The 71,675-nt window shown below is 44.5% G+C and overlaps 3 protein-coding genes across 5 annotated transcripts; all 3 read left to right on the forward strand.

Annotated features, from left to right (window-relative positions):
- The first annotated feature begins 19,523 nt into the window (after positions 1-19,523).
- LOC131313928 (uncharacterized) lies at positions 19,524-20,093 on the forward strand. Its single transcript, XM_058342422.1, has one exon. It carries the CDS (start codon positions 19,524-19,526, stop codon positions 20,091-20,093), a length of 570 nt encoding a protein of 189 aa, XP_058198405.1.
- Positions 20,094-56,230: 36,137 nt separating this feature from the next.
- On the forward strand, positions 56,231-62,056 carry LOC131313744 (putative E3 ubiquitin-protein ligase LIN-2). Of its 3 annotated transcripts, XM_058342237.1 has the most exons (7): positions 56,231-57,507; positions 57,616-57,769; positions 57,859-58,826; positions 58,953-59,100; positions 59,833-60,084; positions 61,004-61,313; positions 61,760-62,056. In XM_058342237.1, exons 3-5 carry the CDS (start codon positions 58,006-58,008, stop codon positions 59,863-59,865), a joined length of 1,002 nt encoding a protein of 333 aa, XP_058198220.1. In that variant the 5' UTR covers positions 56,231-57,507; positions 57,616-57,769; positions 57,859-58,005; the 3' UTR covers positions 59,866-60,084; positions 61,004-61,313; positions 61,760-62,056. The 3 variants fall into 3 exon arrangements, with proteins under 3 accessions (XP_058198220.1, XP_058198221.1, XP_058198222.1); XM_058342238.1 differs by having other exon boundaries at positions 56,231-57,769; positions 59,822-60,084; XM_058342239.1 differs by having other exon boundaries at positions 56,301-57,769; positions 59,822-60,084.
- Positions 62,057-65,494: 3,438 nt separating this feature from the next.
- LOC131313929 (uncharacterized) lies at positions 65,495-66,391 on the forward strand. Its single transcript, XM_058342423.1, has 2 exons — positions 65,495-65,695; positions 65,756-66,391. Exons 1-2 carry the CDS (start codon positions 65,495-65,497, stop codon positions 66,389-66,391), a joined length of 837 nt encoding a protein of 278 aa, XP_058198406.1.
- Positions 66,392-71,675: the final 5,284 nt, after the last annotated feature.

A 71,675-nucleotide genomic window follows, 5' to 3' on the forward strand; every position in this document is an offset into this window, starting at 1 on the left:
CTTAACTTAAAACTAGATAACTAGCGCACCCTACATTGCATTATTGGGTGCTTATCACACCCCCCAACTTGAGGTTTGCTAGTCCCCAGCAAATAAAATGCAAAAACTTGGAAAACTAACAAATTTGCAATCCTTCCGCTTCATAACTTAGAACATACTCAATATTGTAAACTAGCAAGAGTTCAGTCATTCCGGCTTTTTATTTCATTTCTACAATTCTCAATTTCAGTGTCCAACTGAACAGGCCAAGCATCAAGCAAGTCTAAGAGCAAGCATAAAAAGGTTTGTGTCCTCGAACAAAGGGAGGATACGGGACACAAAACCTGCGAATTCAAACTAGTAACCATATCCCACGAAGAAGTGCTTTATAAATAGGCAACAGCGAACAAGAAATACTATGCCTTAACAACGAAAACACTTTATTCAACAGAATTAACAACTAATAGATGAAAGTTGGATAACGACGGGAAAGCATACCATGCAACTAACTTATGCAAATATCAAATAGTAAAAAATCACAAAGGAATCCATGCGCGCAAATGATCAACGAAGGTCCTTTTAAGCTTGTAATGATCTTGGTTTCAAAGAACAGGTTAGCAAAAATGGGCGACGGTCTATTTCTAGCTTGGTTACTACCCGAGTGACCGCCGCCAACACAAAATGAACCAAGTCAAAGGCCAAACCAATAAACCAACTACTAATAATGTGCAAAACTAAACTACAAACTAAAATGAAACAAAACAAAAGGATAGAGTGGTTGGCATGTCAACCAACCTAGACCCCGACCAAGTAAGGTGATTTTCCAACCACCGACTCACTACCTCCTCACATCATCATACCATCACCTTAATCAGGCAATTCTTCACTCTTATACCCTGCAAAATCATCACTGACTTCTCCCTCATCCACTGTCTTCGGATCATATTTCACCCCGTGCTGCTGCTCCAGAATCGATGTCTGTCAGGCTAGCTCTCTCCTCTGTCTCTCTTGTTCTCACATAATCTGTCTCTTTTCTGCCTTCTCGTTCTTTCGAGAATTAATTAGTGCAACCCCTTGACAAAATAACTTCTTAATCCAAGATGATTGCTTCTCCTTCTTGGATGGCATTGTGGTCAAATAATCCCCCCTTTGAACTTGTTTATCCCTTCGAGCAGGAGTTTGGGACAAACTATTCTCATCAAACGCGTCATCAAATGGCCCTGGTGAAAGCTCTTCCAACTTCTCATACGCCCACCCCTTAACTCCTTTTTCTTTGCATAAACTAGTGATCATACAGGGAAAAGGTATGCTGGCAGTAATCAACGTATTAGCTCTGAAATCTCGTAACTGAGTGAAAATGAACATTGCCCAATCTACTACCAAATCATTTGTCATCAAAGCAAACAGAAGTTCTCCACTTTTCCTAGTTGGTTTATGCTCTGTGCCTCGAGGATATAGATTGAAATGGATAACTTCGTTCAAGAATCTAACAGAAGCTTTGAAATTACCAGGCACATGGGGTACTATAGCCAATGCGGGGTCACCATAGAGGGTTCTATTCACCACCTTTTCATCTAACATCTCATCTTTTCTAGGATAATTCACGAAATCAGGAGGGGGGCGCTGAATTTTCAAATACCGAGCAATGTCATCAGGGGTAATCTCAACATCAATACCCCCTATCTGAGAACTAATTTTTACAGCAGGGTCATTCTCGTAATCACCTTCAGGTATTTGCATGTACTTATAAAATTCAATAACAACATTCTTATTATTACCAATTAATGGTTCAGTTCAAAATTGCAAACCTTTGCGCATGATGTAACGGAGGCCCATGTGATCAGGTTTGAATTTCCCGGCATCCACTTGACGCTCATTTTTGAATTTCCGACTGTCAAAATTGCCTTCCCAATTTCTCCTTTTGTCTGCTGCAATCTCAGTCGGGGTACGCCTCCTCTTCCTACTTCGAGACCCCGAAGCTTCCTTCAGCTGACTTTTCTCCTCCTCTGCCAAAAAATCATCCTCCTCCTCGATCTCCGGTTGAGAAGGAGGAGCACGGTGTGCTGTTTGTTTAATCCTCGGCATTGTGGGTTGAAAGGGGGTTGGGGTTTTTATTTTTGGTATTTTCGAATTTTTGGGTAGAGTATCTAGGGTTTTGATTTTTGGTGGAAAATATATAATGTAGGGTATAAATGTGGTGGGGTGAGGATGTGAAAAAATAGGAAGAAAGTTCGGATTTTTGAGGAAAAACAAGAAAATTTCGGATTTAAAAGATGAAAAATGGATTTACCTCTTTTTGGCTTGAAAATCACGAAATTGGTGGATGAATCTTGAGTTTTGTTGAAGGAGATGAGGGATTTGGTGGGTTTATGGAAGCTTATGGAGTCTTTGGATGGAGATTGAAGGATTAAAGTTAGGGTTTTGGAGAATAATGGAGGTTTTGAGAGAGGGAGAGTCGGCTGTTGATGATGGAAAGGTTTGAATCGTGCTAATGAGACTGGTCTGATCTGCAACTGAAAAGGGCTCGGTACCAATAGATATTATAACTTCCAATTGGTACCGAACTGCTTAGATGGATTCCTGAAATTCCCTCGGTACCGATACCAGGTGACAGCTTCTACCAATGCTGACACTGCTAACTCAGAATTTCTGCCTTTCTTCAATTTGGTCCCCGGATTTTCCAACAACTCCTCCAATAACCTCCCAAAACACCTTTCGAACAATGAACACACATCCCGACAACCCTCCAAACAACTGGTCGCCTAGGTTAAATCAACGAACGGGAGAGAACAGGATGCAAAATAGGACGAGGGGACACATATGTGGTATGATCATGCAAAGAATGCCTTGTATCCTTTCCTAACTCCTCTTTGGATTCCAAAATGAATGAAGATCGACATTTAAACACAATTAGACATGGACATGCGATTATTCACCTACACTACAAGCATATTTATTAAAAGATGGGGATATGGGCCAAAGCTTTCTCTTAAACTTAACTCAACACCTAAACCATTCAATTTTTAACTAAGCATGCTAATTGAGAAGCACAAAAATTCTTAGGATTGCTATGAACTCTTCCCAACTAACAAATGTTGAGCATGCAACAAGTCATGAAAAGAACTAAAAACTGTGATAAAAGGAAGGATTGCAAGGAAAAAGCTTTATTAATTTTTAAAAAAATTTCATTTTCTCATTTTTTTGGTTTTTCAATTTTTTTATTGTTTTTGAATTTTTCAAATTTTCCACAAAAATGAAACAAATAGCACATAAGCTAACCCCTCCCACCAACTTAAAGCGATGCTATGCCCTCATAGCATGAAGAACAAGAGCGAAGAGAGGAAGAGTGCGCGAATGTACCATCCAAGGGGAATGTCAACCCCTAAATACCTCGACCAAGTTGGAGGATTTCATGTCAATGTCTCGTTCCAGCCAAATTAGATGCTTCCAGGGTTTACTCCTTCAGTTCTGACAACTCGGAACCACAGCTAGTCACACTGGGCCATATCCAAAGTTTTATCGGACTAACAACCGCGGCTCGTAGCCACACACCCATGCTTAGGGCTCCTGAACGCCTCACTCACTCCGGCTTTAGGCCCAAACTACCAAGGCTGGTGTGGTAGCACATAAATCCTGCAGAATACTTGAGAGAACGACTTTTCACAAAACAAATGACATTAGAACCACTGGCCCATGTTATCCAGCTTCAAAGAAAACAAAAATGAAAAGACAGAAAATAAAAGAAACATGAAGGAAACACAACGAAAATGCAAAACACACAAATGAACACCACCCAATCTTCACGCAATCTTACGAGTCATACTTTTCTTCCCATTTCTTACCCCACTGGTAAGAAATGGGTGGCTATACTAGACCATCGAAAATTTGTTATGCTAGGAGCTTGCTAGGATGGAAGAGCGGGCGGAGCAGTAGTTAGGAACCCTAGTTCCCTCCCTTGTTGGATAAAAGTACTCTTGTAAGACTTTGTGATGTAATAATGAGCCAGACTCACTTTATTCAGAAATCCTATTGGTACCGACGGGTACCATAGGGAAAATGTACCGACGGCCGCCGGACGGCCGTCTCCGGCCACCGGACGGCCGATCCGAGCCGTCCAAAAATTTTAAAAAATAAAATCGAGTGGGCCTACGCGAGAATCAATGGCATCCGAGGTGTGTAGGGTACTTGATCCGAGCACCCATTTTTCGTGTATATTTGTATATACGTGTATATACACGAAAAAGGGGTGCTCGGATCAAGTACTCTACACACCTCGGATGCCATTGATTCCCGCGTAGGCCCACTCGGTTTTATTTTTTAAAATTTTTGGACGGCTCGGATCGGCCGTCCGGTGGCCGGAGACGGCCGTCCGGTGGCCGTCGGTACATTTTCCCTATGGTACCGTCGGTACCAATAGCACTACTCCACTTTATTTTTGTAATAAAATGTCCTATTAACGTACCGAGAATTTGGGGGCGTTACAGAAACCATTTTCTATTCTATGTCATTACCCTTTCAAATGAAAGAAAGAGTCATTCATTCCTTCATTACAGGTATTGCGCTTCAGCTACAATAGATCGGGTTGACTCTTCTATTCATTACTTGCTTGCACGCTCTAGCTACCTTGATCGATAGGTTACTTGTTATAGACCTTGGGCTGATTACTTAAGCAGCTTCAGAAAAGTATAGGGAACTGGTAACAACTTCAGGGCCAGCTTCTAATGAGACTCGTTGGAAATACCTTATCGATAGGATAAGATTATAAGCTAATTGGGCCAAACCCATTTTATCCAATGACCAACCCCACCCGGCTCGGTTCAAACGGACAACGACAGCATGCGTGTGTGCACTATTGGCCTAGGCATAAGGACCAGAAGGCCTGGGCCTTGGGTATCCCCAAAATGCCCAATTTTTGGGGCACTCTAATTTTTTCTAGTATTTGGGTTGGATAGGAGTTTTTTTAGAAAAGGCTCAGTCCAAGTTTCAGAAGTAAGGCCCAATCTCTTGAGCATTGGTACTGAGGTAGTAGGACTTTCTACTTATAAAAGATTCTTTGCCTTCCTTGTTTCCTTCAACTAGCGATGTAGGACTATTGGTGGGAGGCTTTGTTTTGCAACTTGTTTGTCCCACATCGACAGAGCAAAGGCTCAATTGGCAAAGTGTTCACCTATAAAGCCTCTACTCCACTTGTTCCACTTGCTCACAGAGTGATTGCTCGTGAAAGCAACACGTGAGCACTGGGCATCAAGTATCGAAATTAAAATTAAAATTGTTTTAAAGGGAAATTTCAAAATTTGAAATATATATATATATATATATATATATATGTGTGTGTGTGTGTGTGTGTGTGTGTGTGTGTGTGTGTGTGTGTGTTAGTCAACGGGATTTAATACTATAGTTTTGGCTTTCTGTTTACACCCGTTTTTGGCACACAATCTTGGGCAAGTGTTGGAGAGCCATTTAATTATCTTTTAATTAAATTGGGCCATGAAATGAAGAGTTATTGGGCCTAAATGTACTGGGCCAAAACAATGTTGGCAGGCCCAGTTAATTTTAGTCCAAGCCGACCATGGGTTCGAGTTATTTAATTATGGATTATGATTATTTAAAGCCCAATGGCGCATGCAAATTAGGCTTTTTATTGTTTAAAAGGCCCATTACCATGTCTTGGTAAGAATTTGACGGAAATCAAGAGAAGTCAGTGGAAGTTTTCAACACATGGCCAAGTCAAGTCAAATGGCCTATTACTCATCAGGTGCCCACAAAAGAAGGAGGAGAAATAGGCCCATTATCCCATTAACTGCCCATGATCAAGTAAACACATGGGTAATTGTTATTTACCTCTAATAACTACCCATGATCCCACTAAATATGTTAATGGGTAGTTACTTGGGACACTTGGCAACATTTGAGGCCTACTCGGGACACATGTCAGCTCATGGTGAAGGTGGAAAACTTGGATCAGATCTGGACCAGTGCAGTATTTAACCATGATCTTTTATAACTTCCAATAACTACCCATTATCCCATGATCTCATGAATTGGAAGTTACAAGGGATACATGGCGCCACGAGAAGAGGACAAAAAGCCCTTTGCATGCAGAAAATCTAAGACCCTTGGCCTATAAATACTAAAAGTCAAGAAGAAAAAAGGGTTCACCCACCAATCAAGCTCAACGCTTAAACCAAAGCCTTCCTAGCGAAGCAATTATCTCATTTCTATCTCTCTTGTACCCCAACTTTATTATTACGATATAATAAAGTTATTCTTATCTCTCTTACACCACCAACTTTGTTATTATGATATAATAAAGTTATTCTTACATTGTTACTTCTTTTCCTACACGGTTAGGAAATTATTAAGTTCTCGCTCGTAGAGGCAAAACCACGGACCTTCACTGCAATCCAGCCCTTAGGTTGCAGCACTATTGCCCTCACGGTTCAAAAGTCAGAAAAAGGGCACTCAGTCCTTTACGTTGGAAGCGACAAGTCCTGGCACGCCCGCTCAGTCCTTGAGCCACTTTGGAGCCGAAACAATTTTTGGCATGCCCAGTGGGACCCTAGTCGTCTAAGGGTTTTATTATGGCAAGGAAGCAACAGCAGTAGCAACAATCGGATCCACCCATCTTGGATCCACCACAGAGTCCTGAGGGAGTGGCAGTCGACGTGCCATTACTCGAGGAAGCTGGTCCTCAGATCAGCGCTCAAGATCTTAGCGACGCTACCTACAGCGCAAAAATTATATGTTTTTGGCAGGACGTGAGATCTCCCGCGACGTGACACACTCAATTTCACAATCGTTCTCTCAGTCCTTGGAACCTCTGACCATAGCAGTCCATAAAATGGTCGCTACGGTTACAGAGAGGCTACCGCTCGTTCCTTAGCAGCAGGGCTTTCCACAGTTTGGTGTTTATGGCAACGGTCAAGACCAAGCTGGCTTATTGGGGGTACCTCCTCCTCCTCAAACATTTTATCACGCTACCTCATCTAGCAGCCCTACACTCGGGGGGCAAAAGGAGAAGGGAGTTGTGATTGGAGGAGCCTAGATGCCTCCAGCAAATAACGAGCAAAGATTTGTTTTGGTTGAAGACCTGAGCAAGCCTGACAAATCTGACAAATTGGACAGAAGGCCTTTGCAAGGAGGTCAGGGCTTTGGAAAAGACAAAGGAGTTGTCCATACTCCTCAAAGCTTTGATACTCAGGGGGCAAGTCCAGCCCAGAACCAACAAGCACAAGAGGCACACCCGCAGCCGCCTCCTGTACCAGACCTTACTATGGGAAGGGATCAAGTCTTGAACTTGCTCCAGGAGCAGTTAGGACCTAGTTTCAGACCTTTGGGGAGGCCTATGTATAGGAAGCCTCATACCGAGGAGGTGGACAATACACCTTTTCCGAAGGGCTATAGAGTTCCAGAATTTCAGACCTTCAATGGTGAAAGCGCGCAGTCAACGGTGGAGCACATTGCTAGGTTTCAAGTTCAATGTGGAAAGGCTGGAACCATTGATGCTCTAAAGTTGAGGCTCTTTCCCAATTCTCTTACAGGGACAGCCTTTACTTGGTACATCAACTTGCCGGCTAACTCCGTGTAGACCTGGGCACAGTTGGAGGAGATGTTCCACCAGCAGTTCTACGAGGTAGAACCAAAAGTGACGCTGGCAGACCTTTCATGCTATCGTCAAACCCATCTAGAATCCATGGAGTCCTGCCTCTTACGTTTCAAGATTGCTCGATTCAAGTGCAAGATAGTACTTCCAGATGCCAAATACGTGCGTATAGCATTAAACGGCTTGGGCTTTGAAATGAAGAAGAAGTTCTATGGGACAAAATTCAGAGACTTGTTTGAATTGTCCTCTAAGGCCTCTCATTATGAAAAGTTCTTGGCAAAGGAGCAGGATAGGAAGACAGCATCCAAAGGAATGTATTACCGTGACCCTAATTACCAGGTTGCTGTAGTGGAAACAGAGGCAGATCCAAATGTGGCAGTGGCTAAAATCATCAACAAAAAGCCATATGTTTGCAAGGCCTTTGTCAAGATGGAGCCCACAAAGTAGCCAATCCAAAACACCTTTAATAGGCCAACCAGGGCTTATACTTTTGACGTTGGTAGGGCTGAAGCTATCTTTGATCAACTCCTGGCCGACAAGCTGCTCAAACTACCCTTTGGTCATAAGATTCCAACTCCGGAAGAATTGAAGGGCAAAGAGTATTGTAAGTACCATAATTCTTGGAGTCATACAACTAATAACTGCATAGTATTTAGAAATGATATCCAGGACAAAATTGACCGAGGAGAATTCAAATTTCCCGAGAAGGACAAGCAGCTCATGGGGGTCGATAGCAATCCTTTTCCCTCAAGGCTAAGTACAAATATGGTCTCTGTAGACATGAGAGGCGGCGTGCCTAGGACTGTTCCTAAGCAGAAGATAAGTTTGGGAGCCCCTTCCAGAGTAGCTTACAAGTCCAGCCCGGGCAGGTACTGGGATATCCTTATTATGATGAGGGAGATTTCACGACTGAACGGGTCAGGAGGATTGAAAAGCAGAATTCGTGGTGGTCTAGACCTACAGGGGTAAAGAAACCAGAAAGGCCAACTTGCTCCATGATATGCACGGAGTGCGGCCATCATGCCAGTCCTACCAGGCCTAGCAAGCCAGCCCTAAAGAGTATTATCGTGGGAAGGACGAAACCAAGGTTTGAGGAGGCACACAGGTCTAAGGGAAGAAGGCTTGTACGTGAATCTATGTTCAATCGAATTCAGCCAGGATTGGTCCAAATTGAAGATGACCTAGAGAACTTAAGGATATCTGCTCCTTCAAAGGACAAACCAAGGGCTGTGAGACCTCCCGTTACTTGTCCAGATGAATGGCACAGGGTTGAACATCCCAAGTTTCCTTCTGAATCTCCACCTTTGTCCAGATCTCAGAAGAGGCGCCGCCAACAATTCAAGCAGGCAGCAAGAAGGGCTGAGGAAGAAGCAGATCTATTGGATGACCCAATGATTGAGGATGATCCCAAGGGGAAGACGAAGATGGAGATCCCAGTGGAAGAGCCTACGGTCGAAAAACCTAAGGCTAAAAGAGTATACAAGCCTTTGGAAAGAACTATGGAAGAGGCTATTGTTGAGCCTCCTCCAAGGACTTTACCTCAAAAGCAAGTCCCGTTCAAGAAGACGTATAAGGAGGCCATTACCAAACCACCTTCAAAGCAAACAACTGTATCCAAGAAACAACCTTTCTTGGAAAGAACTCTTAAGGAGGCTAGGATTCAGCCTCCACCAAGACAAGTCACTTTGCTCCAGAAGACAGCCCTTGAACCTAGAAAGCAAAACTTGGGGGGCAAGTCGAGTCTGAATCCACAGGCCAAGGAGTTCAAGCCTGGACAGGATTCTAATATGCAATGCAACATGATTGTGATCCTACTAGCAGATCTGGAAGCCAAGGACAACACTCCAACGGCCATGGAAGGAGATGTTGTGGAGATGGGGCAGACTGCTGCAATTCTAAACGAGTCCTTCTCTGTAGGACTGAACGGGCCTTCAGTGATTGTGCTAAAGGATGAGACTAAAGGGAAGACTGAGGATCGGGCAGCTAGTGTGATCTTTGAGAGACCATGTGTCAAGTTGTACACATCAAGCCCTTGTACATCACAGGTTGTCTTGATGGAATGTCAATCAATCATCTTCTTGTGAACAATGGGCCAGCAGCCAATCTCATTCCTAGGTTTATGATGCAGAAGCTTGGGAAGACTGATCAAGACCTAGTCTCCTGCACTTACACCTTGACTAATTTCACTGGAAAGGAGACAACTTGTCAAGGTATACTGATCATGAACCTAACAGTAGGGTCTAAGACCTTAACAACACCTTTCTTTGTTGTTAATTCACACTCTTCTTTCAACGTTCTGTTCGAGAGAGATTGGATTCACTCCTGCCTAGCAGTTCCCTCAACCCTTCACCAATGTCTTATTTTCTGGAATCAAGACAATGTGGAGGTGATATGGGCTGACCGCATACCTTTCCAGGCCTCTACAAATCATGCTGAGGCCCATTTATACGATGACGGGGTGGGTCCAATGAAAGTGGCAGGCCTTGACAAGTATGGCCACCACAAGATAGCTCCTATACATGGCAACAAGTCAGCGGATGAAGTAAAGGCACTTTTTCAAGAGTTAATCGATCCAATGATCACGGAGTCAAGTAGGCCGATTACAACTTCATTCAAACGCCCTTCTCAATGTCAGTAAACCCTTCAGAAGAAGAAAAGAGTGTGGCCCTTCACGCCACACTGTCAAAGTTTGAAGCTTACTTGCTTGAAAGGAGGTTGATGAGTGATCAAGAATCAGAGGAAGATCATTCGGCCTGTGCGGCCGAAGTAATCAATTAGGATGAAAACCTAATTGAAGATCTGGACGAAATTCGGTTAAAGGACCTTGAAGCAGCCCCAGCCAAGTTGGATGATCTAAAGGCCGATGTGCAAGATCCCTTGGAAGAAGTTAATCTGGGAGACTCAGAGAATCCCAGACCTGTATATATTAGCCAACTTTTCCAAGAGGACGTCAAGAAAAGGTTTATCCAGCTCTTAAGGGAGTTCAAGTCCTATTTTGCTTGGACTTACGAGGAGCTTCCAGGTCTGTCCAGAGACCTAGTGGAGCACAAGCTGCATATTCAACTAGAATTCAAACCTTTCAAGCAACCGCCAAGGAGGATGTCCAATGAGGTCTATTTGCAGGTCAAAGATGAGATCGAATGACTCTTCAACGCTGGGTTCATACGCACAGCCAGGAATGTTACTTGGCTCTCTAATATTGTGTCAGTCCTTAAGAAGAACAGCAAGGTCAGAGTATGTGTGGACTTCAGAAATTTGAATTTGGCATCTCCAAAGGATGAGCACCGAATGCCAGTTGTAGATCAGTTAGTGGATGGAGCTTCTGGTCACAAGGTTTTGTCCTTCATGGATGGACATTCTGGCTACAATTAGATCTTCATCGACGAGGCCGATACGGCTAAGACTGCTTTTAGGTGTCCTGGAGCCCTAAGGACCTTGGAGTGGGTCGTGATGCCCTTCGGCCAGAAAAATGCAGGTGCTTCGTTTCAACGAGCAATGAATGCCATATTTCATTGGTCGTTTTATGGAGATCTACATCGATGATATCGTGGTCAAGTTTCAGTCCTTAATGAACATTTGGAACACTTGAGGAGGTCATTCTTGAGGATGCAACAGTTTGATCTGAAAGTAAACCCCCTTAAAGTGCGCCTTTAGAGTGTCCGCAGGCAAATTCTTTGGATTTCTGGTTCACAACAGAGGAATTGAGGTCAACAAGAACAAGGCCAAAGCAATTATGGAAACAAAGCCTCCTACCACCAAGAAGGAGTAACAGAAGCTCTTAGGTTCATTCAACTTCTTGAGAAGGTTCATCTCGAACCTAGCTGGAAGGGTACAGGTCTTTTCTCAACTCTTGAAGCCGAAGGACCATGACACTTTTGTTTGGGAGGCAAGCCATCAGAAGGCCTTTGATGAGATCAAAAGCTACTTAGCAACGGCTCTATTGGAGGCCTTTTAGCTCAACACAACGCTCAAGGAAAGGAACAGACGGTTTATTATTTAAGTAGGTTGTTGACTACTTGTGAAAGGAGATACACTCTTATTGAAAAGATCTATCTTGCCTTGTACTTTTCAGCAATAAAGTTGAGGCACTATATGCTCCCTGTTTTGGTTTACGTAATGAGTAAAACAGATCTAGTTGAATACTTGCTTTCTCGGCCAATCATGAGAGACCGAATTGGCAAATGGTCTTTAGCTCTAATGGAATTCAGTTTTCAATACATTCCTGTTTACACCCGTTTTTGGCACTCAGTCCTGGGCAAGAGTTGAAAGGCCATTTAATTGTCTTTTAATTAAATTGGGCCAAAAAATAGAGATGTATTGGGTTAAAATTAATGGGCCAAGACAGGGATAATTGGGCCTAATTAATTTTAGTTCGATTTGGGCTCGAGTTTGAGAGTCGTGGGTCTATTTGCAAAAAGAATTCAGTCGGCCCATGACTTATTTAAATCCTATAGGTGTTTTTATGGGTTGAATACATTAGAAGACCATTTAATTTGATTAAGTGGCCCATTATCCAAGAAACCCACGGAAAAAGGGATGAGGTGGCCCACTACTTGGCCATTACCCACGAAAATAGGGAGTGGAGGAGAAATACATGGCCCATTATTCTCTCAACTACCCATGATCAAGAATTTACATGTGGGTAATTAGTTTTTCACTTCCAGCAAACCTCCCACGATGGAAAAAGCACATGTGCAAACATCCCACAACCGTTGCATCATGGAGAGAGAATCGGGAGACATGGGACATGTGTCATCACGAGAAGAGGACAACAAGCTCCTTGCATGCAGAAAATTCGAAGACTCTTGGCCTATAAGTACTAGAAGACAAGAAGAAAAAAGGGTTCCCACACCAATCAAGCTCAACGCTTAAAAAATCAAAGCCTTCCCAGTGAAGCAATTATCTCACTTCTCTCTCATTTACTCAATTACTTCACCAAGTAGTTCGAGTTTTCTATCTCTCTTGTACCCCAACTTTATTATTACGACATAATAAAGTTATTCATATCTCTCTTGTATCCCCGACCTTATTATCACGATATAATAAAGTCATTCTACGTTGTTACTTCTTTTCCTACACGGTTAGGAAATTATTAAGTCCTTGCTCGTAGAGGCAAAACCACGAACCAACACTACAATTCAGCCCTTAGGTTTGCAGCACTATCGCCCTCATGGTGAAGAAGTCAGAAAAGGGACGCTCAGCTCTTTACGTTAGACGCGACAAGTCTTGGCACGCCCGCTCAGTCCTTGAGCCATTTCGGAGCCGAACATCTTTTTGGCACGCCCGGTGGGACCCTAATCGTCTAAGGGTTTTATCATGGTCAGGAAGCCGCAGCAACAACCAGATGCACCCATCCCGGATCCACCACAGAGTCATGAGGGAGTGGCAGTCGACGTGCCATTACTCGAGGAAGCTGGTCCTCAGATCAGCACCCAAGATCTTAGCGACGCTACTAACAGCGTCAAAAATTATATGTTCATGGCAGGACGTGAGATCTCCCACAGCGTTACGCAGTCAATCTCGCAATCGTTCACATAGTCCTTGGAACCTTTGACCATAGCAGTCAACAAAATGGTTGCTACGCTTGCAGAGAGGCTACCGCTCGCTCCTCAGCAGCAGGGCTTTCCACAGTTTGGTGTCTTTGGCAACGGTCAAGACCAAGCTGGCTTATTGGGGGTTCTTCCCCCTCCTCAGACATTTTACCATGCCACTTCGTCTAATATCCTGCACTCGAGGGGCAAAAAGAGAAGGGAGTCGTGATTGAAGGAGCTTCGACGCCTCCGAATAACGATCAAAGGTTTATTTTGGTCGAGGACCAGAACAAGCTTGACAAATCTGACAAGACAAACAGAAGGCCTTTGCAAAGAGGCCAGGGCTCTGGAAAGGACAAAGGAGTTACATGTACTCCTCAAAGCTCTGATACTTGGGGGGCAAGTCCAGCCTAGAACCAGCAGGCACAAGAGGCGCACCCACAGCCGCCTCCTGAGCCAGACCTAGTCATGGGAAGGGATCAAGTCTTGAACCTGCTCCAGGAGCAGTTAGGACCTGGTTTCAGACCTTTGGCAAGGCCAATGTATAGGAAGCCTCATACCGAGGAGGTGGACAATACACCTTTCCCAAAGGGTTATAGAGTCCCAGAATCTCAGACCTTCAATGGTGAGAGCATGCAGTCAACGGTGGAGCACATTGCCAGGTTTCAAGTTCAATGTGGAGAGGCTGGAACCATTGATGCACTGAAGTTGAGGCTTTTTCCCAATTCTCTTACTGGGACAGCCTTCACTTGGTACATCAACTTGCCACCTAACTTGGTGCAGACTTGGGCACAGTTGGAGGAGACGTTCCACCAGCAATTCTACAGGCTAGAACCAGAAGTGACGTTGGCGGACCTGTCATGCTATCGTCAAACCCATCTAGAGTCTGTGGAGTCCTACCTCTTACGTTTCAAAACTGCTCGATTCAAATGCAAGATAGTCCTTCCTGAGGCCGAATACGTGCGTATAGCATTAAACGGCATGGGCTTTGAAATGAAGAAGAAGTTTTATGGAACGAAGTTCAGAGACCTGTTCGAATTATCTTCTAAGGCTTCTCATTATGAAAAGTTCTTGGCGGAAGAGCAGGACAGGAAGACGGCATCCAAAGGGACATATTACTGCGACCCTAATTACGAGGTTGCTGCAGTGGAAGCAGAGGCAGACCCAGACGTGGCAGTGGCTGAAATCATCAACAAAAAGCTATACGTTTGCAAGGCCTTTATATCAAGATGGAGCCCACAAAGCAGCCAGCCCAGAGCACTTTCAATAAGTCAACCAGGACCTATACATTCGACGTGGGTAGGGCTGAAGCTATCTTTGATCAACTCCTAGCCGACAAGCTGCTCAAATTGCCCTTTGGTCACAAAATTCTAACTCCGGAAGAACTGAAGGGCAAAGAGTATTGTAAGTATCACAATTCTTGGAGTCATACTATTAATAACTGCATAGTATTTAGAAATGATATCCAGGACAAAATTGAGCAGGGAGAGTTCAAATTCCCCGAGAAAGACAAGCAGCCCATGGGGGTGGATGGCAATCCCTTTCCTTCAGGGCTGAGTACAAATATGGTCTCCGTCAACATGAGGGACATGCCTAGGACTGTTCCTAGGCAGAAGATAAGTTTGGGAGCCCCTTCCAGAGCAGTTTATAAATCTAGCCCAGGCAGGTATTGGGATCCTTATTATGATGAGGGTGATGTCAGGACTGAACGGGTTAGAGGTTCGAAAAATTGAACTTTTGGTCGTCCAGACCTTCGGGAGTGAAGAAACCAGAGAAACCAACTTGTTCCATGGTGTGCACAGAGTGTGGACATCATGCCAGTCCTAGCAAGCCAGTCCTGAAAAGCATTATTGTGGAAAGGGCTGAACCAAGTCCTAAGGAGCCACGCAGGTTTAAAGGGAGAAGGGTTGTACGCGAATCTGTGTTCAACCGAATTTAGCCAGGGTTGGTTGAAATTGAAGATGGGCTCGTCAACTTGAGGATATCTGCTCCTTCCAGGGATAAACCAAGGGCTGTGAGACCTCCAGTCACTCCTCCGGATGAGTGGCACAGGGTTGAACATCCCAAGTTTCCTTCTGAACCTCCACCTTTATTTAGATCTCAGAAAAGGCGCCGCCAACGATTCGGCAGGCAGCTAGAAAGGCTGATGAAAAAACAGATCTACTAGACGACCCAATGATTGAAGACAACCCCAAAGAAGAAACGAAGGTGGAAGTCCTGGTAGAAGAGCCTGTGGTTGAAAAACCTAAGGCCAAAAGAGTATACAAGCCCTTGGAAAGGACTGTGGAAGAGGCTATCATCGAGCCTCCTCCAAAGACTTTACCTAAGAAGCAAGCACCTTCGGGAAAGACATACAAAGAGGCTGTTACCCAACTGCCTGCGAAGCAAGCCGCTGTATCAAAGAAACAACCTCTCTTGGAAAGAACTCTTGAAGAAGCTAGGATTCAGCCTTCACCGACACAAGTCACTTTGACCCAGAAGACAGCCCTTGAACCAAGGAGGCCAGACTCGGGGGGCAAGTCGAAGTTGAATCCACAGGCTAAGGTGTTTGTGCCTGGACAGGGTCATAACATGCAATGCAACATGGTCGTGTTCTTACCAGCAGATCTGGAAGTCAAGGACAACGCTCCAACAGCCATGGAGGGAGATGTTGTAGAGATGGAGCAGACAACGGAGATTTTAAATGAGTCATTCTCTGTAGGACTGAATGGGCCTTCAGTGATCGTGCTGAAGGACGAGACCGAAGAGAAGAATGAAGATCGTGCAGCTAGCGTGATCTTTGAGAGGCTGAGTCCCATGATGAACAAACACATCGAGCCTTTGTACATTGCTGGTTGCCTTGATGGGATGCCAGTGAACCATATCCTGGTAGACACCGGTTCAGCAGCCAATCTCATTTCTAAGGCCATGATGCAGAGGCTCGGGAAGACTGATCAAGACCTGGTTTCATGCAACGCCACCTTGACTGACTTCACTGGGAAGGAGACAGCATGCCAAGGTATTTTGATCATGAATTTAACGATAAGGTCCAAGACCATAACAACACCTCTCTTTGTTGTCAATTCACACTCTTCCTTCAATGTTCGACTAGGGAGAGATTGGATTCATTCTTGTCTAGCGGTCCCATCAACCCTTCACCAAAGTCTTATTTTTTGGAATCAAGACGACGTGGAGGTAATATGGGCTGACCGTAGACCATTCAAGACCTCTACTAACCATGCTGAGGCCCACCTATATGATGAGGGGTTTGGTCCAATGAAGGTGGCAGGCCTTGACAAGTCAGCTGAAGAAGTGAAGGCATTTTTTCAAGAATTAATCGGTCCAATGATTACGGAGTCAAGCAGGCCGATTATAGCTTCATCCAAACACCCTTCTCAATGTCAGTAAGCCCTTTAGAAGCAAAGAAACATGTGGCCCTTCGGACCACATTGTCCCACATTGTCAAAGTTTGAAGCCTAATCACTAGAGAAGAGGCTGATGGGAAGTCAAGAGTCTGAGGAAGATTTTTCGGCCTGTGCGGCCGAAGTAATCAACGAAGACGAAAACCTGGTTGAAGATCTTGATGAAATCCGCCTGGAAGACCTTGAAGCAGCCCCAGCCAAGTTGGATGATTTAAAGGCTGACGTGCAAGATCCTTTAGAAGAAGTTAATTTGGGAGATTCAGAGAATTCCAAACCTGTATATATTAGTCAACTTCTGCCAGAGGACGTGAAGGAAAAGTTCATCCAGCTCTTAGGGGAATTCAAGTCCGGTTTTGCTTGGACTTACGAAGAGCTGCCAGGTCTGTCCAGAGACCTAGTGGAGCACAAGTTGCCTATACAACCAGAATTCAGACCTTTCAAACAACCGCCAAGGAGGATGTCCAATGAGGTATACTTACAGGTCAAAGATGAGATCGAATGCCTTTTCAATGCTGGGTTCATACGCACAGCCAGGTATGTTACTTGGCTCTCTAATATTGTGCCAATCCTTAAGAAGAACGGTAAGGTCAGAGTGTGTGTAGACTTAGAAACTTGAACTTGGCTTCCCCAAAGGACGAGTATCCAATGCCAGTCGTAGATCAGTTGGTAGATAGAGCTTCTGGTCACAAGGTCTTGTCCTTCATGGACGGGCATTCTGGCTACAATCAGATCTTTATCGACGAGGCCGATACGGCTAAGACCGCTTTTAGGTGTCCTGGAGCCCTAGGAACCTTTGAGTGGGTCGTAATGCCCTTTGGCCTAAAGAGTGCTGGTGCTTCGTTCCAGCGAGTGATGAACGCCATATTTCATGATTTCATTGGCCATTTCATGGAGATCTACATTGATGATATCGTGGTCAAGTCTCAGTCCTATGATGAACATTTGGAACACTTGAGGAAGTCTTTCTAGAGAATGCAACAGTTTGATTTGAAAGTAAACCCCTTGAAATGTGCCTTCAGAGTCTCCGCAGGCAAGTTCCTTGGATTCTTGGTCCACAACAGAGGGATTGAAGTTGACAAGAACAAGGCCAAAGCAATCATGGAAGCGAAGCCTCCTACCACCAAGAAGGAGTTGCAGAAGCTCTTGGGTTCGTTCAACTTCTTGAGAAGGTTTATCTCAAACCTAGCTGGAAGGGTTCAAGTCTTTTCTCCACTCTTGAAGCTGAAGGACCATGACGCTTTTGTTTGGGAGGCAAACCATCAAAAGGCCTTTGATGAGATCAAAGGCTATTTAGCAACGGCTCCAGTCTTTATGCCTCCCATCAAGAACAGGTCATTGAAGCTCTACATCTCAGCAGCTGAAGGCTCTATTGGAGGCCTCTTGGCTCAAGATAACGCTCAAGGAAAGGAACAGACAGTTTATTATTTGAGTAGGTTATTGACTCCTTGTGAAAGGAGATACACTCCTATTGAAAAGATTTGTCTTGCCTTGTACTTTTCAGCAATAAAATTGAGGCACTACATGCTTCCTGTTTTGGTTTACATTATGAGTAAAACAGACCTAGTTAAATACTTGCTTTCTCGGCCAATCATGAGAGGCAGAATCGGCAAATGGTCTTTAGCTCTAATGGAGTTTAATTTTCAATACGTTCCTCAAAAGGCTGTAAAGGGCCAGGCCTTAGCGGATTTTCTTGCTGATCATCCATGCGTGGATATCGGCGATGAGTCTGAGATAAGTCTGAACGCCCTTGAGATATCACTTACTCCTTGGACACTGCTCTTTGACGGATCAAGGACTCAGCAGGCCTCAGGCTGTGGAGTAATTATTATTTCTCCTCAAGGCCTGAGGACTGAATTGTCCTTTCAATTTGATTTCTCATGTACAAATAAACAAGCTGAATACGAAGCAGTTGTTATAGGCCTTGAGATCCTAAGAGATCTAGAGGACAGAGAAGTAAAGATTATTGGGGATTCAAACCTTGTAATCAATCACTTGGCGGGAACGTTCAAATGCTATAGTGAGGACTTGGCTCCTTATTATATGGCAGCAGTGCAATTAGTTCAAGATTTTGATAATGTAACTGTCAAACACATTGCAAGGAGTATGAACACTGAAGCCAATAGCTTGGCTCAGGCCTCAACAGATCTGAAGCTAGCTCCAGAAACAATCCACAAGATCATCACAGTCCAAAAGAGATTGTTACCTTCTGTTAAAAGAAGAGGTCTAGGACTGGAGGTATTTACTTCTGACTTCACAGGTGAAGAATCAGATGATGAACCAGAGAACGATTGGCGTACACCTATTATTTCTTTCCTCAAGAGGCCCCATCATAGAATCTCTAGGAAGGTAAGGAGAAGGGCTATGAGCTATATCCTCGTGGGCGATGAATTATACAAGAAAAGCTTTGAGGATGATTTACTTTTAAGGTGTTTAGGGCACCTCGAGGCCATGAGGGTCATGAGTGAAGTCCATGAACGAATCTGTGGAGCTCATCAATCAGGGATAAAGATGAGATGGCTAATCAGAAGGTATGGATACTATTGGCCAACCATTTTAGAGGATTGCATTCGTTTTTCTAAAGGATGTCAACCATGCCAAGCTCATGGCCCAATCCAGCGTGTTCCTGCAGCTGATTATCATGCTGTGGTCAAACCTTGGCCATTTAGAGGTTAGGCCCTTGACGTAATTGGAAAAATTTATCCGCCCTCTTCAGGAAATCATAGTTACATCTTGGTAGCCACAGACTATTTTACTAAGTGAGCAGAAGCAGTACCATTAAAGTATGTGGATCAACAAGAAGTAATCAAGGTGATCAAGGAAAGAATCATCCATAGGTTTGGACTACCTGAACACTTGGTTGCAGATAGGGGTACAATATTTATGGGAGAACAAGTAGTCAACTTTGCTGCCCAGCAAAACATCATCATGTCCAACTCCACTCCTTATTACGCATAAGGGAATGGCCAAGCCGAGTCCACCAATAGGACTTTGGTCAATATTATAGAGAAAATGGTGGAAAATAATCCAAGGGCTTGGCACGAGTTACTCTCTGAGGCCTTGTGGGCCTACAGAACTTCAAAGAAGGAAGCTACCAATATAACCCCTTATATGTTGGTATATGGACATGATCCAGTCCTACCAATGGAAGTGGCGGTGAAATCAGCAAGGATAGCATATAAACATGGCCTCACTCCTGCAGATTATACTCAGGCTATGTTGGTAGAACTCGAAGAATTAGATGAAGTTAGACTCACAGCCCTCAACCACATATTGGTTCAGAAGAGAAGAGTTGCCAGATCTTATGACAAACTTGTAAGAAAGAAGAGCTTTTCTGAAGGTGACTTGGTTTGGAAGGCCGTATTTCCTTTGGGGGAAAAGAATTCAAGATATGGCAAGTGGTCCTCGACCTGGGAAGGACCTTATCAGATTGCTCAAGTCCTTAGAGGTAACGTCTATCTTCTTATGGACTTAAGTGGTGGCCTGTTTAAGCATTTGACAAATGGAAAGTACCTAAAACATCATTATCCTACTATGTGGGAAATGAAAGATTTTGGGGAAAATATTGTTAATAAACCATAGAGGGATCTGCCAACATGGCCTGAACGGAGGCCATAATACCTGTCATGCAAAATTCATAAAGGCCTCAAGTTCAGGCCACATATCATCAAATCAAACCAGTACCCTAAGCCACTTAAAGGAAAGTTCCAAGCCAAGCGCAAAAGGAACAAAGTTAAAGTTATTACAGGCCCAAATCAAAAGAAGGAGTAAGTTTTGAGATCAAGACCTACAGGAGGCCATCAAGGCTGTTCTTGAGCTTTCCCCAGGAGGTATCAAAGTTAGCAAGCTGGACTTCAAGTGTTTCCCGCTGCCCACGGAGACTTGGAACTTCTTCGACTAGGAGATTCAACTTCATCTTCTGACTTTTTGACCCAGCCTTCAGCTCATCATGATGTTTGGCCAGCTTCTTGGATTCAATCTAAAGTCGGTCCAGTCGACCTTCAGCTTCTGCCAGTTTAGTCTTGAGGTCCTGGATTTCATTGGAAGTTGCAGTAATGTTAGCTTCATTGGCCTTGACGTCTTTTTTCAGTTGGTTCCATTCAGTGCTGAACTTAGTTAGCTCCATATCAACCACGTCTAGCTCGGCCAACTTAGCATTTATCTTACTAAGTTCATGTGTGGAAAAGTCATGGGATTTGATCATGTTGGAGAATTCCTTTTGAAAGTACTGGAGGGAGGTCTCCTTTGTTTCCAAGGCCTTAGCCTTCACCAGCACGTCCATGGCTTTCTTGATGTTTGAGGCTCTGGCGGGATGCACGGCTGCCTTAAAGTTTTGAAGAAGGGCCATCATGAGGGCTGTTTTGGCCTCGTTAACTTCTTCAGGAGTAAACTCAGACTGAGAAGTTGAGCCGAGACCACTACCTGAAGTACCGGATGTGGCTGCCTTTAACAGATCTTGGGCAGATTTGAACAGAGAATCCAGGTCTTCATCTTCATCTTCCTCTACCACATTGACAAGCTCAGGCTCAACAGGAGGATTGATTGATGGAACAAACTGGGTGATTGGAGATCTAGGTTTCTCTGGAGTCCTCGAGGATGCCTCGTGCTCAGGTTCTTGATTGGACAGGTCGAGTTTATTCTCTTCTGTCTCTACTTCTTCTTCAAAGTAATCATCAAGTTCTTGGGGATCGAAAACAAGGGGGAGTTGATGATAATACGAAGCCATAAACATTGGGGATTTCATGTCACAGTACATCCTTACGATTGGGTTATGTTCAGTGGCAGACACAGTGTTCTCAGAATCGATTGGTGTTGAAACTTTCTTTCTCAACTTCTTCTTCTTGGAGGGAGCCGATTCTGCTTGCCCTTTTTCACCAATGGAGGTGGCCTATAAGAAAGAAGGTTAGTAGAACATTCAAATAGAGGATAAAAGGAAGAGCCAAGGAAAGCTCAGACCTTGCCCGAAGGATCGGTTTCGGGAGAACTGGTCTTAGCACTACTTCTTGTTCTGCCAGCAAATACTGTTTCAGAGGCCTACAAAAGAGATAAAGGCATGATTGCCTTATTCTGAAGGAACAGGAAAGGGGCCAAAAAGTTCATACCTTTGGCCATTGTCTCTTGGCTGTGGTCTTCACCCTTTTGGACCTCTGAGCAGGAGGATTCACAGAGGCCTCCTTTGGTTCATCTTCTAAACCTGTCAGCAAGGGAAGAAATTAATCCAAATCTTGGGAGGCTTAGAGAAATTAACGCGTAAGTAGACCTTTTAATATTACCTTTTTACGCTTGAGACCAGAGAAGGACGGAGTTGTTGCAAAGGGACAGTTATGCCAGGTTCAGGAACTCCAGTGGGGTGCAGCAGAATATTCATGAGAATATCTAGATATGGAGTGGAAAAATGCATCTTGGTGTAACCTCCCCCACCAGCTATCAAATTTTGTTCCCTTATCGGTACGCTCAACATAGGGATGAAGGGCAAAGGTCTTTCTGAGCTCAGGAAGGACATTTCTAACTTTTTCCAGGTCCCTGGGTTGGATCACGGGCCTATCAATGAAGTCCTCATTTAAGGACTGGTATGGAGGCACAGGGGCGAGTTGACACAGTCCAAATTGCCTGGCGAATTGGGTTGCATTGTAATTCTCGACTCCACATTTATAATTTGTTGGGGTAAAAGCCATTCCATACATAAGGTCTCTGGAAATCAAGAAACTGGTCCAGACCTCCTTGTGATCATCATAGTCATCTCCAAAGTCTGACGCACCTCTTTTTAACCACCAAGGCACGGTATCTCTCACAAAGGGCATCCAATTTTTTCCCATACTCACGAGTTCGTGATAGAAAAACTTAAAGTAGACACTGAAGGCATGTCTAGGGCCACGAGTATCAACATAGTGAAGTCCATAACAGGTATTTTCTGAGTTCTTGTTCATGGGCGGGGCGAGTTTGGGGAAATAGGACCACAACCACAGGGTGATGATCCACAGTGGACGGGGAGCAAAAATAAACTTGTTACTTATCAACTCTTTCATTCCATGATAAAGATGTGCCAAGACTAGAGGGCCTAGTGCCAGCTTCTGCCCCGAAGCTAGGGCACAGGCCAGATCTATGAAGTCTTTGGTAACCCTATTGGCAGAGACACAAAACACAAATTTGTTCAACCAGTAAAGAAGGAAAGCGACGTGTTCACCATCCTCAACAGAACCCTTTTTGGCATAATGATTAATGAAAGGGGAGAACGACAAGGGCTCCTTGTACTCAAAGTAGGGGGTTTTTGGGACAGAAAATAGTTGGCCTCAATCCCGTGAGGACGGAGGCCTGTTAGAAAAGCAATATCCTGAAGAGTAGGACTCATAAGGCCTACCTTGAAGTGAAAGGAGTTGGTGGTAACTGACCAAAATTGAGAAGCAGCAAGAAATAGGTTCTTGTCCATGTCGATCAAGGATCTACTGAGCAGGATGGCGACCCGGATCCCTATCTGTCTCCACAAATCGCCTTTCACCTCCAGCATTCGATCAAGCCACTCCACGTATTTGGCGTCAGGTCTGTGCCAGAGTCGATTGGGAATATCCGTAGAAAAGCGAGTCCAATCGAGACATGGAGACTCGAATGGAAGGGTTTCCTCTGCCAGAGGATACATTGGGGCAAGTTGAGAAGGAAACCCTAGCTGGAAGGCTGGGCCAAGACCGACTCGATCAGTGTTAGCAATTACCAAAGTGTAATTAGTGATTGCTATGTGTTCGTCGGTCAGGATCTTGCGAATCTGTACGGCGAGGCTGTTAGGGTTTGGAGGCAGTGTGTGGGCTTTATGAGTGGCCCTTTCGATTAAGGATCAGAAACACAGGCGAAAGCAATGAACGTCTAGGGTTTTTTCTGGGTCAAGTTTGTGCAAGAAAATAAGAAGTAGAGAGAGAATGAAAGGTCAAGAATGAATTTTAAATGGAAGATGGTGCAAGATTTCAGGGGCGCCACGGTCTCTCTCTCTCTTTGATCATGATTGAAGAATTAACCCAAGCGTGGGACTCTTGACTGACTCGAGGAAGTCCTGGCAGTTGAAAAGACTGCATGGCAGCCAATGCAAGGCCTGGGGCGTCGACATGTGTCTCCCAGGCCTAAAAAGCTAATGATTGCTGTTGCCGATAGACTCCTCAGTGGGGTTTCTATCTTGGAAGTTGTTGGAATTTGGTTCAATTTAAGTGGGGAGTCCAAATCCAATTAAGAGATCTACTTTGGAACTCGAAAAGTTGTTAGGCTTATTATGGCCTGATTATCTTTTTAAGTGTAAACATTTGAATTTTTGAAAAAAATTTAGGCTAAATAAGCCTGATTATTTTTTCAAATCTAGCGATAAGGACTCGTCTGGTTATGTCAAAAACTGTACTCTGTCCTAATTTACAAGCCTAGATCTTGAACAAGATCAAGGCATGGGGGGGCATTGTTTACACCCGTTTTTGGCACTCAGTCGTGGGCAAGAGTTGAAAGGCCATTTAATTGTCTTTTAATTAAATTGGGCCAAAAAATAGAGATGTATTGGGTTAAAAATAATGGGCCAAGACAGGGATAATTGGGCCTAATTAATTTTAGTTCGATTTGGCCTCGAGTTTGAGAGTCGTGGGTCTATTTACAAAAAGAATTCAGTCGGCCCATGACTTATTTAAATTCGATAGGTGTTTTTATGGGTTGAATACATTAGAAGACCATTTAATTTGATTAAGTGGCCCATTATCCAAGAAACCCACGGAAAAAGGGATGAGGTGGCCCACTACTTGCCCATTACCCACGGAAATAGGGAGTGGAGGAGAAATACATGGCCCATTATTCTCTCAACTACCCATGATCAAGAGTTAACATGTGGGTAATTAGTTTTTCACTTCCAGCAAACCTCCTACGATGGAAAAAGCACATGTGCAAACATCCCACAACCGTTGCATCATGGAGAGAGAATCGGGAGACATGGGACACGTGTCATCACGAGAAGAGGACAACAAGCTCCTTGCATGCAGAAAATTCGAAGACTCTTGGCCTATAAATACTAGAAGACAAGAAGAAAAAAGGGTTCCCACACCAATCAAGCTCAATGCTTAAAAAATCAAAGCCTTCCTAGTGAAGCAATTATCTCACTTCTCTCTCATTTACTCAATTACTTCACCAAGTAGTTCGAGTTTTCTATCTCTCTTGTACCCCAACTTTATTATTACGACATAATAAAGTTATTCATATCTCTCTTGTATCCCCGACCTTATTATCACGATATAATAAAGTCATTCTACGTTGTTACTTCTTTTCCTACACGGTTAGGAAATTATTAAGTCCTCGCTCGTAGAGGTAAAACCACGAACCAACACTGCAATCCAGCCCTTAGGTTTGCAGCACTATCGCCCTCACGGTGGAGAAGTCAGAAAAGGGACGCTCAGCCCTTTACGTTAGACGCGACAAGTCTTGGCACGCCCGCTCAGTCCTTGAGCCATTTCGAAGCCGGACAATTCCATAAAAAGCTGTGAAGGGCCAGGCCTTAGCAGATTTTCTTGTTGATCATCCATGCGTAGATATCGACGATGAATCTGAACAAGGGCTGAGCACTTTTGAAATATCACTCACTCCTTGGACACTGCTTTTTGATGGATCAAGGACTCAAGAGGTCTCAGGCTGTGGAGTAATTATCATCTCTCCCCAAGGCCTGAGGACTGAATTGTCTTTTCAATTTGATTTCCTATGTACAAATAATCAAGCCGAATATGAAGCAGTTGTTATAGGCCTTGAGATTCTTAGGGATCTAGAGGCCAGAGAAGTGCAAGTTATTGGGGATTCAAACTTTGTTATCAATCATTTGGCAGGGACAGTCAAATGCTATAGTGAGGACTTAGCCCCTTATTATATGGCAGCCATGCAATTAATTCAAGATTTTGATAATGTCACGGTCAAACACGTCTCGAGGAGTATGAACACTGAAGCCAACAGCTTGGCTCAGGCCTCTACAAGCCTGAGGTTAGCTCCAGAAACTATTCACAAGATTATCACAGTCCAAAAGAGATTGTTACCTTCTGTAAGGAGAAAAGGTCTAGGACTAGAAGTATTTACTTCTGACTTCACGAGAAAAGAGTCAGACGATGAGCCTGAGAACGATTGGCATATTCCTATTATTTCTTTCCTCAAGAGGCCCCATCATAGAGCCTCAAGGAAGGTAAGAAGAAAATGTATGAGCTATATCCTCGTGGGTGATGAACTATACAAGAAAAGCCCTAAAGATGACTTGTTGTTAAGGTGTTTTGGACACCCCGAGGCCATGAGGGTCATGAGCGAAGTCCATGAAGGAGTTTGTGGAGCCCATCAATCAGGGATAAAGATGAGATGGTTAATCAGAAGGTATGGATACTATTGGTCAACCATTTTAGAGGATTGCGTTCGTTTTTCTAAAGGATGTCAGCCTTGCCAAGCTCATGGCCCAATTCAGCGTGTTCCTGCAGCTGATTATCATGCTGTGGTCAAACCTTGGCCATTTAGAGGCTGTGCCCTTGACGTAATTGGAAAAATTTATCCGCCCTCTTTTGGAAATCATACTTACATCTTGGTAGCCACGGACTATTTTACTAAATGGGCAGAAGCAGTGCCATTAAAGTATGTGGATCAACAAGAAGTAATCAAGGTGATCAAGGAAAGAATCATCCATAGGTTTGGGCTGCCCGAACACTTGGTTGCAGATAGGGGTACAATATTCATGGGAGAACAAGTAGTCAATTTTGCTGCCCAGCAAAACATCATTATGTCCAACTCTACTCCTTACTATGCACAAGGGAATGGCCAGGCCAAGTCCACCAATAGGACTTTGGTCAATATTATAGAGAAAATGGTGGAAAACAATCCAAGGGCTTGGCACGAATTGCTTTCTGAGGCTTTATGGGCCTACAGAACTTCAAAGAAGGAAGCTACCAATATAACCCCTTATATGTTGGTATATGGACACGATCCAATCCTACCAATGGAGGTAGCAGTGAAGTCAGCAAGGATAGCATATCAACATTGCCTCACTCCTATAGATTACACTCAGGCCATGCTGATAGAGCGTGAAGACTTGGATGAAGTTAGGCTCGCAGCCCTTAACCACATGTTGGTTCAGAAAAGAAGAGTTACTAGATCTTATGACAAACGTGTGAGAAATAAGAGCTTTTTTGAAGGGGATTTAGTTTGGAGTGCTGTCTTTCCCTTAGGGGAAAAGAATTCAAAGTATGGCAAGTGGTCTCCGACCTGGGAAGGACCGTACTAGATTTCTCGAGTCCTTAGAGGTAATGTGTATCTCATAATCGACTTGGATGGTGGTTTACACAAGCATTTGACAAATGAAAAATACCTTAAACATCATTATCCCACTATGTGGAAAATGAGGGATTTTGGGGAAAACTTAGAAGATTGGATAAAAAAGGACTGAACTGAGACCATGCTATTCATTCATACATAAAGGCCTCGAGTTTAGGCCACATTTAACAAAGTTCTTAGGCTAAGATTGAGCCTGATAACTTTTTGAAGGTTTGATAAAGATCAACGGCCTGTTTTGTTTGCCAAAAACTGTACTCTGTCATAATCAACAGGCCTAGATCTTGAATAAGATCAAGGCCTGGGGGGACATTGTTTACACCCGTTTTTGGCACACAATCTTGGGCAAGCGTTGGAGGGCCATTTAATTATCTTTTAATTAAATTGGGCCGTAAAATGAAGAGTTATTCTGGCTAAATGTACTGGGCCAAAACAATATTGGCGGGCCCAGTTAATTTTAGTCCAAGCCGACCATGGGTTCGAGTTATTTAATTATGGATTATGATTATTTAAAGCCTAATGGAGCATGCAAATTAGGCTTTTTATTGTTTAAAAGGCCCATTACCATGTCTTGGTAAGAATCTGACGGAAATCAAGAGAAGTCAGTGGAAGTTTTCAACACATAGCCATTTGACTTGGTCAAATGGCCTATTACTCATCAGGTGCCACAAAAGAAGGAGGAGAAATAGGCCCATTATCCCATTAACTGCCCATGATCAAGTAAACACATGGGTAATTGTTATTTACCTCCAATAACTACCCATGATCCCACTAAATATGTTAATGGGTAGTTACTTGGGACACTTGGCATCATCTGAGGCCTACTCGGGACACATGTCAGCTTGTGGTGAAGGCGGGAAACTTGGCTCAGATCTGGACTAGTGCAGTATTTACCCATGATCTTTTATAACTTCCAATAACTACCCATTATCCCATGATCTCATGAATTGGAAGTTACAAGGGACACATGGCGCCACGAGAAGAGGACAACAAGCCCCTTGCATGCAGAAAATCGAAGACCCTTGGCCTATAAATATTAGAAGTCAAGAAGAAAAAAGGGTTCACACATCAATCAAGCTCAACGCTTAAACCAAAGCCTTCCTAACGAAGCAATTATCTCATTTCTATCTCTCTTGTACCCCAACTTTATTATTACGACATAATAAAGTTATTCCTATCTCTCGTACACCACCAACTTTGTTATTACGATATAATAAAGTTATTCTTACGTTGTTACTTCTTTTCCTATACGGTTAGGAAATTATTAAGTTCTCGCTCGTAGAGGCAAAACCACGGGCCTTCACTGCAATCTAGCCCGTAGATTGCAGCACTATTGCCCTCACGGTTCAGAAGTCAGAAAAAGGGCACTCAATCCTTTACGTTGGACGCGACAAGTCCTGGCACGCCCACTCAGTCCTTAAGTCACTTTGGAGCCGAAACACTTTCTCAAACTGTTTTTTTTTCCGTCAAAATTTTTAAGCATTTAGGATATCATTCTTAGAACAGGTCTTGGGCCGGCCCTACGTTTGTGGTAAATGGCCCGAGACAAAGCTTATTTTATCCATGCCCTCTCCCCCTACAAAACTTGGGTGCCCTTGGCCCTGGTGTCCAACTTCCAAGTATTCTTAGTTCTCACACCAATGTTCCGCTAAGTATTTTTAAAAAATAAGTACTTATTTACAATTTTTAAGTTTAAAAATAAGGGAATTGATTTTCACACTCTATTTTTTGATATCTACACTTTCTTTTTTGGACTTTAGTTTTAAAAGTGTATGTATTTTTTTGCTTAAAGACAAAAAAGGGAATGTGGATATAAAAAAGGGGAGTGTGAAAATCAATTTCCAAAAATAATAGGCTTAATGAAATAATTTTTTTTGCACAATATGAATCTTATTTTATAGATCTCAATGGGATCTTTAAATGGTGAAAAAAATCAAAAAGTTATTTTCGTAAATACGTACATTATTTTTAAGTTTAAAAATTACAAATAAGTATTTATTTTTTAGGAATCCTTAGCAGAACAGTAAGCATTTTTTTTCCCATCTACCAATGTTCATGGTCAATTTCTCATTCAGTAACAATTGATTTTAACCACCCCAGTGTTCGATGTTTAATCTTCTTATGAAGCCAAACACAACGGTATGTGGGTCCGACCACAAGGACATGTGGGACCCACTAAAAACAAAGCTCGCCGGCCTTGCGTGTGTGGTAAATGGGCCAAGACAAAGCGCATTTTACCCATGCCCTCTCCCCCTACAAAACTTGGGTGCCCTTGGCCCTTGTGTCCAACTTCCCAGTATTGTAACGCCCCCAATTCTGGGTACGTTAATAAGACATTTTATTACAAAAACAAAGTGAGTCTGGCTCATTATTACATCACAAAGTCTTACAAGAGTACTTTATCCAACAAGGGAGGGAACTAGGGTTCCTAACTACTGCTCTGCCTGATCTTCCATCCTAGCAAGCTCCTCAGCTCCAAAGGCCTCCACACCACACAATGGGCTACCACGTCTGGCCACATTGCGGTTTCCAAAACATTTCACCTTTTCAAAACATGTCTTTTCTTTAACCACACCCTAAGTGTTATGTTTCTACTTTCTCGTTTTCATGCATCGACTCCGCGGTAGGACTTTTCACATCATAAAAAATTCATTGAAATTTTAAAACTAAACTAACAAGATCATCCAACTCAATATTATACCACAAGTAATACAAGCAATTCTTGTATGCAAACTCATAACCATCATAAAGATCAAAATACGAATACTTCTATCAATGATTAAGTTTCTATTTTTCGAAAACTGTTCTTTCTTCTTTTGTGGGAAGTTCTAAACAACATGTTTATTGAAGTAAAAGTTCCTTATTCAACACGTTCATACCATCAAAAATGAATTGGTTTACCATCATGCATTCGGAACATAATAAACGATAGATAACCTTATCTACTAAAAAATACTTTAAGTTATACTTTGAACTAAAGAGTAAAGACATCCTATTTCTCAACATATGGTTCTACACTATACTTGGGTTTAGTGGACAAGGGACTCTACCTTTCTTCTTGGCGGTTGGTCGGTTTTTAGAATAGGTCGTCGGTTTTGCGAATCGGCAGCGTAACGGTTCCGAAGTGCTTCGAAAGGAAGAGAGATGGATTTTCTCTTCCTAGAAACAACTTTACTAACTAAACTAGGTTACTTTAAAGATCTAGGGATGGTTTTTGGAGTGGTTTGGTGGTAGCTCTCAAGAACTTCAAGAAAACTCAAGAAACTTGAACTTTGGAACTTGGAAGGCTTAGAAATTCTAGAGAGTAGTTGGAGCAAGAAGTGAAGGTGTGAGTTTAAGCTTGAATGAGCTTGCTATTTATAGGCCAAGCATGCCCTCTCTCCCTCTCACCTGAATCTATCTCTCTCTCTCTCTCTCTCTCTCTCTCTCTCTCTCTCTCTCTCTCCTATCTTGAATTTGTCATGCTTTGATTGAAAGTGTAGGGAGGTATTCCCGAACAGGTACATCTAGTTGCCGAACACGTGGTGTATAAGCACACGTGAGAAATTGAACATGTCTGATCGCCGGTCAGTGCATTAAACAGCGATAAGGGCCAATGATATGAGAAGTCATGGCTATAAACTGACTGTTCGGCAGTTAGAGACATTCCGATTACATTGGACCAAGTTACATGTGAAGTAGCTGGTCCAAGCAGACTGCTCGGTTATGATACAGCCGAATAGATGAAGTAAGAACCAAGCACATGATACGAGGGATGACGGGACAGTCATCATGCAGGGCAATGGTCCAAATAATTGATAAAGGACCAGTTACATGTGAAGTGATTGGTCCAGACAGTCTGTTCGGCGATGAGACAGCCGAACAGAGAAAGAAATCCAATCAGATGTTGGAGTAAAAAGAACACTCTGGAATGATCCAGAAACAATGGTATTTCGTTAAGGGATGAGATCCCAAGAATATAGGATCTGAGAAAGATACCCACCGAGTATGGGATGTTCAGCTCATTATGGAAAAGAATCCAAAGAGGACTCTTTTCCAATAAACTGATAAAGGAAACGAGAATCCTTGATATCCTGGGTTTCCTATACGAGATGGAAATCCTATGGCAACAGAGATGCTTGGGCAACAAGCATACACAAATCTATAAATACGAGGTAAACCTAGAGGAAAACGGTATGCAATACATTGCTTTCTGATTGCTTTCCTACTGATAATTAGGGTTTGATTGCTAGTACGTGATACTAACTTGGGCATCGGAGGGCCTTTGCCACGAGAGGCAAAGGTGCGCTCACCCCCTGTCTATTTTGCAGATTAGGGTTCCGACAACGAATTAGGGTTTCGGTGAAGAGGCACGAGTAAGCCGTTGCAGAACAATTGATCCGAAGCATCAATTGTTTTCATCCCCCTACAATTGGCGCCGTCTGTGGGAAAATAAGCTTTTTTGAAAAGTGAGTACGATGGAAGAAGATCCAGTTACTCCATTCAATCCAAAGGACCAGTTGGGTGGGGGAAGAGATAAATCCCCACCAGGTGCTCCGAGAAAGCCCACGGGTAGACATAACGGGGATAACTCCAGAGAAAAAGGAGATAAAATTGCTACTGGCTCCACGAGAAGGAGTAGGTCTCATCGAAGGGATGAGTCAGTTACCCATTCAAAAAGTATACACAATGATAATGATGTCATTGATAAAAAGAGAAGGGAAATCGAGGAGTATGCTCGTTTAATTAAGAAACGAGAGTACGAGATACAGGAGTTGCAGCGGGTACGAGAACACCCAGAAGATTCTGGACTTTCTCGAAGGAATTCCCAAAGGGACGGACGGACTCTCGTAATCCATAAGCAGACTCATTCACGGAGAAGAGCGAGCAGGAGTCCTAACAAAGGAAGATACGAAGCTTCTCCACGAAAAAGGAGAAGCAGAAGTAAGAGCCGAACACCAGAGAGAAGGGCTTCTTCACGAAAAAGGAGGAGCAGAGATAGAAGTTCCACCCCCGAAGAGGAGGAAATAAGGAAACACCATCGAGATAGGTACGAAAGACCAGATGCTGATTGGGCCAAAGCTACGGCTCACAAATCGAAGGAACATGAGGATGGGACAGTGACTGCACGAGAAGCAGCACGAAAGGCCCTAAGTAATATTGCAGCCTCTCCTTTTGCAAAGAGGCTACAAGAGGCTAGGTTGTCGAACAGAGTGAAGCACGGTACGTTCGTACTTTACGAGACAAATACGGATCCCGTAGCTCACATCTAGCATTACCAGCAGGCTATGTTCATGCACGAGGGAGATGATGCCATCTTATGCAAGATGTTCCCCTCCAGCCTTGGTAAGGTGGCTTTAGCCTGGTTTCATAAACTGGGCCCGCGATCCATACGAGGATGGAGGCAGTTGGCCGAGGAATTCACTGCTCGGTTCTTGACGAGCAGAAAGACCCCTAAGACCTTTGAGAGTCTATCCACTATGAAACAGGAGGAGAACGAGCAGATCAGGGATTATGCAAAGAAGTACTGGGAAACTTTCAACGAGATTGAAAGTTGCAGTGAGGAGTACGCAATTGCTACCATCAAGACTGGTTTGCCTGTTCGGGGAGAGCTGCGTCGTTCATTGAATAAACATCCGGTAGCCACACTGGCTAAATTGATGGAACGGATAGAGCAACACGCCAGAATGGAGGATGACATACTCCGTGAGGATGGCAGGACGGTTGCCAAACAACCGAAGGCACCTGCCAAAAAGGTGGATAAGCCAGAGCCCAAGACTTATAGAGAGAGAAGGGAGTATGGGCAGGCTAAGAAAGAGCCGTACAAGGATAAGCAAGTTCCTGACCCCAAATCTTTCCTTTCTATCACTATGGTTTGGAAGGAGCCAATTTATAGGATTCTTTATCGAATAAAGAATCAGCCATATTTTAAATGGCCCCCGAGTCTTGGTGGAGACAAGGATGCAAAACGTGCTACGAATCAGCACTGCAGTTACCACAAAGATTGGGGCCATATGACCGAGGATTGTGAGATGTACAAGAGGCACCTTGATGATTTGGTCTCTCGGGGCTATCTCAAGGAATTTATCCAGGAGGATCCAAAGGAGAAAGGGAAAGCTATGGAGTTGGGTTACGAGCAAAACCCTAAAGGAGTAATCCATATGATACATGGGTTGGCCACACCTTATACGAGAAATGAGGTTAGGCTATTACAAAGGCAAGTTAAGCACGATCAGCATGTGATGCGACTGGGAAACAAAAGAGGGCGAGAGAATGATGTGTGCGAGGAGAGCATATCATTCACTGATGATGACCTAGGAGAGGTCCAAATACCCCCACAACGATGCATTGGTCGTAACCCTACGAGTTGGGGAATATGACATTGAGAGGATTCTTGTGGACTCAGGAAGTTGTACAGAGGTGATGTACTACGATGCATTCAAGAAGCTGGGATTGGCCCAAATAGACTTAGAGCCATCTACAACAACTCTGATCGGGTTCGGTGCAGGAGCAGTCTGGCCCCTGGGAAAGGTAACTCTACCTGTTCGGGCTGGAACCGTGGTGTTAAGAACAGATTTTTTAGTTGTCAATGTTCCCTCTTCCTATAACGCGATTATAGGAAATACATGGTTGCACAAGATGAGGGCAGTCTCCTCGACATATCACTAGATGGTGAAATTCCCAGGATCAAATGGGGTTGAAGTGCTCAGAGGCAATCAGAAAGTTGCTCAACAATGTTTGATCTCCATTATTAAAAGAGCCCCAAAGGTCCATCATGTCCATACATTAGAAGTACCAGATCAACCAACTGTCGAAGATGTTGGAAGAAGTCCGGCTGAAAAAGTGGTTGAAGGCTTGGATAAAATCCAGATCAACGAGACTGATCCTGAGAGATATTTCTTGGTAAGGGAATCATTGCCAGCAGAGGAAAAGGCTGAATCAATAAGATTTCTGAAGGAATATGTTGATGTATTTGCATGGGTACCAGAGGAGATGCCCGGAGTGGATGCAAATGTGATCTGTCATCATTTAAACGTTGATCCTCAGCATAAGCCGGTCATTCAATAAAAACGGAGGGCAGCCGTGCAGCATGTGGATGCAGTGATTGAGGAGGTCGATCGTTTACTAGAGGCTAAAGCAATACGTGAAGTCTACTACCCAGAATGGTTATCCAACACCGTTGTGGTGAAGAAAAAGAATGGGAAGTGGCGTGTCTGCGTAGACTTCACAGACCTAAACAAAGCATGCCCTAAGGATAGTTTTCCTCTGCCTAGGATTGACCAATTGGTTGACGCAACCGCTGGTTACGAGCGAATGAGTTTTCTCGATGCATATCGAGGATATCATCAGATTGCCATGTTTGGACCTGATCAAGAGAAGACTTCGTTTATCACACCACAAGGGTTGTACTGCTATAGTGTTATGCCGTTTGGGCTAAAGAATGCTGGGGCAACATACCAAAGACTAGCAACCATCATGTTCAAGAAGCTTCTTGGAAAGACTATGGAAGTATACATAGATGATATGGTGGTGAAAAGTCAAGATAAACGGGGGCATATAACTAATTTGAAAAAAGTTTTTGAAATCTTGAGGGAGTACAAATTGAAACTCAACGCTTCGAAATGTGCGTTTGGAGTTGGATCAGGAAAGTTTCTGGGCCATTTGGTGACTATGAGAGGGATTGAGGCTAACCCCGATCAGATTGCTGCCCTACAAAGGCTTCAGAGCCCAAAACCACAAAGGAAGTCCAAAAGTTGACTGGAATGGCTGTAGCACTTAATAGATTCATCAGCAGGTCAAGTGACAAGTGCAGACCCTTTTTTCAATTGCTGAAAAAGAGGGAGGGATTTGAATGGGGAGCAGAGTGTGAGCAGGCCTTCCAGGACCTGAAGAAGTATCTGGCCAAACCCCCCCTTTTGTCAACTCCACAACCAGGTGAGTCTTTAATTCTGTACTTAGCTGTTTCCGAGCATGCAGTAAGTGCAGTCCTGTTGAGGGACTTAGGGATGGAACAAATCCCTATTTATTATGTTAGTAAGACATTGCTAGATGCAGAAACGAGATATATGCCGTTAGAAAAGCTTGTCCTGGCACTTAGGACAGCCACAAGGAAACTGCCACACTACTTCCAAAGTCACAAAGTTGTGATTTACACAGAGTTTTCATTGAAATCACTGCTACGAAAAACAGACTTCTCGGGAAGGATCTCGACATGGTCTGTCGAATTGAGCCAGTATGATATCGATTATCAGCCACGCACGGCAATCAAAGGCCAAGTATTGGCTGATTTTGTGGCAGAGTTTTCTCCCACGGTGGCTCCCCTGCCTCCTACGAGAAAGGAGCAGGCAACAGAGACATCACCCATGAAGAAATCAACCCTTAGTCGAACAGGATCCTATGGAATGGAAGCTATTCGTTGATGGATCAGCATGTAATACTGATTCTGGAATTGGTGTTGTCATTTTTCCTTCTCAAGGAGTACTTATAGAATTATATGTTCGGCTCGGTTTTAGTGCTTCAAATAATGTGGCTGAATATGAGGCACTCTTGGCTGGATTAAGGAGTGCAAAGACCCTAAGAGCAGACCGGGTTAGGGTGTATTGTGATTCACAGCTTGTGGTCAATCAACTGTCCGGGGAATATGAAACCCGAAGTGAAAAGATGGTAGCCTACGTGCAGGCAGCCAAAGACTTGCTTGATACCTTCGAAAGGGTATACATTGAACAGATAAGTTCTGGACAGAATGCCCATGCAGATTCATTGGCTTAGTTGGCTGCAACTGTACCAGCTGAGTTCAAAAGGAAGGTAGCAGTTGAATATCTGAGTGAGCCGAGCATTAGGAGAAGTGTGGACTTGGTCTTGGACGTGAACCAAGGACCAAGTTGGATGGACCCAATCATGGAGTTCTTACGAGACGAGATACTCCCTTCTGATAAAAAGGAGGCTCATAAGATAAGGGTCAAATCTGCTAGGTTTTGGCTGTCCCCAGAGGGTAAGTTATACAGAAAATCCTTTACAGGCCCGTATTTGCTATGCGTACATCCTGAGATGGTGCAAAAGTTTCTTCATGAAATCTACGAGGGAACATGTGGGAGCCACGCTAGAGGCAGATCTATTGCCCACCGAGCAATTACCCAAGGCTACTGGTGGCCACACATGCAGGAAGATGCAAAGGTGTATGTGAAGATTTGTGAGAAGTGTCAAAAATTCTCACCAATGATTCGAACTCCCGCCGAGGATCTGGTGCCTTTGACAAGTCCCTGGCCGTTTGCTCAATGGGGAATGGATATCGTGGGTCCGCTACACAAAGCAACTGGGAATCAAAAATTCCTGCTAGTTGCAACAGACTATTTCACTAAGTGGATTGAGGCAGAACCATTGGCCAAAATCACTGAACCCATGATAGAAAGGTTCGTGTGAAAGAGCATCATTACTCATTTTGGGGTACCATACTCATTGATTACAGACAATGGATCACAATTTCAGAAGAAATTCAAAGCATTCTGTGCTCAGTATGGAATAAGGAATTATTACTCGACTCCAGCCTACCCTCAAGTAATGCACAGGCAGAGGCTTCCAATAAAACAATCCTTGACGGGATCAAGAAAAGGCTGGACAAAGCCAAAGGGAAGTGGCCTGACGAATTGCCATTAGTGTTGTGGGCTCACCGAACAACACCTAGGAGGTCTACGGGAGAGACCCCCTATTCATTGGCCTATGGAACAGAGACTGTTATACCTCTTGAAGTTGGTCTACCGACCAATAGGACCGTTTTGGTTGAAAGTGGAGGCAATGACAGGGCCCTTGAAATCGAGCTTGATCTCGCCGAGGAGAGGAGAGAAACGGCATTGGTCCATCTGGCTTCCTACCAGGAGCAGCTAATGAAGAGCTATAACAAGCATGTTCACCCTCGAGAGTTTGGTGTTGGGGACCTCGTACTACGAAAAGTGCTCGGCAACACCAAGGTGGCCAATGAAGGCAAGTTGGGGGCCAATTGGGAAGGCCCTTATCGAGTAACCGAGATTGTAGGTATAGGGGCCTACAAATTGGCAAATTTGGATGGTAATCCACTTCCGAGGCCTTGGAATGTCCATAATCTACGAAAATTCTTTGTTTAAAGAAGCATTAAGTTCTATTTTAGATTTGCACTACGTACTTGTGTGAGAATTACGAATATAATTCCCTTGTTCTAGTTTTGATTATTCTAGTTGCAAGGGGTACGAATAACGCCCTCTTGAGTTTTACAGATTATGAATAAAGTCACTTTTTCGTATAACTGTTGTGTTCTTAGTATTTGTTTGAAAAATACGAACTACGAGATTAGTTTCCCTCATTCGTATTGGGGAGCAGGGTATACATTTAAGTACGTGACACTTAAACGTTATCAAACACAAGTATTTTTGAGTACGTGATACTTAGAAATTCATGAGTACGTGAAACTTAAACACTTGTATGCCTTGTTTAAGCACGAGAAACTAAACAAGTATGAATACACTTGTACGTCTTTTTTAAGTACGTGACACTTAAAAGTTATAACAAGTATGAGAACACTTGTATGTTTGTTCTTAAGTACGTGAAACTTAAGAAACACTTGTATGATTGTTTGTAAACAGTCTGTTGCAACTATTTTAAGTACGTGAAACTTAACATATTTTTAAGTACGAGACACTTAAAACATATGAATTACTTGTATAGAACAATTGGCTTGGCTTAAAAGCATAACGAGTATATGTTAGCCATAACTATTTAAGTACGAGAAACTTAAATAGGGATTAAGTACGAGAAACTTAAATAGGGATTAAGTACGAGAAACTTAGAGGTATTCACATACGATAGCATGCTTGAACACTTGCAGAACGTACAAATATGAGTATTTGTACGTTCACAAAAGTTCATTCGGAATACAAGAAACTTAGAAAGTTTTTAAGTACGTGACACTTAGATTCAGTACAAGAAATCATGTTTGTAGGATTTACTAAAGTACGAAACACTTATGCAAACATGCAAAACATATGATTAAAACGATCAAAGTACGAAATACTTAGATTAAACTAATTTGCATCCGAACAGATGCAAAAATGAGGGGAGCCGAGCAAATGTATAACTATGCCACGAAGGACCGAATACCTATGTTAACAAAGTATTGATAGTTCGGTGCCTCACAAAGGCCAAAATTTGCTTACGGTCACGCAGGACCAGCAACCAAAATCAAACAGTTCATATACTTACCAAATTAGTCCATATTCTGGACCTCTGGAACGTTAGTGTTGATCTCAGTATCGGCACCATCTTCGACTGCATTCTCCTCCAAGTTAATGGGCTCAAGGGATAAACCCCGAGCAGGAGATTGAGTAGGGTGCACATCGGTGGGTGTCTCTTCATCAGCATTAGCAAATTCTTCAATCTGTTGTTCAATATCGTCCTCTGGATGCCCGGCTGGATCTTGAATGTTTTGAAGACAAGTGCTTGGCAAGTCATTCTCAGCCCAGAGAGGAGAGTCATCAGCAATTCCAGCCTTTGTCAAACATGCCTCCCAGCATGTGATCCAGATTTGATCTTGAATAGCAGGCATCTGTTCAACATAGCTAGCAGTTGTAGCATCGAACCCCTTTTGATACCCTTCTTCATAAGCGGCTTTCTTGGTACTGTCAATTTCTAACAAAGCCTGGTTGAGGCTCTCTTCGACAATTTCGAGTTTGCCTTTAGCTCCATTGAAGTTAGACTTGGCTTTGTCTCTTTCCCTTTCCAACCTAGAGATTGTCCGAAGCAACCGAGTGTTGTCATTCATCAGCTTGATTCTTTCAGTATCAGCCTCTTGATATTTTTGGCCCAGTGTGACCATCTTTTGAATGAACTGAGAAACGATAATAGTTTAGATCTACAAATTCCACAGGAAAGGGGGTCAAAGCCTAGAATTTGTGAGAAAAACTAACTCACCTTAATACCACTGACGAGACCAGTGGCTACAAGACGGTCAGGAGCAGATCCAGATTCTTTCTGCATGTCAACTGGAAGCAGCAACCCTTGAGCTAGGGCAAGTGCTGTTTAAGATGAACTAGCACTGTCCCCAACGTGAACGGGACGGTCTCCCCGAGTAAATGGAGGAGTCCACGTCTGGGAAAGGTTTTGGGTAATTGGTGAAGAAGGGTGATGAGTCTCAGTGTCTACTTGAGAAGCAGTGCCAGTTGGGTCTTCAGACCTAGGCCGTTTGTCCTTATGTACGTCACTAGCCTCTACAGTAGTGTCCACTTCACGAGAAGAAGAGGAAGACCGAGCAGAACCACCCCTGGTACGACGGGGTGGTGGGGGAGCAAGCCTAGTAGAGGATGCCCGGCCAGCACCACGCCCTCTGGCTGGAATGGTAAGCAGAGAACTTAAATTTAAAGGTTGACGAGACATACTTGTTGAGTGTGGATGAGAAGGAGAATATCCAGAAGAAGTTGATTGGCTGGTGTCGCGATTCAATACTGGCTGTTCGGGTTGATGACGAGAAATGACCTGTCTTTGAGAGGGTCTTCAGAGTCTCAAGCGGGGTAATGGGACGCCTTCTGAAACAGGAACTTCACCTGGTTGACCAGCAACAGTAACACAAGATGAGAGTCTCGAGTTCCTCGGCTGGGGAGCAGTAGAAGTAGAGGCCACTAGTACTAGGATGGGCAAGTCTCCTGTCGATAACTCCCCTGTACGAAGGGTCGTATCCTAGCAGTACGTCAGCGTCTCGACCCCGACCTGCTGTTCGGGTACCAGGTTCACCTGTGTATTTTAAAATTTTGTTAATGTCCGCTGTCCGGACGTAGCTCGGCTCTGGTCTAGGCCGCCTGTTCGCGTTTTCAGCTGCAAGAGCAAAATTCAAAGTTACAATTAGACATAAAGAAAGGCTATGAGAAGAAAGTAAACGAGAATTACAAAGCGAAATTAGGAGCGTACGTGGGTAACCCCATATGTGGGGGCAGTGCAAATCCACCACCTGACCGTCCTCCCATATTGGCTCGAACGCTCCCGTTACGTAGAGGAAATCAACCTCGTGGTCACGAGCAGAGTCTAGCAAATTGAGCACGAGACGCTTGTCTGCTTTCCTAACTTTGAAATAATATATGTTATATTCGGGGTTTAGCACAATGCTATACCACCACTGGATGTCCCAAATTCCCAGTTGGGTCCCCAAGATCCTATTAAGGGCTACTACTCCCATCTCTAACCTAAAGAAATTGGTCGAAACCTGCATTGGCGTGATTCGATACCAGTTTAGGATTTGACGGAGTAATGGGTGTAGGGGAAAACGAACTCCGCCTTCGACAATGGCTACAATTGGGATACACATCCTATCCCATGAACCGCCATCTCTGTCTGCACCTAAAGGGGCGAGTTCGAGCCCCACGTTCTCAGGGACGTTATACTCAGTCCTAAACGCCGCCATAGCAGTTGGGGTTTCACAGAGTTTTCTAAACTTACTGGGTTTTGGAAGGTTTTCACTATCATCCGCCATGGAAACGAAAGAAGAGGGCGGGACAAATCAGGAAAACTGGGTGCAATCAAAACCCTAAGAGATGAAATCTCAGAACAAGATGCAAGAAAGGGGTGAGAATTAGAAGTCTTACGAGACTATTGCAGTTGTTACCTGAGATGCAATCGAAATGCAGATGACAGCGATGGCGGATCAGAGGTAGATGATTTTCGTCTGGTTTTAGAGAGAGAAACGAAGTATTTGAAACTTAGGTTGGAAAAGCAAGAAAAAACCCTTTTGAGGGGTTTAAGTGCCAGAGACGGAGACGAAACGTCTCGTCTCACACCGTTACTTAAAAAGTAATGGGATAAAGGGATACGACTAACAACGTATTGACGTCGTTTAGACAAAGCGTCAGTTCACATTTAATGTAAGGCGTATGAGATGCGCCACGTGGAGTCATTGCCTCGAGATGGTACGAAGGCAAAGGCGCCAAAGCATCAAATGAATATTAAAATTATGACTGCACGGGATCAGAAAGATCTGGTCTAGCTAAATTTTGTTTCTAAGCTTCATATATTACCCCCGAATAGTGGTAAATAAATGAAGCTGGGGAGCAATTGTAGGGAGGTATTCCCGAACAGGTACATCTAGTTGCCGAACACGTGGTGTATAAGCACATGTGAGAAATTGAACATGACTGATCGCCGGTCAGTGCATTAAACAGCGATAAGGGCCAATGATATGAGAAGTCATGGCTATAAACTGACTGTTCGGCAGTTAGAGACATTCCGATTACATTGGACCAAGTTACATGTGAAGTAGCTGGTCCAAGCAGACTGCTCGGTTATGATACAGCCGAACAGATGAAGTAAGAACCAAACACATGATACGAGGGATGACAGGACAGTCATCATGCAGGGCAATGGTCCAAATAATTGATAAAGGACCAGTTACATGTGAAGTGATTGGTCCAGACAGTCTGTTCGGCGATGAGACAGCCGAACAAAGAAAGAAATCCAATCAGATGTTGGAGTAAAAAGAACACTCTGGAAGGATCCAGAAACAGTGGTATTTCGTTAAGGGATGAGATCCCAAGAATATAGGATCTGAGAAAGATACCCACCGAGTATGGGATGTTCAGCTCATTATGGAAAAGAATCCAAAGAGGACTCTTTTCCAATAAACTGATAAAGGAAACGAGAATCCTTGATATTCTGGGTTTCCTATACGAGATGGAAATCCTATGGCAACAGAGATGCTTGGGCAACAAGCATACACAAATCTATAAATACGAGGTAAACCTAGAGGAAAACGGTATGCAATACATTGCTTTCTGATTGCTTTCCTACGATAATTAGGGTTTGATTGCTAGTACGTGATACTAACTTGGGCATCGGAGGGCCTTTGCCACGAGAGGCAAAGGTGCGCTCACCCCCTGTCTATTTTGCAGATTAGGGTTCCGACGACGAATTAGGGTTTCGGTGAAGAGGCACGAGTAAGCCGTTGCAGAACAATTGATCCGAAGCATCATCTCTCTCTCTCTCTCTCTCTCTCTCTCTCTCTCTCTAGTACTAGTACTATGGAAGTGTGTGTGTGTCTATATATATATATACACATATACATACAATTATTTTCAAATGAGGAGGTCTTTATTTTAGTTAAAATAAGGACCTTCCAATTTCTCCCATTTTTCGATCAAATTTCGATGATCCGAGCCGCTCAATGTGTTCAAAACGTGATTTTAAGGTTACCCAAGAGAAATCGACAAAAAAAATGACCCGGAAGGGCTTGATTTGAGCAGTTTTTATTTGAACCGTTTGATAAAAACATAACAAAAACTGCTCGGATGAAGCCCTTCCTGATTTTTTTTTTCTGATTTCTCGCGGGTACCTTTAAAATCATGTTCTGAACACATTGAGCGGCTCGGATCATCAAAATTTGATCGGGAAAGGGAGGCCCTTAGGAGAAATGGACTATATATATATATGACCAAGTATATACATATATAAGTGCATAAAGGTACTATGTGATCTAATGGGATTTCAAAGCCAAAATTTTCCTATTAAACTATTCTAATAAACACATGTGTACTTTTGTAATAATATAAGTATTCCAAGTACACACACACACACACACACACACATATATATATAAGTGTGTACCATGCAATCTAGGTAGATTTTCAAATCAAAATTCCTTATTAAAATAGTCCAAATTGGCACATGTTCTTATTATAATATTGTACTAGTGTACCTAGGAAATCTAGGGTATTAAATCTATAAGGTACATACACACATACATATATAAGTATATCATCACATGAAAATCTAGGAAATGATTTATTTAATAAACCCTAGTACTTGTTGGTAAGGCTAACTCTATTATCCAATGGGTAATAATTTCTCTAGTAGTTATTGACCAATGAATAAAAGGGTGAGGTACTATATATACTAGAATAATACCATATGTCCTTTAGACATGTATATATATAACTATATATGGGTATTTTAACAAAATCTAGTAAATACTTTTGGTAAAAAATCTAGGTTTTCTATTGTCCAATGGATAAAGATTTCCCTAACATTTATCATCCAATGGGTAATGGTTAAAAGGTAACTAAATAGATTGGTAGATAGGTTTCTCCAACTAATTGGTTAGAATCTAATTATATTTGCCAAGTAGAATCTATAGCCAATAAATATAATTTAGCAGTCTCAAATCTATTTATGACGGATTACTAGAAATTAACAAGAAATTTATAAAGCCATCCAAGAGAAATTAAGGAATTTAGAATAAACAACGAGATTTTTATTTACTAAAAATCGGAGTTGTTACAAGTATTCTTAGTTCTCACACCAATGTTCCGCTAAGTATTTTTAAAAAAAAGTACTTATTTACAATTTTTATATTTAAAAATAAGGGAATTAATTTTCACACTCCATTTTTTGATATCTACACTTTCTTTTTTGGACTTTAGTGTTAAAAGTCTACGTATTTTTTTGCTTAAAGACAAAAAAGGGAATGTGGATATAAAAAAGGGGAATGTGAAAATCAATTTTCAAAAATAATAGGCTTACTGAAATAATTTTTTTTGTACAATATGGATCTTGTTTGATATATCTCAATGAGATCTTTTAAATGTGAAGAAAAAAATCAAAAAGTTATTTTCGTAAATATGTACATTATTTTTAAGTTTAAAAATTACAAATAAGTATTTATTTTTTAAAAATCCTTAGTAGAACGGTAAGCATTTTTTTCCCCATCTACTGATGTTCATGGTCAATTTCTCATTCAGTAACAATTGATTTTAACCACCACAGTGTTCGATATTAATCTCCTTACGTAGCCAAACACAACGGTATGTGGGTCCGACCACAAGGACATGTGGGACCCACTAAAAACAAAGCTCGTCGGCTCTGCGTGTGTGGTAAATGGGCCAATACAAAGCTCATTTTATCCATGCCCTCTCCCCCTACAAAACTTGGGTGCCCTTGGCCCTTGTGTCCAACTTCCAAGTATTCTTAGTTCTCACACCAATGTTTCGCTAAGTATTTTTAAAAAATAAGTACTTATTTACAATTTTATGTTTACAAATATGGGAATTGATTTTCACACTCCATTTTTTGATATTTACACTTTCTTTTTTGGACTTTAGTGTTAAAAGTCTACGTATTTTTTTGCTTAAAGACAAAAAAGGGTATGTGGATATAAAAAAGTGGAGTGTGAAAATCAATTTCCAAAAATAATAGGCTTACTGAAATAATTTTTTTTGTACAATATGGATCTTGTTTGATAGGTCTCGATGAGATCTTTTAAACAGTGAAAAAATTAAAAAGTTATTTTCGTAAATACGTACATTATTTTTTAAGTTTAAAAATTACAAATAAATATATATATTTTTAAGAATCCTTAGCAGAACAGTAAGCATTTTTTTTCCCCATCCACCGATGTTAATGGTCAATTTCTCATTCAGTAACAATTGATTTTAACCACCCCAGTGTTTGATGTTAATCTCTTTACGAAGCCAAACACAACGATATGTGGGTCCGAACACAATGTGTTCGATGTTAATCTCCTTACGAAGCCAAACAGAATGGTATGTTGGTCCGACCACAAGGACATGTGGAACCCATTAAAAACAAAGCTAAATAATACTTAAATCAATTTTCTCCAATAGTTTTTATGATCACTGTGTGGCCCCTCTTTTCCGGCCCGAGTCCTTCCTTCGTTGGTTCAGTGGTCTCCTAGCCTTCTCCACGCAGCCTGCACGATGAGCGCACGACTAAAGACCAGGCCGGGGGTTGTCCCGGCAAGGCCCTCCGGCGTGAGGATGAGTAATGTGTAGAGAGAGTAGGCAGAAGGTTATCAGAGAGTATGTAGTAGCATGTACCTGTCTAGGGTTTTCACTGCTAGGTATTTATAGAATCTCTTCACTTGCTCTCCAAGCACTAACACGTGCCCTGCACAGGTCAGGCAGTGTCATCATGACGTCACCAAATAGATCTGGTAACCGTTTTTAGGGCTGAGCTGGTACACCCATGTGCGCTCATGATCATTGCTTGTTATAACCGTCTTTACACGTGGAAAAATATGCAAAACCAGCGGCTAGCCGTGGTCGGCAGTGGCCTCGCCCTGCGGGTGGCCGAACACGCCTTCGTCGATCGGGCGTCAGATCGACAGGAGAGGACAGTTACAGGTGACTTGCCGTGGAAGGTGGCCGTCAACGAGACGATCCGACGACGAGTCCGTGGTCAAGGGAATGGCTGACGCAGAACAGGGACGGGAGCCGTGCTGAAGATGCGTGCTCGGCAAGGCACGGGCTCGGTCCTTACGTAGCGAACACATGTTCGGCCTGCTACAATAGCCCCTCAATCTCAGTCGTCGCCAAGTGCACGGTTGGGATTGATGTTAACTTTGGCCGAGCATGGAACTCGGTTACTGGACCGAATTGAGTCGAGCCTAAAACCTTTTTCAACAAAACGGCCAACGACGGGGACCAATGGGGGTTCGCCAGGTGTTGATTTCTTGTTGGGTACGGCTGACAGGGAGACGGTGGACACGCGTGGAGCTCTGCCAACCCGTCTCATCAGGCCACGCGTCAGATGATTATTGGCTGCAGGTTCGGCGGTACAGTGACATGGGCGGGAAACTCGAATCTCAAACCCCCACGTCTTTATAAAGAGCTGCAGTTAGAGAGAGAAGCCACCATTGCTTTCTCTCTCTAGACCTCCATTGCCAGAGCTCCGTTTCTTGCCCGTTCGCGTTCCAGCCTTGATTCTCAGCAGTTTTTCATCAAATCTCGTTGAATCTAACAGGTAAGTGTCCGATCTTTCTTCCTCTTGTGATTTGTGTCGTTTTTCCATGCTTTCCTTTCTGCTTTCTTAGGTTTTTGGGAGTTTTTTGTTCTGAGTGAACAGTAAGAGGTCTGGAGATTGGACGACTGTTCATCTTCGTCTTCGATCTGCTCTTCCGAGCACGAGTCTTGCAACGACGCTCGTGCTCGGCCATGTTGGGATTTTCCGAGCCCAATTTTTGAACGCGGGCAGGCCGAGCCCCATTTGTCGTGGGCAGGCCGAGCCCCATTTGGAGTCCTAGTATTTCCCGAACTTGAATCTTGAAGAGACGAATCGGGTGAGTCAATAGGGTAGCCGAGCATAGAGATCCCTTGCCTTCTAGCCGACGACGAGGTCTCTCATTGTTTTCTTGTCTTTGTTAGGTCTGGCTCACCCACCCATTGTCATCTCTTCCGACTCTGAAAGCTCAGGGGAAGATTCTGGGGACTCGTTTTTCCACGAGTGGTTGGAAAGATACAGACGCCGACACCAAATATCATCCATCGCCTCAAATATGTCATCCGACTCATGTGACTCGAATGCCGAACGCGTCTTTGAATATGGCGCCGACGAGTTTGTAACCGATCCTGAAATATCGTTCACACCATCTACTCATTCTGATGCCGAGCCTCAACTGGGACCGGAGGCCGAGTCTAGATTCGTCCCACAGGCCGACGCCCCAACCCCTATCCTTTCAGGGTATAGTGAGTCCTAATCCGAGGGTAGAGGTCTAGACGGTCTTTATGAGAGGGGCCAAGTTTGCCCCTATGCCCATTTCTTCACCGGAAGTGCCAGGGAGTACCAAGACTTTTGCCGAGAGTACAACATCCCAAATGACGTAATACTCAACCAAGTGGCGAGCAACAGAATCACGGATACGAGAGGGGACCATCCCGAGCATATCACAGTCCCATTGATGGCGATATGCGAGGCTGGTTTGAGGTTCCCTCTTCATCCTTTCTTGAGGGAACTTCTTGCTCGGTTCAGCATCGTTCCACATTATTTCGCGATCAATAGCTACCGAATAGTAATGTCGGTGATTAAGCTGAAGGAGCTTCACAACCTTGAGTTTACCGTAGCCGACCTTTTCCATACTTATATTATGTCTAGGCACGGCCAAACCGAGCGTCGATACTTGTCCACACGTGGCAAGAAACAACCATTGGTAGATGGTTTGCCCGACACTGACAAATGGGCAAACTTTTATGTCGAAGTGAGGGGCAACTTTGAGTTCGGCGACCAGACCGTACGTAAGTATACAGTGTCGAAGACAAAAGACTTTCGAGGTAACTATGTTTCTTCTGCTCAGCCGACGTTAACTTTTCCTTTGATGCATGTGATTTTCCTAACAGTTGATTGCTTTTGCAGATCACCGAGCCATAACAAAGACTCAGCAATCTTTGTCTGTTGAGGCGCACGTTGACATCCTCCTATCTCAAGCTTGCAGGGATGCGCCGACGCTTCTTGGATACGAGCCGTCATACAAGGGCAAGCTAAGGAGGAGAGGAAGAGAGGCGGTGCCCAGCACAGAAGGTCAGGGCCGAGGAAAGAAGCCGAGGCAGACAGGAGGTAGTAAGTAGCCGAGGGTGAAATTGCCGACGTTCAGGAAACCGGCAGAGTTTTGGTTTGGAGAAGAACAAGCCGAACATCCAGGAGTTAACGTTCCATTAAGAACTCTCGTGCCCGATCTTGCCAGTGACATGGGCCGTCGGAACGTTGTCCGTGTCAACATTCGAGATGGCAAAGCGGTTCGACAGGAATCTGGATTTGCCGAGCCTGCGGAGAAGAGGCAAAAAGTCACCCATGACTTCTTCCCGACCAAGCCACCGAGTTCAAATCCGAGCGAGAGGGAGAGGACAGAGTCGTTAGCGGCTGGTGGCTCAAAGACAGCCGAACGGCCTTTGGGTTCGGCCAGCACAGTCGTTGCTCAGGAGTTCTCTCCGTCATACGCCTTGGCCGAGGGCAGAGTCGTGACTGTGGAGGATTCTGTGAAAGCCGAACCCTGTTTAGCCACTGCCATTCTTCAAGGTCTGGCATTGCCGAAGGATATGCAAAAAATCCCTCAGGGTCTCCAGTCGAGTTTGGTTAATGCTGGTGCTTATCTTGTTCAGGTATCATCCGACCTTGGTCATTTTATTTCACTTTCCATCCTTGAGTATTTATATGCCGACGCTTTTTGTTTATCAGGCTGGACAGGCTTTGTTGCGCTCATCAAAGGACGCCGAACTTGTGGTCGCCGAGCGCGCTCGATTTCATGATGACTTGAAGGTCGAGCGAGAAAAGGTGAGGAGCTACAAGGGAAGCCTAAAGACTGTGAAAGCACAGGTGGCCGAGCTCGAGAAGGAGAGAGATGAGATGGAGGAGAGAATGAAAAAGGCCGAAGGTGAAGTGGCCAAAGTTCTGAGGAGGGAGAAGAGGAAGATGAAGGAGGTGGATGGGGCGGCGTACCAAGCTGGCTTTGACCGAGCCGGTGCCGAGTATATGCGGGAGGCTCGGTCCATGGTCAACGACGCCATCCGCATGAGGATCCCCATCGCCTACCGAACAGGGTACAAGGATGGGGTGAGTGCAGCTTGTGGAGTCATGCAGCTGGAGGCTGACATGAATTTGACCAAGTCTATTCCAGCCCCAGTCACTCCTGAGCTTGTATTGCAGTACACCGAAGACGAGTGTGCACCCCTCCCTCCCGAGCAGTTTCCTGACAGTGATGATGAGGTCGAGGAGGTTTCTGGTGATGGTGGTGAGGTGGGGGCCGCCACTAAAGCTGCTGTTGGTGAAAAAATTGTTGAAGATGCTGGAATGGTCGTTGGGGATGCCGAGCACGAACCATTACATGTTGATAGGGATGTCCATTCTGAAGGTGGTGCTGGCAGTAGTGGTGCGGCGGTCGGAGTGGACGCAGCTGCGACCGGAGCTATTGCCGAGGATACTGCCCAAGGTTGAGGCTGATGAAGTCGGAGCCGAGGCTGAATTTGCTTTTATTAGTCAATTTGCTGTTTTCCTTCAATTTGTACTTTTGTTGGACTGGATGGATCCGTGTTTGGATTTTGCCGAGCCAGGTGTATTGAAAGCTGGAACTTTTCACCGAGCTTGAATACTTGATCTTTTGAATGAATTGACTTCTTTTTGCAATGCTTTCTTGAATCTGTCTTGCTTTATTTGAGATTTGTTTGAGATCATGGTTTGTTGGCCGAGCTTGGATCAATGCATTATTTTTGTTAGATGCCGAGCCTTTGCCACATTAGATTTGTGTTAATGTGAAAGTTTGTCGGACCTTGGTTTATGGAGTAGTAGTTACCCTGTAGCCCCCACTTTGGTTTGGGTTCGGCTTTATGGCAGGAATTCTTGTCTGATTGCTTAAGTTACAAACTGTAGGTGTTGCCGAGCTTGAACCAAAGTAAAAAAGGTATAAAGAGAGCTTGCCGAGCGCGTGTGTTGGTCTCGGCTAGTTGCTAATATAGTTAGTGAGATTTTTCGCCAAAGTTGTGGACAGAACCTTAGTTTGGGGCTCGATAGATTTGTCTGGTCTTAGTCTGGATGTAAAGTATTGAATGTTTGTGGGTGGTTTGCTCACCAAGACGTGAGTGTAACCGGGCTGTAGCCGACCATAGCGTCTTGCTAAGCCAATTCCGAGCCCAAATTCCAGCCATATTGTGTGTATCTGGGCTCGGTGGACCTGATGTCCGTTTTGCTTCTTTGGGCAGTAATAGTGGCCGAAGCAGAGGCATATGAGCCGTTTGTGGGTGTGACCGAGGTTAACGTTTGTGGTCGGCCAAATTAGCCAAGATAGTATATATTAACAAAATAACTCTGAATTGTAAAATGAAAGCTTGTCAAATAAAATTTCTTTGATTCTTCAATCATGAAGTACATGTTGAAATTGTAAAGACATGGCCGAAGCCGAAAGAGAAATAGGATAGGTAGTGTCCGAACATGTGGCACACTTGTTGGGGTTTTGGTTACATGTATGCCTTCTTGAGGTTCTGTGCATTCCATGGGTTACTGAGAACTTTCTCATTCATGTCCTCAAGCACGTAGGCACCTTCACCAGCGATCTTGACAATACGAAAGGGACCCTCCCAGTTGGGTTTGAACTTCTGCTTCTTGCTAGCTTGCACCACCTTTCGCCAAACCATGTCGTCTGGTTTGAAGGTTTTGGTTCGAACACTTCTGTTGTAGCCTCTTGCAACTTGTTGTTGGTATTCGGCGAGCTTTAGCTGAGCGTCGTCGCGTTTTTCTTCTGCCAAAATCAATTCTTGTTCCACTGCATCTTCATTGGCCTTTGGATCAAAGTTCTCAGTCCTTAGAGTTGGGAACTTTGACTCCAGTGGGATTACTGCCTCCATGCCGAATGCCATTGAAAAGGGGGTTTGGCCAGTTGAGCGCCGGGGTGTAGAACGATAAGCCCAAAGGACACGTGGTAATTCGTCAGCCCATTTTCCTCTCTTGGAGTTCAGTCTTCGCTTAATCCCGGCGCAGACAGTCTTGTTTGTGGCCTCGGCCTGTCCGTTCCCTTGGGGGTATGCTGGTGTGGAGTTGAAGAAGCGTATCCCAAATTCCTCACAGAGGCTGGTCAGGTCCTTACCAACAAATTGGCTGCCATTGTCTGATACAATGGCGTACGGAACTCCGAATCTGGTTACAATGTTTCGCCAGACAAATCTGCGAACGTCAGCTTCTGTGATTGTCACAAGGGGTTCGGCCTCTACCCATTTGGAGAAGTAGTCCGTTGCTATGATCAAGAACTTGAATCCTCCTGGAGCTGTTGGCAGTTTTCCGACAATGTCGAGCCCCCATTGTGCAAAGGGCCAAGGGCTGGTAATAGGGGAGAGATTCTGGGCGGGTTGCTTTGGTATAGGTGAAAACAGCTGGCAAGGTCGGCATTTGCGGACAACTTCTTCGCAGTCTTTCTTCATGTTCTTCCAGAAGTAACCTTGGCTCATGGCACGTTGACAGAGGGAGCGGCCGCCTGAGTGACATCCGCAGCTGCCTGAATGAAGTTCTGTCAGAATGTCGGGCACTTGGGTTGGGTGGACAACGAGAAGATACGGTCCGAAGATGGATTTCCTGTATAATTGGCCGCTTTCAGAAAGCCAGTAGTAAGCGGCCTTGTTTCTCACACGGTAAGCCTCCTTCTTGTCTGTTGGGAGGGTGTCGTGCTTTAGAAACGCAACGATCTCATCCATCCAGCTGGGACCGAGCTCAACGTTGAGTACCTCTGGAGTGGGCTCGAAAGACGGACGGCCAATGCTGCTGAAGTTGATGGTTCTGAATTCTGAGGCAGTGGATGCCGAAGCGAGGCCAGCAAGTGCGTCCGCGTGGGCGTTGTGCTCGCGGTTGATCTGCTCAATTTTGAAATTGGGGAAGTTGGTGGTTAGGTCGGCTACGGTTGCCTGGTATTTTGACATCCGCGGATCCCGAGCCTCATAGTTACCAAGTACTTGGTTAACTATGAGTTGGGAGTCACAGAAAACGACAAGGTTGGAGACATCCATGGCAATGGCAGAGCGTAGGCCAGCTAGGAGCGCTTCATATTCGGCTTCGTTATTGGTGGCGGGGAAGTCGATGCTGATGGCACTTTCTTGTAGTGTTCCACAGGGGGAGACTAGTACGACCCCAGCCCCTGCTCCGTTGCTGTTTGACGCTCCGTCGACATGCAGACGCCATATGTCGCCTTGGAAAAGGTGCCAAGGAGCTGGTGACAATTGATGCTCGGCGATGCTTTGTGTTGGGATGGGTATATTGAGGAGTTCAGTGTCTGCTGGAGTAAGCTCAGCGATGAAATCTGCAAGAACCTGTCCTTTGATTGCCGTTCGTGGTTCAAAACGGATATCAAAGTTTGCTAACTCAACTGCCCACTTGGAAACCCTGTTAGACAGATCCGCTTTTCGAAAGAGAGCTTTGAGGGGGTGTTCTGTTAGGACGACGATTGAGTGTGATTGGAAGTAGGGCAGGAGCTTCCTGGCCGCTGAGACGAGAGCAAGGGCTAGCTTTTCAAGCGGTAGGTAACGAGTTTGAGCTGGAAGGAGCGTCTTGCTTGTGAAATAGATGGGCTTGTCATCGGCGCCTTCCCGCCGTACAAGTGCAGAGCTGGTTGCGTGGGCGGACACGGCGAGATAGAGATAAAGGGTTTCGAACTCTTTGGATTTTACCAACAGCGGGGCCGATTTCAAGTAGTCTTTAAGTTCGGCAAAGGCTGAGTCACAGTCCGGGGTCCATTCAAAGCTGCGTCGGCTTTTGCCCTTCAGGGCGTGGAAGAATGCGTGGCATTTGTCTGAGGATTTGCTGATGAATCGGTTGAGAGCCGCTGCCATCCCAGTGAGCCTTTGAACTTCCTTGATCGTTCTGGGTGGGCACAAATTTTGAACAGCTTTGATTTGGTTGGGATCGGCCTCGATACCTCTTCGAGTGACCAGGTGTCCGAGAAATTTCCCAGCGCTTACCCCGAACGCACACTTCTCAGGATTGAGCCGTAGCTTGTGTAGCTTGAGGATGTCAAAAACTTCGGCCAAGTCTCGCAGGTGGTCGGATTCCTTCTTGCTTTTGATGACTAGGTCGTCAATGTAAGCCTCCACAGTGTGGCCGATTTGTTCTTCCAACATCTTGAATATTGCTCTGTTGAATGTTGCCCCGGAATTCTTGAGTCCAAAGGGCATGACGCGGTAGCAAAAGATTCCATACGGCGTGATGAAAGCAGTTTTCTCCATATCGTCGGGGTCCATGGCAATTTGGTGGTAGCCACGGTAGGCGTCCAGAAAGCTAAGCCGAGCATGTCCTGCCGTTGCATCCACAAGTTGATCAATTTTTGGCAGTGGGAACCAATCCTTTGGACAAGCGTCGTTGAGATTGGTATAATCCACACAAACTCGCCATTTGCCGTTTTTCTTTTTGACAACCACAGTGTTGGACAGCCATGTCGGGTATTGTCCTTCTTGGATGGCGTTGGCCTCCAGCAGACGTTTGACTTCTTCGATGACGGCGTCGGCGTGTTCGGCTGCAGATCGCCGTGCCTTCTGGATGACAGTTTTAGCGTCCTTCTTGATGTTGAGGGAGTGACTGATGAATTTCGGGTCGACCCCCGGCATTTCGTTGGGGGTCCAAGCGAAAACTTCGATATTTTTCTTGGGGTATTGAAACATTTCTTCGCGGTCAGCCTCGCTGATGGAAGAGCTGATGAGGAAGAATCGGGAGCCATCCTCGTTGATCGGCATCTGGACGAGGTCTTCCTCTGCTTTGTCTTCTGCTTTTTGGCCGACGTCGTCGGTTACTGCCATGTCGGGGACTTCAACCCATTGTACTTGTTTGGCTTTGGCGGAGTTGTGGACGGCAGAAACATAGCACTTTTTGGCAATGGCTTGCATTCCGTGGAGCCAGGTTCGGCCAAGGATGGCGTTGTATGGGCTTGGTGCGTTGACGACGATGAATTCGACGGTCAGAGTTTTTGAGCCGACGACGACTGGGAGGAAGATTCGGCCCAGCGGCCAGACGGGTGCACCGTTGAAGCCGATGAGGGGTACGTCGGTAGGTTGTAGGGTAGACTCAGGTAGGTCCAGCTTTTTGAAAAGGTCGTAGTACATGACCTCTGCTGAACTTCCTTGATCGACAAGAATGCGTTTGACGTCATGCACTCCAATTTGGACGGTTACGACGAGAGCGTCGGAGTGTGGTGTTTGCACACGTTCAAGATCGCGCTCGGTAAAAGTAATCGTCCATTTGGGCAACTCTTCTGTTCGTGGACGTTTGGATCCAGGTCCTACTGCGAGTACCTGCTTGGAAGTTGATGCGCGGCTAAGGTCGGCCTGAAGAGTTGATTCAAATTCCTTTGACACTGGACCGTGGATAACGTGTATTAGTGGGCGCTGTTCATTGGGGTTGGGATTTGTCTGCCGGGTGGGCGTTTTTGAGCGGTCAATGTATTGATCGAGATGGCCTTGAGTCACCAAACGTTCCAACAGTGCCTTGTAGGGGGCGCATGCCGTCGTGTAGTGGCCGAGCTCATTGTGATATGAGCACTTCTTTCTTGGATTCTGATCAGCTTGGCCATTGCCTGTGCCGAGCTTGCCCGTCGGCCACTCGAACCATGGTTGCCTCATTATCTCTTTCAGAAAAGACCAAATGGGTTCCTTGAAGTGGGTGGTTTCGGCCACGTAGTCATGCTCTTTTGGCTGGCGTTTTTTCCCTTCTTTGATGTTGTGCACCTGCTTCTTGGGTTGGGGGTGCTGGATGATTGCTGGTGCCGGCGGTTGGGCTGTGGCCGAGGTGAAGGATGCTGTCAAGCTTGGGATGCCCTGGGCCGCACGGTCCGCATAAAACTCTTCAAGAGCACAGAATCTCTCCACGACGCGCATTAATTCTCCCATGCCGTGTGGTGGGTGGATGGCGAGTTCGTCTAGGATCTTGCTGCCGGTTTCGAGACCGTTTTTGAAAGTACGCGCAGCCCAATATTCATCGATTCCTGGAATTTCGTTGAACAGCTGCCAATAACGCTCGGCGTATTGTCTTAGTGTTTCATTTGGGAGCTTCCTCATCTGGGATAAGGATTCAGGCTCCTTGGCTGTCCTGTTACTTGTGATAAAGCGGGTGTTGAAGGCGCGTTCGAGGTCAGCCAGGTTCCGTATGGATCCAGCGGGCAATTTATTGAACCACTGGAGTCCAAGAGAGCCAAGGCTGAATGGGAATGCTTTGCATTTGATTTCATCCTTCGTAGTGCACAGCTCGATGGTTTGGCGAAAGTGAATGAGGTGAGTGTAAGCTTCGCAGCTGCTTGGGTCAAACTTCGTGAATTTTGGTAGGTGGAAATTGGGTTCGGCGATGGTGTGGATGATTTGGGAGGTGAAGGGTGAGATACCAAGGTCCTTTAGTTGCCGTTCAAATCCAGGACGCGGTGGTTTGCCTAGCTCGTCCGTGCGTGGCCTCTTTGGGTGCTTCTCTCTTTCTGATGTTTTCTCGTGTACTCGGCTGCGAAGCTTGTCCCGCAGGTCCGTTGTTTCCCTTCGGGGGTGGTCGACGGACTTCTCTTTGTTGCAATAGGTTCTGTTCCCATTCTCCGCCCCTTCGAACCGTAAGCCTTTGCCATTACGCCGAACATCGTTCTCATTATCCAAGTTTTCTGGTGGTATCCCCCCGAGGCGTTCAGAGACGTGGCGCCTGGTTTCGACGGAGTCTCGGCTTCGGCGTGAGGCCGTTGTGCGAGAGAACTCCGCGCGACCAGTCGAGTACGTGCTCGTGAATGATTCGGTGTCCCTTGTGCGGGTTCGCTCGTGGTGGGATCTCGAGTGGTGTGTACCAGATGTTGTAGGTCGTTTGTAGAGGATGATTTCTCTGGCGTCCCCTTTTTCTGGCGTAAACCCAAGGCGGTCCTTGACGGAGACGCGGTGGCCCGCCTCGTTGGGGTGGTCTCGGGGCGGCGGAAGAGGAGGAGGAGGAGGAGAATTTCTTTGCTTCCGTCGTCCGCCTCCGGTAGATCTGGAGGCGGCTGGGGTTGCGTCCTGCATATGTTGCTTCATCTGGGCCACTTCCGCTCTTAACGCTGCAAGTTCGTTGTCCCTTTCGTCGTCTCGTCGTTGCAGAAGGCGGATGTAGGCCGTTGTTACGTCGTCTACGGCCGGAGAAAGCCCAGAATCTGGGGGGAGTGAGATGGACATGTGCCTTTCTGAAAATGGTGGGAGGATTGCATTTCCACTGGTGTCTTTGGCTCCCGAAACGGAAACGTTTTGTGGATCTCCGCCCATCGCTGTTTTGAGTTTTTGACCGTCTTTTTAAGAGGAATGTGGTTTGGAAAAGAGTTTGAGCCGTTTGGATCAGAGGCTGAGAAGGGTTCACGTCGGGTTCACCAATTGTGTGGCCCCTCTTTTCCGGCCCGAGTCCTTCCTTCGTTGGTTCAGTGGTCTCCTAGCCTTCTCCACGCAGCCTGCACGATGAGCGCACGACTAAAGACCAGGCCGGGGGTTGTCCCGGCAAGGCCCTCCGGCGTGAGGATGAGTAATGTGTAGAGAGAGTAGGCAGAAGGTTATCAGAGAGTATGTAGTAGCATGTACCTGTCTAGGGTTTTCACTGCTAGGTATTTATAGAATCTCTTCACTTGCTCTCCAAGCACTAACACGTGCCCTGCACAGGTCAGGCAGTGTCATCATGACGTCACCAAATAGATCTGGTAACCGTTTTTAGGGCTGAGCTGGTACACCCATGTGCGCTCATGATCATTGCTTGTTATAACCGTCTTTACACGTGGAAAAATATGCAAAACCAGCGGCTAGCCGTGGTCGGCAGTGGCCTCGCCCTGCGGGTGGCCGAACACGCCTTCGTCGATCGGGCGTCAGATAGACAGGAGAGGACAGTTACAGGTGACTTGCCGTGGAAGGTGGCCGTCAACGAGACGATCCGACGACGAGTCCGTGGTCAAGGGAATGGCTGACGCAGAACAGGGACGGGAGCCGTGCTGAAGATGCGTGCTCGGCAAGGCACGGGCTCGGTCGTTACGTAGCGAACACATGTTCGGCCTGCTACAATCACGTGCTGACATGGTGTTCTTGGCTTCTTAAATAATTTATCATTCATCGAGGCTTCCAAACAACGATGACTGTATGTACCGAAATAAGTTCAGAACCATTTTTTGGTGTGGAATGATCAAGAATCACTGAACTAGTTTTGGATGGACCACACGGTCCACACACCCTGAACCGGCCATCCCGGTCCAAACCGATTTGCAAACAGAAAAACTACTCCAAATGGTCAAAAAGGTTGGTGGGAAAACAAAAAGAAAAATACCAAAACCAATCTTTGTCCTCATTCCTCTTCCTCTGTCTCTTCATCACCACCTATTGCTCTTTCTTCCTTCAAACAGCTGTTATCTTTGTACCTTTGAAAGAATGCTTCTGTCTCATCTTTTCCTTTATCATCACAATCTCAAAAACCCATTAGAAAAAGAATGGCATCTCTTCAAGAATTGTTGTCAGAGGAAGGATTCGAGAAAGGAAAATTCCTCAAAAACCAAAGACGAGTAAGATTCAGAGACAGAAACAAAAGACCAGAAAATGAGTTCATTACCTTGCCTATATACATTTGCCATGACAAGAGAAGTTTTGATAGCTCCAAGCACAAGGCATTAGAGAGGATTTTGCCAAATGGGCATTCAGTAATTTCATCCAACAGAAGGAGTTCATCAGATTCTAAGAGTGTTGGTTCAAGGAAAGATGAACCAGCAATTGATGAAGTTGCCATTAGAGCAATTGTTTCCATTTTGAGTGGCTACATCGGAAGGTACTTAAAAGATGAAACTTTTCGCGAATCTATTAAGAGAAAGTGCTATCTTGTTTGGAAAGAAGGAATAATGAAGATTTGGACGATGGGATTTTTGCAAACATGGAACTAGGTATTGAGAGTACTGAGATATTGGTTGAAAACCCAAGGAGTAAGAGTGCATTAATGATGAAGTCATTGAGGAACTCAATTAGACTTTTGAGCATTGTTTCTGGTTCTACTTGTGGAACCCCAAATTCCCACTTCTTTGCTTGTGCACAGCTCTACTTATCCATAGTGTACAAGCTTGAGAAAATGATAAGGCTTCCTCAAGTCATTTGCTTCAAGTTTTCTGTGATTCCCCGTTTATTGCCCGGACGCACTTGCTTCTTGAACTCTGGGAGCATTTTTTTCTTCCCCACCTTCTGCATATCAAGATTTGGTATAATAAAGAACGAGACTTTCTATCGAATTCTGAGTATTTTGATAAAGAGAAGATGAAGGACTTGAGCAAGGCTTATAATGATCAAATGGACATGGGAACTACTCAGTTTGCTTTGTACTATATGGAATGGCTTGAAGTTGGTGCTCAAGCCCCTCCTGTTCCTTCTGTGCCTTTGCCTTCTAGAACCAGTTATGGATTCTCAGAGAGGACATCATTAGATTCGTTTACTTCCCATTCATCCGTCAATAAATCGTTTTAAGTTTTTAAGATTGACTTGCTCTTTTGTCTAGATAGTGTATGAAAAATTTATCTAAAGTTTATGCATGTGTTTTCGGTATTTTTTCCCTCTAATTTTGGAAGATATAGAACTGTTTTTGGCTCCACACGGGTTGAGAGGAGGTCTATGGAACTGGATAACAGAAGTCGAGGTTCGATAAATCCATGGGATTATGAGGAAGCAGATAAAAAAGCGTGCACACATGAAGATAATGTCAAGCAACATTGTCATCCTAAAGTGGGTACCTATTTCATCTCAAAATGTTGGTTTCGATATGATCGTAGAGAAATTTTACCCATTTTTAACCTCTTTTCAAACCTTGACAGGACAGAACTATGTTACATAGAAGATTATCAAGGCAAAACTGTAGAAATACGAAATTTGAATTGTGGCCCTAGACGCATAAGTCAGACTCTTTTCGGTTTTTTACCTGCAAAAGTAAACCAACACAATGCTTGGTGCATGACAATCGTATGGGGATAAATGACCTAATTATGACAGGAAAAACACATGTTCCTCCTAGTGATCTCAAAAGGGCAATAACGACCATTTGCTCTTCAGAGAGCCTAGCCGACTGTGAAATGGCAATCCATGTGATCACCAAAACTTGGCTTGATTCACATGGAGATCCCAGCATTGAGAAAACATTGTCAAATGCACAAGTAATGGAGGGAATGCTACAGGTTTTGTTCATTTCCAATGATGATGAGGTTCTAGAATTGACTATCTCAATGTTAGCAGAATTTATAATGAGGAATGACGCTAATAGGCACATAATACTGGATTCAGATCCGCAGCTTGTTATTGTCATGAGATTACTGAGGAGTAGCAGTCTGTTTCTAAGAGCAGCTATTCTTCTTTATCTAGTGAAGCCAAAGGCAAAACAGATGACATCAATCGAGTGGATTCCACTAGTGCTTCAAGTGTTGGAGTTTGGAGATCAGTTGCAAACTTTATTAGCTGTTCAGTGCAGTCCTCAAGGGGCTGCCTATTACTTTTTGAATCAACTTGTTACTGGTTTTGGCAAAGACAAGAATTTTGAGAATGCTAGGCAAGTTGTTTCTATTTGGGGGTTGAGCGTGTTGGTGAAAAGGATGGAGAGGGGGCATGTTAGTGAGAAGACTAAAGCTGCTTCAATTATTTTCTGTTGCATTCATGCTGATGGAAGCTGCTGGCACTATCTAGCCACAAATCTGAACACGGGTCCTATTCTAGAATTACTTGCTTCGGGAAAAGAGAGGAATTCTCAATCGCTTGCTTTTGCGCTGCTAACTGAGTTGCTATGCCTTAATAGGTATAATTTTTAGTGCTTACATGAGTTCAATACTTTCATTTTTCATTTCATTACCCAATTATCCTTGATCCAAATACAGCTTAGCATCTCATTGTAATATTAGTAAAGCGGAATTATATATGAAAGAAGGACACAGGCGATAAGATTCTTACATGGTTTACAAAGTGGATGGGGAAGCTTGAACACCATCCATATCTTGTTCGTCAATCTGCAAAAGGCTCGAGTTGAGAAGCGACCAGTGCTTGCAGCCGTATTGCTACAGCTTGATCTTCTGGTAATTTTATTCCCAGGAATATATGAGTGCATAAAACTCTTACTCTGATTGATAACAAAAATATTTCAACTTCTACAATTTACAAAAAGGAACAATAAATAAATCAAAAGGTAAATGTCATCAGGAAACGGAGCTGATCAAATACTGTCTTATACATTTCAAATGCGTGTTGACATAGCTTTTGTTATGATGTGTTCCTTGATTCATTGTGCTTTTGCCATATTGCGTTGTCTTCATCAGAAAAGCTGGATTCCTGTGTTTGTTTTAGTCTCTTAGGAAACAGAAACGTTTCATCTATTTCAATGGAAAAAAAGATTGGAACTTCGGCTCTCATTGTTTGGGGTGAAAATTCTCTCTCTCTCTCTCTCTCTCTCTCTCTCTCTCTCTCTCTCTCTCTCTCTCTCTCTCTCTCTCTCTCTCTCTCTCTCTCTCTCTCTCACACACACACACACACACACACACACACACACATTAATGTGCGTCCCACTTCAAAGTTTCTATGGCCGTGCTGGAACATTTGTATCAGAGTTCAAAGCTCTATTTTTAAGAACTCACCAAACACCCAAAAATAGAAGTACAAAAATTATTTTACATGTAAAAGATTTTGCATGAAAATGTTTTCTTGTTTGTAAAATATTTTATTTAATGTCAAAACAAAGGGAACCTTTGTGCCTTGCTCAAACAAATGGTTTACGAGAGGGAGATCCTTATCTAGTAGCAGTTATGTTGCAGGCAGATCCTCTGAAGTGCAGTGTATACAGATAAGAAGCAGTATAGGCAATAACTGCAGCTTTGGATTGTCAAGTGTGTAGTGAATTAGTCCAAGAACAATCAGCCAGAGCTCTATTAATGTTGGGAGGACGTTTTTCTTACACAGGAGAAGCGACAACAGAAAAATGGCTTTTGAAAGAAGCTGGTTTTGATGAGAACTCAGATGATTCATTCCAGGGCAAGGATATTATTGTTGCAGAGTTGATGAATTCGGTAATTTTTCCTTCTTGCTAGAAAGATCAGAATATTCTCCTAGTTATTATCAGAACCTGTAGATTAGAGTTTGAAAATGTCTGAAGTTGGTGTTTCAATTGATGGCTAACTAGTAGGAACAAAAGGCCTAAACCATGAAGTGAAAGCTTCGACTTATGTTAAACGAAGAGGATTTCAATTTAATATAACTTCTAATTTTTATCTGCATTCTGCACTAAGATTCAGTAGGTCTCTGAATCATGGACTACTTCCCAAGTGTTTTCATTTGCTTTACCTTTAGTCAGTTTCTGAAATCAGGTCTGTTCACTGTTTGGTAGTGCTTCCAGTTTTCATTTCCATTTTCTTGTTGCGGAAACAAAATCAATGAACAGTGTGAATGCACTCATTTTTGTTTTCGTGCAAAAACAGACTACAAATTTGTAAGCTTTTTTTCTTGTGCTCTTCATTTGCTTACTTCACAAGTTTTGGATGGGAATGTCATCTAAATCTTCATATTAAGAGCAATAGACATAATAACATAGACATGTAACATGACACCAATGCTGACATGTAAAATTTCAAAAATCGTAGGATGTCTCACATGGGGGACACGTGCAATATGTTAGGGTAAACAAATATTGTATGCCATTTGTAATGAAATGATCATAACAAAATATAATGTAACACTACTTAGTGAAGTCTAAAGGAGGAGAATATGTAAGAAACAATACTTGTATTCTTTCATGTGTATCTAATTCATAGGCATATTCTTGAAGCGTATGAAGCTTGTTTGAGTTTAGAAAGTTCTACAAAATAGCAGGGTACCTTCTTTAGAGGTGTCTGTGCTTCCCAGTTCAAGTCTTCAAGGAATGTAAAGGAATCTCAGTCTCAGTTATAACTTTTCCCCTACAATCCTGTGTGTTGTATGACAATGGTGCAGAATGAAGAGGACGAAGAAATGCAAAATTGGCATAGGAAAGCAGCTATAGTCTTGCTTACAAGCGGCAAGAAGAGATTCCTATCAGCACTTTCTGATTCCATAACAAATGGTATTCCGTGTTTGGCACGAGCAAGCCTAGTCACTCTGTCATGGATCTGCAGTAATCTCCATTCGGTTAGCGATGAAAATCTTCAATTGGAAGCATGCTCAACCATTGTTCCATGTTTGATCGAATCGTTGAATCATGACAGAGCTCCTGAGGAAAAGGTGCTTGCTTCGTTCACTTTGCTAGCTCTCATAAAGAGTTCAGGTAAACTTTCTTTTGGATCTTCATTAAGCAATAAAGAAGAGCTTGAATGAAAATAAATTCTGTTGGTCTAAGTCTACCTTCAGAATTGGGAAACATCTGTAGCAAATAAACTTCATAAAAAGTTGCCTGCAAAATGCAGTGCAATCGAATGCTTCCTTTTAGACACCAAAGGGGTACTCCACATTTGTTTTACTAATCTAAAGTTAGATTTCCAGGAAATCCCTCAACAATGATGTTATTATTTCACTCATATATTTATATAAGCCAATACTCATATTTGGAAAGTCACTGGATCTGAATTCTGTCACCAGAGAGTAGTGTTTGGTCACTTTAAAGAACATGAACCAAATAAGCATGTTTGGCGTCATTTCTCCTAACAAGGGTTGAGTAAAGATGTGGTGGTAACTTTTTCTTGATGAGTTTTGAACGATAACTTTCTCTTACAGGATGTTTTTCTGAAATCTCATTCGTGGATAAAGGGGCTGATGAACCATCTTCGAAATCTATCCCAACTGACATGGACTGCTAAAGAGCTCATTTCAATCATCACAAGCAGTTTGAGGCATCAGTTTCTCGAGTTCGGAAATCTACCTAATGAAACTCAGATTCATCGGTAGAACTCAATTCTTTCTCGATGCTTGAAAGTTTTCTTGCCCGAGATATATTAAATAATAAATCTTCACCCAATCTGTCAACTGCGGCTTTCCCCACCACCCCCCCCCCCCCCCCCCCCCCCCCCCCCACACACACACACACACACACACAGAGACAAACACAAGATTGGGGGTGGTGTTGGATTGTGGTTTTAAGTACATAAAGTGCAGAGTTTCTCTAGGCCGCATTTTCCTTTAAAGCAGGGATTTGTTCTCTGTAAGTAAAGAGATTATTGTCCTTGTGAAATTGATCACTATTGCTTCCACGTTATGCTGCAGCCATTTTCATTTACATCTTCTCTTTGAAGTAAAGTCCAAATATACTTCAATGGTTGAGTAGATTCAAAAGAATAAAGTTTCTGGTGCAATAACATAAACATGCCGAAGATTATTGGCTGCAATTTGCTTCTCAAAGATATACCCATAAGGCAAGTGTGATTGTGAAACTATGTTAAGGAAGGATCAGAGAGATATATAGGATAAAGAATGGAAATAGAGGGGACACATTTAATTTCCGGAATAATGAATAATGAGACTATGTACACGTTTAATTTTCCGAAATAATGAATAATGAGACTATGTATAAATCATCAGATGAGTGACACTGTGATTGTTTGGAGTGAAATAAAGATGGAACAAAGAAATAAGTATTATTTTTTACTGTTGGCTGAAGCTGGATATAATCTAGAAAGGGAGATAATTCAGAGAGGAGGAACTAGCTACAGTAATAATATCACACTCCTCATGGTATAAACTATTCTTGCATCGTGTACTAAATAGACAATAGTCTACCCAGTTTCTCCCCTGCCTTGGACATTTTAAACCCCATTCCAGACTTCGTAAGCTACATTTCTTTCACTTAACCAATAAAGAGAAAAAAATTGAGGAACTAAGCTGAATTTACCCAACTCTCTTGAGCTTTAGACGTATATTCTCCAATAATTAATTTTTGACCAAAAAGAGTAGAAAACTGATCCCAACTTTTTTGCTAATTTATCTTCAAAATAGGATCATGAGGTAAACCAATAAACGGTTTGCGGAAGAATTATGCGCTTATGTAAGTCTAATTTCTCTAATCACTGAAAGTTTTAACCTAAAACAAAAGAATAAGTGCCTTACCCTAGAATTATGGTGAAGCTCACTTTCCAAAAAGCTGGTGTTCGGTCTCAGCAAAAGCTCCCAAGGCCAGTCAGCGTCCAAACAATTTAGATTTTACCTCGAAACACCATATCATCAACCAAAGGAAACCACCGGTTCAAAAAAAAACAAAAACAAAAACCCAAAGGAAACTCCACATGACAACTTTGCACTAATGCTATGCCAAAATTTACTTGCAAACCTTAGCACCTGTGAACCCAAAGGGGCAAAGGGAAGGGGTCGGCAGGGTGATCAAGGCTGGGAACTTAGATTCTTGCTCTCTTAACAATCCAATCGGATACAACTAATGGAAGGAAATTGTGGCAGACTGAACATAACCGTCTGAGCCTTGGCACTCATGGCCGTGCCTGAGCGCCTGTCCCGGGGCTCGGCAATGAGTCAAGGCTTTTTGCCCGCCTACATGGCGCCCATCTCACGCCGAGCCCACCCGAGCTCAGCCACCTCCAAGGATACAGCTCCGATAGGTTTTTCACTTGAGTTGTCCCCTGGGCTCGGCCAATTATGGAGCTCGGCCACCCATCGTGGTACGTGCTCTCCCACGTGCTGAAACGGTTATGCCAAAGGATAATGATGAGCGCACATGGCCATGCCAGCTCACCCCAAAAAACGGTTACCAGATCTATCCAATGATGTCATGAGACGTCGTCAAGCTCGTGCAAGGCACATGCCCGTACTTGGGGGGCAAGTTAAGGGGACTCTATAAATAGAAAGCGAGGGCAACCCTAAAAGGTACGTGCTTCGACACACACGCTATGCTATCTCAAAACCCTAGTCTCTTACTTGATTCTCTGCACATTTTCATCCTCTCGCCGGAGGGCCTTGCCGGGCAACCCCGGCCAGGTCTTAGTCGTGCGTTCACTGTGCAGGATTGAGAGAGAAGGCTAGGAAATCCACAAACCAACGGAGGAGGATCCCAGATCAAAGGATCACGAGCCACACAATTGGTGAACCCGACGTGAATCATTAAACTTCTGACCCAAACGGCTCGAACCTCCTTCAATTCACCCTCCTCCTCTCAACAACCACCACAGCTTCAATCACCATGGGCGGAGATCTGGCGGACGTCACCGTCTCAGGGGCCAAAGACGCCAATGGAAACACAATCCTTCCACCATTTTCGGAGAGGCACATTTCCATTTCACTCCCCCTAGTTCTGGCCTCTCCCCAGCAGCGGACGACGTAACAACGGCCTACATCCGCTTGTTACAGCGTTGCGACGAAGATAGGGACAATGAGCTGGCAGCTCTAAGGGCGGAAGTTGCCCAAATGAAACAACAGATACAGGGAGACAGAAGCGGGAGGCGACGAAAGCAAACACCACCCCCACCACCACCACACGAGCGTCCTCCCGGAACCGGCCATCGCGGCTCCGTCAAGGACCGCCTTGGCATCACACCAGACCCAGGAGATGCAAGGGAAATCATACTTTACAAACAGCCTACAACATCCGGAACACACCGCTCAAAGAGCCACCACGATCAAACCAACACCAAGGATACTGAGTCGTTTACAAGCACATACTCGACTGGTCGCGCGGAGTTCTCTCGCACAACGGTTTCCCACCGTAGCCGAGATTCCGTGGAGACCAGAAGCCATGTATCCGAACGTCCAGGGGAAACCCCAGCAGAAAATTTTGACCATAACAACCAGGCTCGACGGAACGGGAAAGGCGTGCATATCAAACAGCCGAACAACAAAACCAAGACCCACATAGACAGAGGAAAGTCTGTTGACGGCCTTCACCGAACGACAGCAGATTTACGAGACAAGCTTCGGTATCGAAACCATGAAAAATCCCCAAATAGAGACTATAAAAGAACAAAGACGGATGGGCATGGCAAGCCACTGCGCCCTGGCTTCGAGCGACGACTAAAGGACCTCGGCGTCTCTCCCTTCATGTCCCACATAATCAACACGACGGCCGAACCCAACTTCCATCTGCCAAAGTTTACAAAGTTCGATCCAACCACTTGCGAAGCTTACACCCACCTGATCCATTTCCGTCAAACCATTGAGCTGTGCACCACAAAGGATGAAATCAAATGCAAAGCATTCCCGTCCAGCCTCGGCTCCCTTGGACTCCAGTGGTTCAACAAATTGCTCGCTGGATCCATACGGAACTTGGCCGACCTTAAACGCGCTTTCAACACTCGCTTTATCACAAGCAACAGGACCGCCAAGGAGCCTGAGTCATTGTCCCAAATGCGGAAACTCCCATCTGAAACTCTCCGATAGTACGCCGAACGATACTGGCAATTGTTCAATGAAATTCCTGGAATCGACGAGTACTGGGCCGCAAGAACCTTCAAAAATGGCTTGGAAATTAACGGCAAGATCCTGGATGAACTTGCTATTTGCCCACCCCACAGCATGGGCGAGTTGATGCGCATCGTGGAACGGTTCTGCGCTCTTGAAGAATTTTACGAGGACCGTGCAGCTCAAGGGCTAACGAACTCGACTACGAGCCTCCCAACGGTCACACCTCAGCTACCGGTACCAGTCGCAACGCAGCAGCCTCAGCCAAAGAAACTTGTCCACAACATCAAAGAAGGAAAGAAGCGCCAGCCGAAAGTACACGACTATGTGGCCGAAACCACATACTTCAAAGAACCCATCTGGTCTTTCTTGAAGGAAATCATGAGGCAACCGTGGTTCGAATGGCCAACAGGAAAGCTGGGCACAGACACTGGCCAACCAGATCAAAACCTACGAAAGAAGTGCTCATACCACAATGAGCTCGGTCATTACACAACGGCATGCGCACCATACAAAGCACTATTGGAGCGTTTGGCAACACAAGGCCATCTCGATCAGTACATCGATCGAACCAAAGCACCCACCCGTCCACCTGCTGGCAATCCCAACCCAAATGAACCGCGGCTGACGATACATGTTATTCACGGCCCCATGACAAAGGAATCTGAAACTAACCTGCGGGCCGACCTCAATCACGCATCCACCTCCAAGCATGTACTCACGGTAGGACCTGGATCCAAACGTCCACGTCCAGAAGAGTTACCCAAATGGACAATAACGTTTACTGAGCGCAATCTCGAACATGTGCAAACACCACACTTCGACGCCCTCGTCGTAACCGTCCAAATTGGAGTCCATGACGTCAGGCGCATTCTAATCAATCAGGGAAGCTCGGTGGAGGTAATGTACTATGACTTATTCAAAAAGCTTGATCTCCCAGAGTCGGCTTTGCAACCCGCCGAAGTATCCCTCATCGGATTCAACGGAGCACCCGTTTGGCCACTTGGTTGAATCTTCTTACCAGTTGTCGTTGGCTCGAAAACATTGAGTGTCGAATTCATCGTCGTCAACGTACCTAGCCCATACAACGCCATTCATGGCCGAACTTGGCTACACGACATGCAAGCAATCGCCTCAACCTACCACCAGGTCGTTCGCTTCATCAGTATCGATGGGAGACAGGGAGATCTACGAGGAGACCAAATAGCCTCCAAAAAGTGCTACGTCTCAGCCGTCCACAATTCCACCAAAGCCAAGCAAGTGCAATGGGTCGAAGTCCCAGACATTGTCGTGATCGATGACATCGACCAGCAAGCTGAAGACAAAGCAGAAGAGGACCTCGTCCAAATGCCCATCAACGAGGATGGCTCCCGATTCCTCTTAATCAGCTTCTTCCATCAGCGAGGCCGACCGTGAAGAAATGTTCCAAAACCTCAAGAAAAACATAGAAGTTTTTGCTTGGACCCCCAACGAGATGCCGGGGGTCGATCCTGATTTCATCAGTCACTCTCTCAACATCAAGAAAGATGCCAAGCCTGTCATCCAGAAGACGCGGCGTTTTGCAGCCGAACACGCTGACGCCGTCATTGAAGAAGTCAAACATTTGCTGGAAGCTAACGCCATCCAAGAAGTACAATACCCAACGTGGTTGTCCAACACAGTGGTCGTTAAGAAGAAAAACGGCAAATGGCGAGTTTGCGTGGATTATACCAATCTCAACGACACTTGTCCAAAGGATTGGTTCCCACTCTCGAAGATTGATCAACTTGGGGACACAACGGCAGGCCATTCTCTGCTAAGCTTCCTAGACGCCTACCATGGCTACCACCAAATTGCCATGGACCCCGACGACATGGAGAAAACTGCTTTTATCACACCATATGGAATCTTTTGCTACCGCCGTCATGCCCTTTGGGCTCAAGAATTCAGGCGCAACATTCAACAGAGCAATATTCAAGATGTTGCAAGAACAAATCGGCCACACCGTGGAAGCCTACATTGATGACCTCGTTGTCAAGAGTAAGAAGGAATCCAACCACCTGCAAGACTTGGCAGAAGTCTTTGAAATCCTTAAGCTACACAAGCTAAGACTAAACCCTGAAAAGTGCGCGTTCGGCGTAAGCGCCGGGAAATTCCTTGGACACCTGGTCACCCGATGTGGTATTGAGGCCGACCCAAACCAGATAAAAGCCATCAAAGACCTGCGCCCACCAAGGATAATCAAGGAAGTACAAAGGCTAATTGGGATGGCAGCGGCTCTAAACCGGTTTATCAGCATCCTCAGACAAATGCTACGCATTCTTCCATGCCTTGAAAGGCAAGAGTCGACGCAGTTTTGAATGGACCGCGGATTGCAACTCCGCTTTGACCGAACTCAAGGAATACTTAAGCTCGGCCCATCTACTTGTGAAACCAAAGGAGTACGAGACCTTGTATCTATATCTTACCGTCTCCGCCCACGCAGTCAGTTCAGCTTTGGTACGGCGAGTTGGCACAAACGACTTTCCCATCTACTTTACAAGCAAAACACTCTCCCAGCGCAAACACGGTATTCACCACTCGAGAAATTGGCACTCGCTCTCATCTCAGCAGCCAGGAAACTCCTCCCCTACTTCCAATCCCACACCATAACTGTCTTAACGAAGCACCCTCTTAAAAGCCTCTTTTGCAAGGCTGATCTTTCCAACAGGGTCTCCAAGTGGGCAGTTGAATTAGCAAACTTCGACATCCATTTCGAGCCACGAACAGCTATAAAGGGTCAAATTCTCGTCGACTTCATCGTAGAATTAACACAGGAAGATACGGATACTCTTAACACTTCCACTCCCCAACCTATCACAGAGTGAACAAAAGTACCAACGCCTTGGCAACTCTTTTAAGGCGACAGCTGGCGATTACATGTTGACGGGGCTTCCAACAGGAACGGAGCCGTGGCAGGGGTTGTCTTAGTTTCCCCTTGTGGCACACTTCATGAAAAAGCTCTCTAAGCATCGACTTCCCGGCCACTAATAACGAGGCCGAATATGAAGCCCTACTCGCTGGCTTACGCTCGGCAGTGTAGACACCCCATTCTGGACCATCTAGATAACGCTATTTCTCGAACTTTTTATTGCCCCAATGATGATTAAGGGTCGAGAACAGTCTGAGGATGAAGGTGTGTTTGAGCTTTGAGCGTCCCGAACCTCTTTTAAACCCATTTCAAACCCTTCAAACCAGAGCCAAACAGCCCCAGCAAAAACCAAACTGGCTTACGCCATTGTTCCCTTGGCGCACGTCAGTTAACTGCCACGTGTTGGTCATCGGCCATTGACTCAATTTTTACTGGCGCACGCCGGTCCATATGTGGCGCACGCCAGTCAATCCCAGTCAAATCAACTTTATTCAGCCACATGGACGAGACTTTGGTAGCCACCCTGACGTAGGCTACAGTTCCCCTGATGATTGTACTCTGCAGGGATGTTCCCCTCTCTCTCCTCCACACCCCATCACCTAGTCCCATGCATTTAATGCATGGGAGCCTCCTCTCCTTAACCCAACCAACCCTTAACCCCAGCTGATCAGCCCTGATCTCAGTCTCTCTCTCCTTTATAAATACCCCAATTGCATTCATTTGCAAGGGGTTAACCACATTAAAGAGTCCAACCCCTTTCCTCTCCTCTCTTTCTCTTTCTCTTTATCTCTCATTCTCCATTGAAAGAGAAAGAAAAGGAGTCCGCTCCCATTCACCCCATTGTCATTCAGTCATCATCCAACCTCCATCTTCAACCTTAAAGCTCAATACCACCTTCAAACCTCAACACAAAAAGGTATACCACCTTTGTGTGGCTTTCTGTTTTCGGCTCCTAAGGGGAACCAGTAGGGTCCAGGCTAGTATTCAATACTAGTCCTGGCCTTAAGCTGGTAAAATATAACAATCATGTGAGATGAAGCGTGGCGCACGCCAGTACAGTGATGCCGTACGCCGGTCATGGCAGTATGTGCACTACTGGCATGGGGATCATCGATCGTCCATTTTTATCTGTTTACATTTCTGTCATCACCTCAGCATGCTAATAACCATCTTTACTGCTTTCTATATTTAGAATTATTTAGCTGTAATAGTTAAATGCTTACTTCTTATCTGTTGCCTCTGGGATCCTTCTAGTCATGTTCCAAAGCCCAGATGATGCAAAGCCAAGCACTGGGTAAGGGAAATAACTGGCGTACGGTGTCCTTTGACTGGCGTACGGCAGTCTTTCCCAAGATCCAGTGGATGGCCCTTGCATCTCAGCTTAGTCTTGGCCTCTTTTATGTCCCCACACTATTTTTGGGGTATTCTGTTGTCTTTTGTGGCTTCAAGCCATTTCAACTGTCTGTAATCTGTTCATATGCTACTATTTAACTGCGTGGTTTGTCCTGGGTGTGCGCTGGTCCCATTCCAGAGCCCAGAGGATTGCAAACAAAGACTGTGAGATTAAATAAGAGGAGTACGCCAGTTTAGTTGTGGCGTGCGCAGGTCTCATCAGCATGCCGTGGTTCGGCCAGTGCATGCTGGTGCAGGGCCTGCTCACGTCCCTCGGGGCAGCGTTCTCCAACTTATTCAGGCTACTCTCGGTGCTTGTTCTCAATCTATGTTTTACTATTGCAAGCAAATCATCCATAAACATTTTGTCACATAAAATGCAACTTGTTACAGTATTTAATCCCCATTAACTGTTCCCCCTCCCTAATTGGCTACAAATGATTAATGAGAGAAAAATGCAAATGTTTTACAAAATGCCCGAGTAGAAACCGATCTCCGGATTGGGCGAGAGGGGTGCCATAAAACCCTTCCCCTCTCGTAACCTGGCTCCCGAACCTCAGATATTGAAGGTGATGACGGTCCAGTCTACAAGCCTTTTTCAAAATCAAACCAACGTAGCAAACGTTTTCGAGTTCAGTTCCTTAGGTGCATAACTGCTGAAACCCGAGTGGCGACTCTAAATCGAAGCGTTTTGTCGCGCTTTTCCAAAGAGGGCCGCACCCAATTTTACAAATAAAATTTTCCGGGGCGCGTACCCACAGTGGCGACTCTGCTGGGGAACACTCATTGCATTAATTGGTATTTGGCAATTAATACATAAATGAACAATTTTCCAAAAGTCTGTCAAAAGCAGTACGCTTCGCGCTGCTGAAGAATGGAATGGTAACGTAACAGGATCTCAGCATCCGACCAATCCGAATTGGGGCTTTTTACTATTGTTCGCTTATGTAATTTTTCTCCAAGTATTGATTAATAAAAGTGGGCCAAACTTCAAAAGGCATTTTTCCAAAGCGTTGCATTTCTCTCTCGTCGAATCATTCTTCAGCATTCTCCGTTCGCATCGATGGTTGGTTAGCCCCGTTGAGGTGTTTTAGGTAACCGGCACAATTTATTGGAGCCCGGGGTCCTCGAACGCCCAACAACCTTGGACGATGATGAGTCGTACTATCGTTCGACCATTGCTTTGCTCTACGCGTTGCAATGGGAGGTATATCGCGGCTCTAGTCAGAGGAACCCCTTAAGCTAAAATCGGCCTCTACAAGCGCTTACAAAGCACTAGAACCTTTCAACCTAAGACAGGGGCCCGCAGGGTAGGATTATTTACATCTAACCCCTATATCCTGTCTATGTGTTACCGCTTTCCTTATCGCATGCCTGTACATACATTCATGACCATTTTGCGTAGGAGCATGCTAGGGCGGCTTTTAGGGCGTTTTTTTTGTCGAGCCTGTCTTGCGCCCGTTCGACATTTCCATGGACCGATGACGAGTCGTGCATCTCGATGTTGCGCGTTACCAAAAGTTTTCAAGTCCTTAATCAATGAAGCTTCGGGAAATCAATACTTTCTAAGTCTTTATTTAACGCCCGATCGAGGTTTCAAACTGAAAAACTAGGAACAACGGAGAGAATGTCGTGATGCTTACACTACTCAGGTTAAAAGTGCTAAACACTTACACCGCTCAGGCTCCGGCACAGTGCTGCTTACGCCATTTCGGTTACGGTATCACGCCATCTACACCGAGTTGTTCCAAAATCAAACGTTGAAACTTCGAGAAGGAAGGAAGTCAAAGGCTTAGGCTGTTTTGGCATCTCTTAGTGACAGTCGATTCAATCAAGGATACACCGTCGAAAAGAAAATCTGAGGATTCTATGGCAAATGTCCGAGTGTCGTAAGGCAGACTCTCTCTAGTTTTAGAGTCTAGGAAGACACCGACGACGTTGGCATGCTCATTTTTTTCATTATGTTCGTCTCTTTCGAATAAAATGATTGCAGGCTATCACTAAGTTCTTGTG

Source organism: Rhododendron vialii, chromosome 13a (genome assembly GCF_030253575.1).
Source record: "Rhododendron vialii isolate Sample 1 chromosome 13a, ASM3025357v1".
Classification (NCBI taxonomy): domain Eukaryota; kingdom Viridiplantae; phylum Streptophyta; class Magnoliopsida; order Ericales; family Ericaceae; genus Rhododendron; species Rhododendron vialii.

What these genes read in the sequence shown, in the direction of transcription:
- LOC131313928 (XM_058342422.1), top strand. Translation starts at nt 19,524, where the DNA reads ATGGTGGAAAATAATCCAAGGGCTTGGCACGAGTTACTCTCTGAGGCC.
- LOC131313744 (XM_058342237.1), top strand. Translation starts at nt 58,006, where the DNA reads ATGGGGATAAATGACCTAATTATGACAGGAAAAACACATGTTCCTCCT. An exon ending in GAGTTGCTATGCCTTAATAG is followed by an intron (nt 58,827 to 58,952) that starts GTATAATTTTTA and finishes TATATATGAAAG; the next exon opens with AAGGACACAGGCGATAAGAT. An exon ending in TGCTACAGCTTGATCTTCTG is followed by an intron (nt 59,101 to 59,832) that starts GTAATTTTATTC and finishes GTTATGTTGCAG; the next exon opens with GCAGATCCTCTGAAGTGCAG.
- LOC131313929 (XM_058342423.1), top strand. Translation starts at nt 65,495, where the DNA reads ATGGGCGAGTTGATGCGCATCGTGGAACGGTTCTGCGCTCTTGAAGAA. An exon ending in GAAAGAAGCGCCAGCCGAAA is followed by an intron (nt 65,696 to 65,755) that starts GTACACGACTAT and finishes TCTTTCTTGAAG; the next exon opens with GAAATCATGAGGCAACCGTG.